Raw genomic sequence first — 72,089 nt, 5'->3', positions numbered from 1 at the left:
ATTCAATCAATTTAGAAGAATGTTGAAGCCATAGAAAAGATGTTTACAGTCTGTTGCACAAAAGCTACTCTAATAATAGAAGTGTGTCACTGACTGTCATTTAAGTCACAGGATCTATTTATGTACTTACTGTAAGCAGCAATTTTCTTTAGCAACAATTTTACAGGGTCTTGTATACTGGATACCACAAATAATCTAAGCATGGTAATAAATTAATGTTTTATTGGTTGAGCAGATTTCAGAGAGCACATTTTCTGCTGTATGAGACTTGTCAGGATTGAGAACTTTCTGGCTTCACATTACAATAAAAGGCTGCATTTTCCATTTCTTATAATAAGAAGCATGTAAGAGGATGAAAACCTTAATACTATAATAAAAGTTATAATAGGAGTTAACTTGTTTTGTAGCTATACTATATATATACATGTGGTTCATTACAAAAGATAATTGATGTCAAACTGACCTGCTGTGATTGGAAAATAATCAACTTGGTAATGAGTAGTGATGCCTGTTCAACTCAACTCAACTCATCTTTATTTGTATAGCAGTGTATGCTAATGCTATTAAATATGCTAATAACTATTTCCAATGTTTGGCTAGTACGACTCTGGTACAAAGACAGTCACAACACGAGTTTGTTAGTTTTAGTAAAACTATATTGTATATAATGCATATTATTAATGATAAATTGCCATGAAGACAAATGCAGTTATAGCATTTTGCAAAATAAAAATAAAAAGTCACACTGATACTTGAACCACTTTTGACATAATAGTTTGGCAAAACACCCTCCTAGCTCAATTTTTTTTGTCAGTTGACATGCTGAAAAACCACCAACTTGAGTTGTGATTAAAGTAAATGTCTATAAAAAAATAAAACAATCAACCAGCCTGATCCAGGCTTGCTCGAACAACAACAACAACAACAATAAGTAATTTATAAGTCTCACAAATACCACTACATTGGGTAAATGCAGCAGCCACAACCTAAGATTTTAGCTGATGAAACATTTCTTAAGCTTTGGTCGAAACGGTGACCAGGTCACAATATGCCTTTTATGACTGTTGATCTTTCCTCATAAACAAAGAACTCTTTTGGGAATGTAGATTTTTTTTTTTTTTGCAGCAGCAGCAAATGTGGATGGACTAAAATTGTACTGGGTTAAAAATTGTATTGGCTTTAGTAATTGACAGGTTTTGTAGATGTTGCCATGTTTGCATAGGTGTTTATTAGTGATGGGTGTCGGTAACCATTAAATAATCAATGATCCGTTTTCCCTCATTCTTGTTACAGGAGAAATGTATAACAGGTCCCTTTAAAATACATTGTTTGCTATTTTGCACAACTGGGTTGTACAGTAGGTTTGCGCATTTCTTTATCCATGTTTCTGCGACACAGGTGCAAATAGATTATTTTTTATTTTTCATAATCGACCGCTTGAAATGTACAGGAAATCAACAGATCATTGGCTGTAATTGCTGCTTGTCTCAACACTTTTTATACAGTAAAACAATTAGTCACAAGTTTACAGAAAACAAACTATGGTATCTATGGCTAGAAGCATTCTTCAAAGCGGTCTAATTCTGTTTAATTCTCAAATGACCTCTCTCAGATCTCTCTTTGGGTAGAGTAATTCAAACCAACATTACCCTTAGCAAATATGGAGTCAAAAGCAACACAAATTGTGTTATTAATTGTAAGCTTCTTTAAATCTCTTCTTTCAACCCCCCAGATGCAGTCTTAAGGACACTGAGGCAGAGACATTATCCAGCATAATTCTCTCTTCCCTGTGTTTTGTTACAGGGCTTAGGCACTGGACTCTTGTTTTGAAAGGCCATGTTTCACCACTCTGGCAAGACACTCGGACAGCAAGAGACTTATTGGTGCTAAGAGCATCAGGGTGGTCTGCCATCCTGTTTGTCTTCATCTTTGCTCGTCCTTGTAAAAACTTTACAGGCTTTTTACCTCAACACCCCATATGTTGGGTGCTGTAAGCTCGGTTCACAGGACTGAAAGTAAACAAAAGGCTTGAATAAAAATGACAGGATTTGTCAAACACACAGTAATTTTACCACTTCCAGTGTTGTGGCTATGACTGTAAAGTTAAGTCGTGTTGGACTAGACCTTTCGGCCCTCATGTTCTAAACATGTGTCATTGTGATACAGCCCAGAAGGTCAGTATATTTCTGCTCTGGCCGTTTAAGCTCCCAATAAAAAAGTAAAATAAGATCCACATTTTGCACATGCTAACAACAAGGTGCACATGGATGTATAGGATATCCTCATCCTACAGTCGTCCTACAAACTTCTACTCTTTTGTATTACATTGAGAAAAAAAAAAGCTTGAACATGTTTATAATTGTATAAGTTATCAATTACATAAGTTCTGCTTATAACATTTAATAGATAATTTGTTGTAAATTAAAATAGAATAAAGTTTAAACATGAACATGTTGATTAAATAAAATGTAGAATGGCTGGCATGAACGACAATAGTGGATTGTACTGAAGACAAAACTGGTGATGCAATGCAATTAAAATTCACACCTTCTGAGATGCTTTAGTTTGTGGAATTGACATTTGTCTTTTAATAAATATTGTAATGGCATGATAAGTCTAACAAAGAATTAAACGCTTTAAGAGGCATATGGTCCAGACTTTCTGTCTTGGTTGTTAGCAATAACAATCTGCTTTTAACTATGGATCCAATATGACCTTGACAGGGTATGGATTGGCATAGGGATTACACACCTCCAATTTCAACATATTCTTCTTCTTCTTTTTTTTTTTTTTTTTTTACAAAAAGCAGAAAGAGTTATCACTGATCACGCTGGGCAATCAAATTTAAGAAGTAAAGGAGGTGTCATCAAATGAGGTAGTTTAATATATAGCAGTAACAGGAAATATAAAATGCGGTGTGGAGTAAATATTGTGGTAGGAGCTGCAGCTAGTAATGAGTCTGTCTGTCAGTTGAAGAGGCATCCAGCTGAAGATTCTTTAAAAAGAAGGAAAAGTAGAGAAGGATGATCTTCTGGTAGGTTTCCAAAGTAGAAAAAGATATAAACAGGTTCTGGGCACGCATGACCCACTATTCAGGAAAACTTGTTTAGTAAAACTTGTTTAGGATCTCCATATATATTACCAGCTCCAGGTTCCTGGCTCTATCCGTATCCAAGAGAATAGTGAAGATTAAACACTCCAAAGGTAATTGGATTAGTTAATGGGGTTAGGCTCATTTTTAAAAAGATAGCCACTATTTTAAAAAATGGTTTCTAGAAGAGAATTTAGACAGATAAGTAGATTCATCACAGCAAGAAGATAGGGTCTTCCTGGCTTTGAACACAAGTGCCATACTGTAGTGATGTTAATAAAATTAAACTAGCAAATGAATTTTTTTTATTTTGTATTGCTTGGACCTTTATTATGCACAAGATGTAAACTATAAGTGAACTAAATTATTTGTGATATGCTTTAGAAACTTGATCATGATTGTCTTCATCCAAAAAACTAGATGAACATGTAAGAAAAGATACAAAAAAGAAGCAGAATGCAGATGGGGTGTTGGTCATACCATATGGCATAAAAAGATCTTCATAATAAATTATCCTACTGTAAGGTGTTCATGCCGACTTAGACAGGCAGTGATAAAATTCATCCTAATTATGATGGTTGAACTACAAATTTGTTTATATTTTGGAAAATTGATGGTGGTTGTAAAAAGTAACTGTTGAATGGGGGAAAAGTGTTTGTAGATAAAAGTGTGAGTACACAGAGAGAGAGAGCGAGAGAGAGAATGTCAAAAATATTCAAAACAGAAGCAAATCACTTAATTTTACCATGCATAATTTAGTAGACAAAAGAAAACCCAGTTTCTAAATAAAAAAAGAAGAATTATAGTAAACACTCTATTTCCCATAAAAGTGAAAAATGCAGTCTTATAATCTGTGTTTACACCAGCGCTCACCTCCCTGTCCAGAGTTATATTCCACAGAGAGCCTGAACCTGTAACTTATGAAATGTTTTAGCATTCACGCCATTAATCACTGAAGGAACTGAGAACATTGTGTTTTCATTAAGCTTTCATCAAAACCCATGTCCTGTGGAGGGGTCTGAAAGCATGGATGAGACTTCAGGAAAACGTATACCTTAAGACAGAATTTAGGACACTTGCAGACACCTGTTTAGTTTCACTCATTCTGCATAACCGGGAGATGGTGTGACCTGACAGAGGAACAGAATGGGAAAAGTTTGATGATTACAGAGAGCCAAGAACTGCTCTCTTAAAGACTCACATATATTTTAAGATACTGTTGTTTAAAGAGACTGTAATAGCTTTTAAAAAGATATTATAATAATTATCTATATTTAATTATTTGAACCAAAAAATTGAGACAGACTGAAACTGGCACACAACGTGGCACATGTTTTATGCTGGATGCCCTTCCAGGCTTGGGTTCGGCACTGCATCCAATGGCTGGGGTTTGGGCACTGGGTGGAAATTGAAACTGGGCAGTTCAAAAAGCAGTAGCTTTCAGTAAAACTTAATTTTTAAACCAAATTTAAATGTTTATATAAAGGTATAATAAAGGTAAAGGCTAAAAACATGAATCATGATTAAATAGAGTACAGCAGGTTTATTATGGATAAACTGGACTGTCTGTCTCTTGTGGTGCTCTGTTCATTTAATCATTGAACCCAAATATTAAATGACAGAAGTTCATTAGGTACACCTGTTCAACTGTATGTCAATGCAAATAACTAATCAGCCAATTTTTTAGGCATGTAGACATGGTCAAGACAATTTGCTAATTGCATCAAACATGGCACCAACAAACATGCAATGTTTGATGCAAACTGGGATTTGTACGCACAAGCATGGTCTGAAAAAGGGAAAATATCCAGTGAGCTGCAGTTCTTCTGGCAAAAAATGCTGTGTTGATGCCAGAGGTCAGAGGAGAATACCCAGACTGGTTTGAGCTGACAGAAAGGCAACAGTAACTCCAATAACATCTCGTTACAATCGAGGTATGCCAAAGAATATCTCTGAATGCTCAACACTTTGAAACTTGAAGTAGATATGCGACAGCAGCAGAAGACCACACTGAGTGCCACTTCCGGATGCTAAGAATAGGATACTGAGCTTAGGATTTGCATGTGCTCACCAAAATTGGACTATTAGACATTTGAAAACGAATAGACAACTGGAAAAATGTTGCCATCTGCTGATGACTCTCAGCTCCTGCTGCGGAATTCGGATGGTAGGATCAGAATTTGGTGTGAACAACATAAAAGCATGGATCCATCCCCTCCTTGTATCAACAGTACAGGCAGGTGGTGTTGTAATGGTGTGGAAAATATATGACCCCTTACTACTATTGACCCCTTGATTGTTGTTTAAATGCCACAGCCTACCTGAGTGGCTATTAAAATCCTGTGTACTTTGTCCCATTAAGGGTTCACCACAGCGGACTGTTCAAACTTGCCACAGGTTTTACACTGGATGCCCTTCCTGATGGAACCGTCTCATTTTATCTGGGCTTGAGACAGGCACTGCATCCAATAGGGCAACGTGCACAAAACCCACAGAGTAATGTTAGACCAAGAAATGAATATCTTAAACGGGTTTGATCGCCGCATCACGAGATGTAATACAAATGTACAGTAAGAGGCCTTATTCAATTCAATTCAATTCAATTTTATTTGTATAGCGCTTTTAGCAATTTTCATTGCCGCAAAGCAGCTTTACATAGTCAAAAGAATTATTTGGGTTTGTATGAAATGTGAATTTGTATGAATCAAAATGGTCAGTTTGTCCCTGGTGAGCAAGCCGAGGGCGACAGTGGCAAGGAAAAACTCCCTGAGATGGTAATAGGAAGAAACCTTGAGAGGAACCAGACTCAACAGGGAACCCATCCTCATTTGGGTGAAACAGAAAGCAGTAAATGATCTGCATTAATACAGTGTGTAGGGTGGGAGGCAGTTCAGCTATAATAGCTGATGTTAATTGATGTTAATATGGAGTCCAGGTAGTTATTGAAGACCCAGGTAGACTTGTAAGAAGTTCCAGTCATGAACTATCGAACTGTCAAGTCCCCAGAGAAACAGTTGCCAACACCAGTCAAGGCCAGAACCATTTTCTAGGTAGAGAGAATCATTCCCAGACACCAGACGCATCCCAGAGAGACACACGGGGCATCCATGTGACGAGATCTTCAGCCAGAAGCGGGGCACCAGGATGGGTCAGACAGGTCCGGAGGGCAGAGGGAGTCTGGATCACTGGCAGCTCAGGAACGACATGTGTAGCTCGACAGAGAGAGAGAGAGAAAGAGTGAAAGGGGGGACAGGAGGAGAGAGGAAAAAGAAAGAGGGGGGGAAAGAGAAGAAGAGGAGAGATGGCAGTTAGGTATGGTCACAGTCACACAATGTATAATGTGAATGTATATTAACTGTAGCGTGCAAGCAGAGACTCCGGCAGAACTAACTATGACAGCATAACTAAAAGGGAGAGCCAGAAGGAAACACAAACATGAGGGCTTCCTGACATGTAAAGCAAACAATCACCTCACCGTCAGCAAACCTGAGTGATCAATGAGAGTGAGGAAGACAGCATCCAAACATACCAGTTCACCATAATACTCTACGTCCATGAGTCCCCCAGATCTGCTCCTTTACCTATGGCAAATCTATTTATAAAAATGCTTGGCTAAATAAATAGGTTTTTAGCCTGGACTTAAACACTGAGACTGTGTCTGAGTCCCGAACACTATTTGGAAGACTATTCCATAACTTTGGGGCTTTGTAAGAAAAAGCTCTGCCTCCAGCTGTATTTTTCATAATACGCGGTACTGACAAGCAGCCTGCATCCTTTGATCGAAGTAGGCGTGGCGGATCGTAAGACACTAGCATTTCGCTCAGGTACTGCGGCGCGAGACCATTTAATGCTTTATATGTCAAGAGTAGTATTTTAAACTCAATGCGAAATTTCACAGGGAGCCAATGGAGTGAAAATAAGATAGGGGTGATGTGCTCATATCTTCTGGTTCTGGTGAGGACTCTCGCTGCTGCATTCTGGACTAGCTGAAGCTTATTTATGCATCTAGCTGAACAACCAGACAGTAAGGCATTACAATAGTCCAACCTAGAGGTGATAAAAGCATGAACTAGTTTTTCTGCGTCGTTTAGCAACAATAAATTTCTTATTCTGGCAATATTTCTGAGGTGAAAGAATGCTATCCTGGTAATATTATCTACATGTGCTTCAAATGAAAGGCTGGAATCAATAATCACACCAAGGTCTTTCACTGTTGCATTTGATGGAACAGAAAGGCCATCTAAAGTTACGGTGTGATCTAAAATTTTACTCCTAGCTGTATGCGGTCCTATGACTAGAACTTCTGTCTTATCCGGATTTAGCAGAAGGAAGTTAATTAGCATCCAATTTCTTATGTCCTGCACACATTGCTCAATTTTAGTAAGCTGTTTTTTCTCATCAGGTTTTGCTGAGACATATAACTGTGTATCGTCAGCATAACAATGAAAACTAATACCATGCTTACGGATTATGTTGCCCAGAGGAAGCATGTAAAGGGAAAAAAGCAGTGGACCTAAAACTGAACCCTGCGGAACGCCAAACTCCACTAGAGAACATGCAGAATAATCACCATTTAAGTCTACATACTGATAACGATGGGTCAGATAGGATCTGAGCCAGGAGAGGGCTGTACCCTTAATTCCCACTACATTTTCTAATCTGTGAAGAAGAATAGCGTGATCAACAGTGTCAAAAGCTGCACTGAGGTCAAGTAATACAAGCATAGTTACACAACCCTGATCAGAGGCCAATAGAATGTCATTTACTACTTTAACGAGCGCTGTCTCTGTACTGTGATAAGGCCTAAATCCTGACTGATACAGTTCATGTATGCCATTTCTATGTATATATGAGCATAGCTGCTCCGCTACTATCTTTTCCAGGATCTTAGAGATAAAGGGGAGGTTTGATATTGGTCTGTAACTGGACAGCTGACAGGGGTCGAGGTCAGGTTTCTTAATTATTGGTTTGATAACTGCTAATTTAAAAGATTTTGGAACATATCCAATGCTGAGTGAAGAATTAATTATTCTCAACAGGGGTTCTATAATTGCTGGTACTATCTGTTTAAGAAAATGTGTCGGTACAGGATCTAATATACAGGTTGATGAATTTGAAGAAGAGATGAGTGAAATTAGTTCATTCTCTTCAAGGGGAGTAAAGTATTCTAGGTTCCGGGCTGACATGGCTAGATTAACATCTGCATCAATTACATAGTTCGGTTTCAAAACCTCAATTTTATGCCTAATATTTACAATTTTATTATTAAAAAAGTTCATGAAGTCCTCACTATTGCATGATGTTGTTGTGGAGATTTCTGCAGTGGTCTTATTTGTGGTTAATTTGGCTACAGCATTAAATAAGAATCTAGGATTATTTTTGTTATTTTCTATAAGAGTGGAGAGATATGTTGATCTAGCTACACTAAGAGCTTTTCTATAGTTCAGGATGCTCTCCTTCCATGCTATTCGAAATACTAGTAATTTAGTTTGACGCCATTTACGTTCTAATTTCCGAGCGGTCTGTTTTAAAGTGCGCGTGTGATCGTTATACCAGGGAGCAAGTTTTTTATCTCTAATAATTTTTCTTTTGACTGGAGCTACATTATCTAGGGTATAGCGAAATGTCGACTCTAAATATTCAGTCGCCTGATCGAGTTCTGTGGGGTCAGACGGTGATCTAATCGAAGTTGGGAACTCTGGGAGATTACTGATAAAACTCTGTTTGGTAGTTGATGTGAATGTACGTTTCATACGGTAGCGCGACGCTGTGTGTACATTATTATTGTGACACACTTGAATTGAGACAAGATAGTGATCTGAGATAACTTCAGATAGTGGTATTGTGAATAAATTTCTTATACTTAATCCAAATAATATTATTAAATCTAAAGTGTGACCTGCTTTATGAGTGGGTCCTACTACACACTGATTTACTCCTACCAAGTCCAGTATAGACATAAATGCAGTTCTCAGAGGGTCTTCTGGGTTTTCAAAATGAATATTAAAATCTCCAGCAATTAACACTTTGTCTACAGAAACGACTAGGTTTGAGAGGAAATCTGCAAATTCACTAAGAAAGTCCGAGTACGGCCCTGGAGGTCTGTAAATGACAATTAGCGGGATCGACTGAGCTGACTTAATATAGTTAAATACACTTATGTTACTATAAAGAATTTCAAATGAATTAAATTTGTGTCCGTGTTTTTGTACAATAGTCAAATTATCATTGTGAATAACTGCGACGCCTCCTCCTCTACCAGTTAACCGAGGCTGGTGTATGTAGCTGTATCCAGGAGGACTAGCTTCATTTAGAGCTACATACTCGTCCTGTTTAATCCAGGTTTCTGTTAAACAGAGTATATCAAACTCCTGATCTGTGATAATTTCATTAACTATAACTGCTTTAGATGCGAGAGATCTAATATTTAACAGTCCTAGCTTCAGATCAGAGGTGCCGGCTGCGCATTCAGTCTAATCCAAGTTTGTGGTCTTTATGCTAATTAAATTACTAAAACAGACTTTCTGAGTCTTTCTAAATTTGATTTTAGCTCGGGGAACAGACACAGTCTCAATAGAGTGAACCCTGAGTGACGACTCTATGCAGCTAGCAGACGGTTGGTTTAGCCTGTCTGTCTGCTCCCTGGCCTGGGCTCTGGATTGTCACCGATTAACTAGGCCTTTTCTAAGACTATGAGCTATACTACAAGAAATGAGAGCAGCACCTTCCCGAGTGGGATGGACACCGTCCCGCCCTAACAGGCCAGCTTTGCCCTCAAAGGTCTTCCAATTATCAATAAAGCCCACGTTGTTTTCGGAGCACCACCTGGACATCCAGCGGTTCAGCGACCATAACCTGCTGTAAGTTATGTCACCACGTCTCATTGGGATGGGACCAGAGCATACTACTCCATCGGACATTGCCTTCGCTAATTTAAACACCTCTATAAAGTTATTCTTACTAACCTCTGACTGACGAAGGCGTATATCATTAGCTCCAGCATGTACTACTATCTTGGAGAACCTGTGCTGTCCTAGAGCCCTAAGATTACCTGCTATGTCCGGTGCTCTGGCTCCCGGGATACACCTAACCACTGCCGCTGGCGCCCCTAAAGGTCTAGCTAATTTCACGTGTCTCATTATAGAGTCTCCTATAACCAGAGCTCTTTCAGGTTTCTCAGTGGGTGCATCACTGAGGAGAGCAAACCTGTTGGACACGTGAAGCGCAGAAGAGGTGTGCTCCGGTGGGCTAGCCTTAGCGTTAGCTTTGGCTGAACGAGTATGCCGCCGAGTCGTCACCCACTCGCCCCGCTGTGAGGGCTCTAATGCCGGAGTCGGGGGCTGGTTATCTCCGCCTGCGGCACCCAGACTGTCCGCTACAGGAATAACGCTGCTCTCACACTCTCTAACCCTCTCTAAAGTCTGGATGCGCTCCTCTAACGCTGATATCTTCTCCGTCAGAGTGCTCACTAACACACACCTATCACAAATAAAATTACCGCTAACGACGGAGGAAGAATGTCTAAACATCCTGCACTCTACACACTGAACAAGCTGAATATTGGACATGATAACGTACCTTCTGAGTCGGAGTTGTAGTTGTTTGGAGCTGAATTCCGTTTGTTGTTTTTAGAAAAAGAAACTCGCGCGTTCTCATTGGCCGCAATAACCAAAAAGGGAGAAAAATTATGCAGGGCTTTAAAGGGGTTCAGCGAAATGGGAGTGTGAGAGAGTGATTGTGCACTGTCGGGAAGACCTTCTGACCTGTTCTGAGATAATGTGCGATTATTAATGAAACTCAAAAGGAAACTGAGAATAAGAGAGAATAATTAATTAATTATTGATTATAAAGAATTCCTCACAGTCAGTATTGATGTAAACTTTCTGAATAGTGTATCGTCAGTATTCCTGCTCTTATTTTTTTGAGTAGGGAAATAAATGAATACCTGAGTGCACATACTGTGAAACACTGCCCTCCAGTGTCTCCAGAAAAGCGAAAAAAAATCTATTACTTCAGAGCCAGTGGATGGCACCCTTTCACTTGCCAAACACATAAAAGTTTAATATTTTATTGTAAGCACTTAAGCCATTTAAAGTTATAGCCTACATTTGAATCAGTTAAGGAATTTAATTCTTAGCAATTTTTTAAACTTTTTATTGTATTTTTGTGTGTAAAAACATAAAATATCTGATCATAGGGGATCTTAGTATTAGGCGAACATAAAACGAAGAAATAATTTTTTTTATTGTGCCATTATTTTTTTTTTTAAATGATTCCAAAATGGAAAAAAAAATTGTGTGGGACATACTAAGTACCCCTAATGATTCAATAGCTTATATATTTACCTTTAGCAGCAATAACTTAAAGTAATCGTTTCCTGTTATCAATCTCTCACCCCATTTTGGTCCATTCTTCTTCTGCCTCCCACAGCATTAAGGGTTAAGGTCTGGACTTTGACTAGGCTTTCCAAAACATTGATTATTTTATTTTTTTAGCCATTCTAATGTAGATTTACTGAGGTGATTCAGATTATTCCCCTGTTGCATGACCAGATTTCGACCAAGTTACAGTAAGTGCTTTTGGAGAGATGGCCTAACATTTGTTTCTAGGATACTCAGGCACACAGACGAGTTCATGGTTGACTCAATGACTGCTAGGTCCCAGGTCCTGTGGCTGCAAAACAAGGCCAAATCATCACCCCTCAGCCTTCTGTGCTGCCATGGACCTTAACATTTAACATGTTCAATGAGGCCTGTAGGGTGTTAGAGGTAGCCCTTGTGGATTTATTATTTATTATTATTTTTCGGTATTTCTCTGAGCATTGCACGATTTGATCTTAGGATGAATTTGCTGGGACGTAACTGGAATCTTTGTGCCTATTGGTTACATGTGATGAGGTTCATACTAGTTTGGTGTAGTTTTCTTTAGCACCCTAGTCCCCTGTTGGAATGTTGTTTCATTTCACTGTATACTGTAATAGATATATACAGCTGAAATGAGTTGACTTGAAGAGATGAAAAACATTGTGTTTTTATTGAGTTTTTATCAGAAAGAATGTCCTGGGGAAGGCCCCGAGTGCATGGCTGAGACCGCTCCAAATCTTTTACCTTAAGGGAGGTTTTAGGACACTTGGTACCACTTGTTTAGTCTCATGTCATCTCCCATAGTGGGACTGAAGAATAGAACAAGATACAAGTTGGGTATCAGGCCTAAGGCTGCTTTTTAAAAGTGTGATGCATATTTAGATTGAATAGATTGAAAAAGTTTCTAAAAGTTCTAATGTTATTCCTACAGAAATAATAAAACTAAATAGAAATAGATTTGAGCCTGATGACAGATGAAAGAAATATACTTGTTTATTTTATTTTCAGTGATTATAATGAATACATTCAGAGAAAAAGAAAGTATATTAAATTTAAAAATGAGAAAAGTGAGTGAAAGGAAATGTGTTAAACAGTGGTAACCTCAGCGATGCTCTACGGCTTAGAGACATCGGCACTAAAGAAAAGACAGGAGGCAGAGTTGGAGGTACTGTAGATGAAGATGTTGAGGTTCTCTTTGGGAATGACAGATTGAGGTGGTTTGGACATGTTCAGAGGAGAGATTGTGAATATATTGGTAGAAGGATGCTGAGGTTGGAACTGCCAGGCAGGAGGTCTAAAGGAAGACCAAAGAGGAGATTTATGGATGCAGTGAGAGAGGACATGAAGTTAGTTGGTGTGAGAGAAGAGGAAGCAGAGGATAGGGTTAAGTGGAGGGAGATGATTCGCTGTGGCGACCCCTGAAAGGGAACAACCGAAAGACAAAGAAGATATAAATGTTAAAATATCTCTTTTAATTTTCACCTTCCAGTGTACTTTCTCTTAACTCTCACCCCTTTTTTAAACATATTTTGTCCAAACTCCAAGGCTGACTGTTCCTACATACTTTGGTCCTTATGCATATGGCATATCACATTTGAAAGATAATGCCTTTAAGTATTTTTCTTTCCCAAACAGTCAGAAAAGTGGGACTTACTATCAGAGAGTAACCAAGACTAGAATTAATTTTTTTTTATTTCTGCCTGATTTATACACATCAAGAGCAGAGCCCATTGATTCATGTCAGCAGGATGACCTTAGAAAGTCAGGCCACAGCCACAGGACAAAATTACACCACCAGATTTTTTTTTAATCCATGTATTTGTAAAGGTATGCCGATGTGCTTTGCTCTAAGGGTCCATTTTGGATACATTTGTTTAGCATAACAGCACACTGAAGATAAAAGGCTTAGTACCATTTATTACAGGCAAATGTGCGCAGCACCAGTTGGCGCGAACAAGCATGGTCGACACTTATTGGATTTCAAATTATTTAGCCCTCCTAGGGAATTACTCCGAGACACCTGGTGGGATAAATGATTTCCCGGGAAATAGGAATATGTTTTTTTGCTGTAATTAGGTCATGAATACAGTATACTGTATGTGGTAATTGCTTATTATGGATCAGACAAGGTTGTTACTTTGTTTGTACTCTTGGCATTCGATGAAGACTAAATTCTCAGAATGCTTTTGTCTCTCAGCCAACCACAAGCCTTTTAAAGCTATTTTTTTCAACATGTATGTCAAAAATAAAACTATTGTAACTGGTGTTAATAACTTATAATAAAACGGTGTACACAGATTAAATCCTAAGATTTTAAGATTTCTCATGGCATTTAATTGTGTTTAAATATTGCTTGATGGTTAGGTGCTTAAAAATTATGTAAAATATAGTGCAAGTATAGCCTCGACAAAATTAGTGTATATACAGAATGGGTCAGTAATCATTATGAGGTTATTAATAATAACAAACAAAACAAACACAAGTGATATAATATCAGTATCTATTTATTTATGCCGCCCTTAGTCACAACGCGAAGGCCGAAGTTCTTTTTACAGATGTTTATTATGATCATTGACACCGTAGAACTAAATAAACAGGACAAATATAACAGACATCAGATAAACATTAAATTACACAGAAAACATGCATACAACATTAAACTCTTTAAACCACTTTTGCCTGCCTGTGAGTTAAGAGAGGGGGGTTATTTTAAAGTTTCTTGGTTGGATGGCTTACATTCACCAAGAGAAAATTCTCTACACCTGCACGCAACACTATCGCTCGTCTCCTCATGCCGATGACAAAACAGTTAGTGCCATACAAAACGCAATATGGAAATAAAATAAAACATGACCAAAGTTCTCGTATCTTATTCAAACAAACGATAACTGAATAAAAAAAGCACAAGTAACATTATAAAATATTCAATATAAAATTATGCTAATTAAACTAATCAACATTTATTGAAACAAGCAAGTGTTCAAGTACACAAGCGTCATCTAGTGGAAATTACACAAAACTTTGTGCCAGCAAATACCATACTGTGTGGTAGTAGCCTTGGTTTGTGTTCAGTGGAATATTTTAAATGTGAAGGTTATAATGAAAACTGTAATAAATGTAGTGAGGTTAAAAACTCATGAATCATGATTACATTGAGTAAGGTTGGTTTATTTCCCAAGGTCGTCAGTTTCTGGTGGTGCTCTGTCGTTTTGACCACGCATGGCTCGGAAACGTTGAACAACCACTTTCCAGTCAGTCACATTCTCTATGAGCACCTGTTCTTCCTGTTGGGGCATCACAAAATGGCTACCTGCATAAACCCCATAGGGTAATGTTAGACCAGTAAATAAACATCTTAATTCAAACAGAATGCCTTTTTTCAATTATATTTAAAGTTTTGAAGATGATGTAGAGCCTTAATATTGTGTTTGGAAAGGCAAAGAGACTATTGGCTTCTTAATAAAAAGACGATCTTGGGGATCATCGTAAGCTTGTTTTTCAGCTATAAATTCCCTAACAAAAGAATAACAAACACTTTCTTTAGAAACACATTTTTATTAATTAAGAGCTTTATACTGGTCACAGCTATGGTGGATTTGGAGGCTATCCTGGGCAGACTGGGCACAAAGTGGGAATAAACTTTGGATAATATGGCAGCCCATTGTAAGGCACCATGCATACTCAAGCACACAAACATCTGGCAGGATTTTATCATGGACAATTCACCTACTGTACTGGCATGGTTCGGGGAGTTAAGAAGAAACTGTAGAGCCTAGCATGAGCTCTGAGAGATTTTATGCAAAAATCCACACAGATGGTAACCTGAGGTCAGCATCAAAACAGTAGCCCTGAAGCTGTGAGACATAAGCACTATTTGCTGAACTACTATTTCACAGTAATGTGGAAATGCAACATATAAATGTAGGTACTCACCCTGAGGAAGGATCTGTGTTGACTGGTTTCCTTTGAACCAGCGGATACAGGTGTGATCCCCTGTACCTAGAGAGTTGGTCTCTGGCAAAACGTCTGCTTCTACCTCCTCCCTTAAAAGATCCTGCCTCTTTACTGAGCACAGCCTCCCTGTTTAGTTCCCAAGGTAGTAAATGCATGCATTCTATTAAACATACTTTCAATGTCACTATAGGCCACTATTTATTAAAGAAATAAACACTAATGCAGGGCTGTCAAAAAATCAAGCCCGATCATAAAATTAACTGTTGTGTGTGCAACGGTATATAGGATGTGCCTACCTATATTTTTGCAGAGAGATATGACACAGAAGAAGAGGCTGGTGAACAGATTAAATGGGGAGGGAGTGTCAGGCTTGCAGCTCATGTCTCTTATGAGGATGGCACGACCAAACTTCCATTCAGTATCTGACTGATCCTGGATGCACTGGTATGTGTTGCTCATCATGGCAATGAGTAGGTTAAGCAGCACGATCACCGTCACCACCGAATAGATTCCAAAAACAAGTTCAGCCAAGTCATTACTCTCGGGCTTAGCATTCTTAGAACATGAGAATTTGTCTCGGTCACTTAAGCCAAAAAGAGCAAAAAAGAGCAGAACAGTGGCATTCAGGGGGGTCAAATTTGTTTCAGATGTTTCATTGTCACTTTTATTGTCAAGGGTGTCTGCAGTATTGTTCTGATTTAATGCATTCCCAGATTGGCAAATAACAGTAAGGTTCAACGAAAAAGCTGTAAGAAAGAGAAGCAGCACAATGCCAAAGCGACACAGGTCCTTCATCAGTTTCTTGATAATGATGACCCATGGCCCAAACAGGTGGTGGAATGTTAGAAACTCCAAGAGCTGGATGAAACCCAGTGTCATTGCAACTGCTAATAGAATATTGCGGGCAAACAGGCAGTTTGAGACATGAACTGGGAAGTCTTCACCCAAGTTGAGGAAAACAGCCAACAGGTGACATAAGAAAGCAGCTCCAGTGAAGATCAATATGAGGACTCTGATCCAGGCCAAATCCACACGCTTAGCTGTTTGCTTAACCTCAGATAGCAGCATCCCACATATCCAGGTCAGCAAAAGCCACTCACACCATCCTGGATTTAGCATGTATCCATAGGGTGGACTCATAGATGGGTAGACAAGGGTAAGGATTAAGAGAGCCAGGAGAAATATGTGGGATACCAGATGGTTCATCATCTTCACAACAGGACTGTTTCTGTATCTAAGAGAAAAGTAGAATTAAAAAAAATCTAAATTTAAACCTTTTCTTACAGAGGTAGCTATGCTTTCCTACATAGGTGTCAGTAAATACTAGGGAATTTCTTTAAAATGTGTCAATTACAGCAGGCAGTCAATTTTTGTTTATGACAGTTTACAACAACCAGTCAGGAGTACCTGTGTTTGAATGGAAGTGACAGGGCCAGCCACAGCGGAGGACAGAACAGCACACAGAACAACAGCAGTAAGATCTTCCATGACGCCCACTTCAGATTGCCATACCACACCTCTGTTAGGTACTCCTGCACTGCTGGAAGGGACATCACATTTTTCTGTCTCCTTTCTATCAGGCAGTTTAGCATGCTTGTCCCACCATAGTCAACTGCCCTGAGCACCTTTCCAGCATCCAGCCCATCAGCAGTGGAGGCCATGATTAAGAGATCAGAGGCCATAGTCTCACAGTGGCGTGCAGCAGCCTGCAAGTCAGCAGAGCGTACCTTCTCCCTCAGAGAGACCAAGCTTAAAGCCCGGGACAGATGCACGGCCGTATCCAGAGGAGATGCTGAATATAGCACTAGCTCTTCCAGGGCAATGTTATTGTTTAGTCTCCCACATACCATCAGATCAAACACAAACTGCAAGGCAGTGAACACAACACAACGTGAAACATCACATGCAGCAAACATAATTTTATTCTATCAGCTAGCAGGTAGGAATGTTAGATTCAGTTAGAGGAACACTGAACATACAAAATCTCAAACTTTTATTGGCAGAAAGTACATTCCAAATAAAGACTAAAGAGACCAAGGGGGTGAGGAAAATTAGGGTCCACCTTATTGTCCTCCAGAAGATTTTGTATGTTGTTGTTTGGTTGCTGTAGCAGAAAGCTAACAGTGGTCATTTGGTTCCCCTCGGCAGCATACTGAAGTGGCGTGCGTCCCATGCAACACTCAGCATGCACTGATGCACCACTATCAACCAAAAAATTTACCACCTCCAGCCAACCTGATTTAGCTGCATAATGCAGTGCAGTCAAGCCCTCCTGCAACAATGAGACAGGTGAGATATACATGCTGGAGTGTGACCAAACCTGCAACTGCAATACCAATTTCATCAGCTATCACAAAGGTTAGAAAATGTGGGGATTATTTAAAAAACTTAAATATTACAACTTACATATGTGATCAATTACCTGATGTAAAAAAATCCAGCTTACAAAACATGACCCAAGTAACACCAGAAAGTTCGATCATAATTTTAAGGGTAATTTGCATTAATGTTAAAAAAACAAAACAAAACATGAGTGTAGATTTTTTTTTTGTAGTCACGTCCACCTGTCAAATCAAGGCATTTTCATATCACTGAGTTTTCCCACTCATTCACCTGCTCAGGCACACCTGCTTTTCATCTCATTCATCACTCCGTCCTCTATAACTCTCTCACAAACAACCACTCCTTGCCGGACTATTGTGTGCCTTAATGCCTAATTCTTCTGCCTGGATCGTAACATACACTTAATCAAAAGTATTAAGAGATAAAGGTGATTCATTATTCAGATTCAGTATGAATCACAAACAACCTACACCATACAGTCTAACCCATTTGTTCTTTAGGTTTCCATGCAAAAATTGTTTTTTTAGGTTGATTAACCATCATGAATCATTTTGATATTCCAAATTATGCAGAAAATTTACACAGAGTAAAACTGAGTACCTCAGCGTAATGGAGGTCGTATTTATCCTATACAGGTATTATACTATCTCACCTTGTCTGTGTCCTTGATGTCAATGCCATGGCACAGAAGGACCCTCACTGTCGCCACATGCCCGCTGGCAGATGCCAGGTGAAGGCAAGTACGGCCACGTCGATCCTGCAGATGAAGTAGAGAACTGGATCTGCTGAGCAAGAGCCCGACCACAGCTGTGTGACCATGCTGAGCTGCCAGGTGCAGTGGGGTAAAGCGCTAGAAAGCATATAGTGGAGGTTTGATATAACATACATAGAGGTATGATACTCATAAAGTAGATTTTACAACAGCTGCTAATTATTCCATATAAAATGAAAAATACTATAACTTTGAAATACTAAAACTATCTTGCATGCAATTAATGAGCAAAAATCATTAATTAGCAAGTTATATGTTTTCCCATTTACTGATTATCATCCATATGTAGACCTGAATGTCTACATGTTCAATGACAATTACAACCGAGGAAAACCCATCTCTTAACAGATTTTTCCATGCATCTCTTTCATCCATCCCAAAGAGGATAAAAACACTTCAGACATTCACTAAGCCAAAGTGAACTACTCCATTTTGGGGATCACAAGGGAGTATAAGTCATTGGCCATTACATCTTAATGACTTCCCTTCATTTTTACCCTCTCTATTGTCCATTAGTAAGTCTCGTCAGTTCAGGTGATAAATGGCCTTGGTGGATATATAGTATTTGGGTCCCCAGCCAACCTTTCTTGGACTGAAGCAGCTACTTGGATACATAGTGAAAAGTTTCAAAAGTACAGTTGGCATGACTCAACTTCCAGATTGCTTGTGTAATGTTGTTCTGATATATATATATATATATATATATATATATATATATATATATATATATATTTTTAGTGTTTGCTCTATTTTTGGTTTTTGTCCTTTGCTGTTTTTTGTCTGTCCCAATTTTTGTTAGATTGATGCATTTACATTGTGTATCATTGTGTATCAGTAAATACATGTTAATATAGAAATAAAGTACAAAAAGTATGTATCATATTAGGAACAATATTCCCTGTTTTTATTTTGACCTTTTTTTTTTTACTCATTTACAAATAACTTTTCATTTTCATAAAAAAAACATATCTGAAACACTAAAGTATATGTTGTTTTCTTTCTCCAGAACCTTTAGCACTGTAAAAAACTTTTACCTCTAGGTTTGTCTCAGCATCAGCCGTTACTCCAGGTGAGTTCAACAACAAGCGCACCACATTCTCATCTCCCGACTTAGCAGCTATGTGCAGGGGTGTGTACCCAGACTACAAATACATACATAAAGGTGCAAAAAACAAGCTTCTGAATATGGACACATTTTTCTTTGCATGTAATGACATTCATTTACTACTCATAATAACTGTAGGACAAGCAAAAACAAACAAATCGTTATTCATAGTCAGTGGTGGGAAAAAGTATTTAAATTAATTACTCAAAGTGTTCAAATAATTTACAACTGTAACATCTGAACCACCTCAGTTTGGGGAAAAAAGATCTGGTCACCAGATTACTGAGCCGCCGCTTTTTGTTTCCCCCTAGTGTGTCTACGTGTGTACTTGTTTCCTGTCAGCTGTATTATCACTAAATCAAGATTACCTGTGTCTACCCCTGTGTGTCTTTAAATATTCCAGCCGAACCCGTAGCCCTTCATCTGTTCACTGTTGTGCACCCTCGTGTCTTGTCCCACACGCATGCTATTTGTGACTCTGTTCTCCCCCCAGGAATGAAAGGCGTGTGCAGGATCGGGCAACGTGCATGAACTCTTTCCAAGTTCACGGATGAATCACAGCAAGCACTAAAAACACTGTGAGTTTACCAAGTTGAAGAGAGCCAAGAAGCTCTATATCGTTTCCCATTCTGTGTGAGCACAGACTGCCTGCAGACCCAACCTGGGGAGCCCCCGGTTCGGAGGGGTTAGCCTGCACAGTGGTAACAAGGCAAGATGGATCCATGTTCTCATTCTGTTTACGCCAAATTCTGACTCTACCATTTGAATGTCTCAACAGAAATCGAGACTCATCAGACCAGGCAACATTTTTCCAGTCTTCAACTGTCAAATTTTGGTGAGCTTGTGCAAATTGTAGACTCTTTTTCCTATTTTTAGTGGAGATGGGTGGTACCCGGTGGCGTGTTGTGGCTTCACAAATGCTTTGCTGCGTACCTCGGTTGTAACGAGTGGTTATTTCAGTCAAAGCTGCTCTTCTATCAGCTTGAATCAGTCGGTCCATTCCCCTCTAACCTCTAGCATCAACAAGGCATTTTCAACTACAGGACTGCCGCATACTGGATGTTTTTTCTTTTTCACACCATTCTTTGTAAACCCTAGAAATGGTTGTGCGTAAAAATCCCAGTAACTGAGCAGATTGTGAAGTACTCAGTCTGGCACCAACAACCATGCCACGCTTAAAATTGCTTAAATCACCTTTCTTTCCCATTCTGACATTCAGTTTGGAGTTCAGGAGATTGTCTTGACCAGGACCACACCCCTAAATGCATTGAAGCATGCCATGTGATTGGTTAATTAGATAATTGCATTAATAAGAAATTGAACAGGTGTTCCTAATAATCCTTCAGGTGAGTGTGATTTTATATATATATATTGAATTGTTTTTTAACAATTTATTGGATACATACTTACAATGGGTTAACTATATTAATAACTGAGCATCATAAGCAGAGTGTAGCTGAACTATTTAAAAGCAAAATAACAGGTCTTTGAAGGTAAGAAATCTGGCTTATAGGCATGTGATCAAATACTTATTTACTGTAACACAGTAATTCACAAATAAATTGTTAAACAATCATACAATGTGATTTCTGAATTTTTCTTTCCGGATTCTATCTCTCACAGTGGAAATGCACCTATGCTGAAAATTGTAGACCCCTCCATGATTTTTTTTTCTTTCTAAGTAAGAGAACTTGCAAAATCACAGGGTGATCAAATACTTATTGACCTCACTGTGTGTATATAGATATAGCCATCAGGGGTCTGCAATTTTCGTCATGTTTATAGTAAAGGATTGAGACAGAATATCAACCAAAAATCCAGAAAAAGCACATGATACTAATGTTATGAATTAAGTTGCATTTCAATGAGGGAAATAAGTATTTGATCCCCAAGCAAAACATGACTTAGTAATTGGTAGAGAAACTCTTGTTGGAAAGCACAGTGGGAGGACGTTTCTTGTAGTTGTTTACCAGATTTCAACACATCTTGGGATGCATTATAATCCACTATTCTTACAGATTTTTTCTAAATGTTTAAGGTTTTTTGCCTGTTGCTTGGAAACTCGAAGTTACAGTACAGCTCTCTCCGTGAATTTTCTATTGGATTAAGGTCTGAAGACTGGCTAGACCACTCCGTGACCTTAAAGTGCTTATTCTTGAGCCACTCTTTAGTTGCCTTGGCAGTATGTTTGGGGTCATTTTCATGCTGGAAGACCCATCCACAACCTATCTTTAGGAGGTTCTCATCCAAAATTTTACAACACATTGCCTCATCCATTGGCCCGTCAGTGCAGCAAAGTCAATCTGTACCTTTAGCAGAGAAACAGTCCATAGCATAATGTTTCCACCTCCGTGCTTGACTGTAGGGACTGTGGTGTTCTTAGTGTCATTGTCAGCATTTTTCTTCCTCCGAAAACAGCAAGTCGAGTTGATGACAAAGAGCTCAGTTTTGGTCTCATCTGACCACAGCAGTTTATCCCAATCTTTCTCTGTTCATTGGCAAACCTCAGACGGGTCTGTACATGTGTCTTCTTGAGGAGAAGAAGCCTTGCTGCGCTGAAGGATTTCAATCCACACAGGCGTATTGTGTTACCAATGTTTTGTTTGTTGACTGTGCTCCCAAGTGCCTTGAGATCATTCACAAGCTCCTTCCGTGTAGTCCTGGGCTGGTCCCTCATTTTTTTTCATGATTATTCTTACTCCATGAGGTGAAATCTTGCATATAGGGCCATTAATGTTTACTTTGTATTTCTTCCATTTGTAAATAATCACTCCAGCAATGTCTCCTTCTCACCAAGCTTCTTGCTGATGGTCTTGTAGCCCATTCCAGCATTGTGCAGGTCTAAAATCTTGTTCCTGACTTGCTTTGACAGCTCTTTGGTCTTGCTGATGGTGGGGAGGTTTAAATGGAAGATAGAGATTTTGTGGACAGGTGACTTTTATACAGATACCACATTGTTGTTAGAAGCACCTTCTTAAATTAATATCTGTACCACAAGAGCACATAACCAGTCTGTGAGAGGGAGAGTTATTGTGGTTGGGAGGGGGTCAAATATTTATTTCCCTCATTGAAATGCAACTTAATTTACAACATTTGTATCGTGTGCTTTTTCTGGATTTTTGGTTGATATTTTGTCTCAGAGTCTCAAATTATATATAAGCCAGTGTCTTCTTGTGCCAGTCCCAAGTCTGGATAAATACAGAGGGTTGTGTCAGGAAGGGCATCCGACGTAAAACGTTTGCCAAACCAATGATGCGAATCAAAAATGTCATTTCCATACCGGATCGGTCGCGGCCCGGGTTAACAATGAACGCCACCGGTGCTGTTGACCTACAGGGTGCCGGTGAAAATTGGGCTACTGTTGGTCAAAAAAGTAGGGGAGGAAGGCGTGTTCGAAAGCAGAGAGAGAAAAGGAAAGGCAAGAGTTTAGGAGTCACAGTAGGGACTTTGAATGTTGGGACTATGACAGGGAAGGCAAGAGAGTTGGTTGATATGATGCAGAGAAGGAAGGTGGATATACTGTGCATCCAAGAGACCAGGTGAAAAGGTAGCAAGGCTAGAAGCTTAGGATCAGGGTTCAAATTGTTACTGGGTGATCTGAAAGAGATCAGTGAGTGCAAACTGTTGGTAAGGGAGAGTGTAGCCAGACAACGCAGAATGGTGGTGTGTAAAATAACCCTGGTGGTGAGGAAGGTAAAGAAGACAAAGGCAAAACAGAGGACAAAGTGGTGAAAGCTGAGAAAGGAAGAATGTTGTGTAGTCTTCAGGGAGGAGTTGAGACAGGCTATGGGTGGTCAGGAGGGGCTTTCAGTTGACTGGACAACTACAGCCAATTTGATCAGGGAGACAGGTAGAGGGGTACTTGGTGTATCATCAGGTAAGGAAAAAGTGGACAAGGAGACTTGGTGGTGGAATGAGGAAATCCAGGAGCAGGGAAAGAGGCTAGCTAAGAAGAAGTGGGACACTGAGAGGACTGAAGAGAGTAGACAGGAGTACAGGGAAATGCAATGTAAGGTGAAGGTAGAGGTGGCAAAGGCCAAACAAAGAGCATATGAGGACTTGTATGCTGGGCTGGATAGTAAGGAGGGTGTGGTGGATCTGTACAGGTTGGCGAGGCAGAGAGATAGAGATGGGAAGGATGTGCAGCAGGTTAGAGTGATTAAAGATAGAGATGGAAATGTACTGACAGATGCTAGAAGAATAATGGAAAGATGGAAGGGGTACTTTGAGGAGTTGATGAAGGAGGAAAACGAAAGAGAACAAAGAGTAGAAGACGTGACTGTTGTGGAACAGGAAGTAGCAAATATTAGTAAAAGTGAGATGAGAAGGGCGTTGAAGAGGATGAAGAGTGGAAAGGCTGTTGGTCCTGATGACATACCTGTTGAGGTATGGAAGTGCTTAGGAGAGGTTGGAGTAGAGTTTCTGACTAGTTTGTTTAACAAGATCTTGGAGAGTGAGAGGATTCCAGTGTATTGGTGCCAATTTTCAAGAACAAGGGAGATGTGCAGAGCTGTGGCAATTACAGAGGCATAAAAAGCTGAAAGCTAATGAGCCATACAATGAAGCTGTGGGAAAGAGTAGTGGAAGCTAGGTTAAGGTCAGAGGTTAGCATTTGTGAGCAGCAATATGGTTTCATGCCTAGAAAGAGTACATCAAATGCGGTATTTGCTTTGAGGATGCTGGTGGAGAAGTACAGAGAAGGTAATAAAGAGTTGCATTGTGTCTTTGTAGATTTAGAGAAAGCATACGACAGGGTGCCAAGAGCGGAGCTGTGGTGTTGTATGAGGAAGACTCGAGTGGCAGAGAAGTATGTTAGAGTGGTGCAGGACATGTATGAGAGCTGTAAGACCGTGGTGAGATGTGCTGTAGGTGTGACAGGAGAGTTCAAGGTGGAGGTGGGTCTGCATCAAGGATCGGCTCTGAGCCCCTTTTTGTTTTCTCTGGTAATGGACAGGATGACAGATGAGGTAAAACAGGAGTCTTCATGGACTATGATGTTTGCAGATGACATTGTGCTTTGTAGCAAAGGCAGGGAACAGGTGGAGGAAAATTTGGAGAGGTGGAGGTATGCCCTGGAAAGCAGAGGAATGAAGGTTAGCCACAGCAAGACGGAATACATGTGTGTGAATGAGAGGTACTCAAGAGGGACGGTGAGGCAACAGGAAACAGAGGTAAAGAAGGTGCAGGATTTTAAGTACTTAGGGTCAACTGTCCAGAGCAACGGAGAGTGTGAAAAGGAGGTGAAGAGGCGAGTACAGGCAGGTTGGAATGGGTGGAGAAAAGTGTTGTGCAATAAAAGAGTATCAGGGAGAATGAAAGGGAAAGGTGTACAGGACAGTGGTGAGATTAGCAATGCTCTACGACGACTTAGAGACAACGGCAGAGCTAGAGGTAGGAGAGCTGAAGATGTTGAGGTTCTCTTTGGGAGTGACAAGGATGGATAGGATTGAGAATAGGTTCATCAGAGGGACAACTCATGTTAGATGTTTTGGAGTCAGAGAAGTCAGAGAGGCCAGATTGAGTTGGTTTGGACATGTTCAGAGGAGAGATGGTGAATATATCAGTAGAAGGATGCTGAGGTTGGAACTGCCAGGCAGGAGATCTAGAGGAAGCCCAAAGAGGAGATTTATGGATGCAGTGAGAGAGGACATGAAGTTAGTTGGTGTAAGAGAAGAGGACGCAGAGGATAGGGTTAAGTGGAGGGAGATTCGCTGTGGCGACCCCTGAAAGGGAACAGCCGAAAGACAAAGAAGAATATATATATATATATATATATATATATATATATATAAATTTATATATATATATATATATATATATATATATATATATATACACGGGTGGTCACATTAGAACAAGAGGTTAACTTAGTTAACTTAGAGTTACATCAGTGTTGTGAAGTTTTACACTTTTACACTTTAAAGTAAATCATTAAATTTTAAAAAATTTACATACTTTTTCTTGCTACTGTATGTTTAGATCACTGTGTGTGTGTGTGTGTGTGTGAGTGTGAGAGAGAGAGAGAGAGAGAGAGAGATGTTGGTGAGGACGAATGATGAAACCTCATCATGTAGCTGGTAATTTCTTGTGGCATCACTGCCGGATGGCTTAGTGCAGATTGTGGCTGGCACATCTGTCAGAATTGCCCGCACAAAGTCCACTTGTCCAAAACCGGCTGCCACATGTAGAGCTGTTAGTCCTGTCTGCATCCATGCAAGCATGCACAGAGAGAGAGAGAGTAATTAAGTAGGTAATCACATTTCTTACATTTTAATACCTAATTAAATATCTTTATTACAGTTGTACACCGTTAACAAACACACAGACACTTTTTTTGGAAAGTACCTTGGAGCTGGTGATGTTCAAACAGACTTTTGCTTTCAGGACCTCCAGGATGTCTGTGTGTCCATTCTGGGCAGCCAGATGGGCAGCTGTCATTCCATCCTGCAGTCAGACACCAATATATTAAAATTTTAAGAGCCATGATCAAAGTGCAGCAATGTACAAACCACAGTGCCATTTTCTAAGATGTGTTAAATGCATGTTTGTAATGTGCTAAAGTGCTGGTTGGACATCTGGATTGTGTTAGTACTGTATATTGTGTTGATGTGTTGAGATTTAGTGATCTTACCGAGTCCTCCTCTTTGGCTGAAGCCCCTGCCTCCAAGAGAACCTTAACAACCTCAGTGTGACCCCCTGCAGCAGCCAAGTGCAAAGGACATGAGCCGTTAACCTGCAGAAACAAATGTTCATTCTAAAATTCTAAAACTAAAACATGCAAAATAAACAGCCACCATCACAGGAAAAGCTCATTTCAAATACACATTGTATTTGAAAAAAACAAATGAACCAAATACAAATTTATGAATGCGTTAATGATTAGAAGATCAGCGGTCGATCCCCAGCTCCACCAGGTTGCTACTGTTGGGTCCTTGGGCAAGGCCCTTAACCCTATCAGCTCCAGGGGCGCTCTATCATGGCTGACCCTGTGCTCTGACCCCAGTTACACTGGGACATATAAAGAAAGAATTTCACTGTACTGTAATGTATATGTGACCAATCAAGGCTTAATTTTAACTTAATTTTTTGACACACGTTGTGTGTTTCAGGAAAGGAACCAGGGGATTGGGGAGAATTGTTTAAAGAATTTGCAACCACATCTGCAGGATTGCTGAAAGCTTAAATAGGCTGAGTGGTGACAACTGGAAGTACCGCCCACTCAGGTAAGCAACTAGTGCCTCATACAGTACTACCTGTCCCAAACTACTTTTAGTAGCAAGCTGAGAAACTAAAATACTTAAAATGTTAGCTATGAAGAGTAGGTCATCTTTCGTATACTTATTGGCAGGAGCAACTGAGTGTGCATGTCATGATGACAGGGCAGCATCTAGCACTGTGCTCTTAAAAAAGGGCAACTGTACAGTTACAAACCATGATTTCTGTTTAGCACCCTGTGGAAATCAACCTGCCAGCCTTCAATGCTCTACACACAGAGATGACCTAGGCCAGGTTCAAATCATGATCTATTCAAGTAGTGCTTGCTTCACACCCTAGCTTCAAGGGTCTCGTCCTTGCTCCACACCCTAGCTTTGAGGATGCTGTGCTGGTACCACCATCTGGCTTTAAAGACGTTGACCAAGCTTTTCCCAAAGGCCTGCAAAGCAAACTATCATATTTTGGGCCAGTACTCATTTGGGCTTCTTAATGTCAAACTCTGTTCTTGTGCTTATGCAAAGTTCCAGCTCTAGTTTAACTGCCAAGATGAATTTCAGGACCCATGTTAAGTCTCCATCATTTAACAGTTGGTAACCTTAACAAACTGAACATTATCCACTGAAACATTTCCTGTTATACGATTGCACTTTTGACCTCAGAGCACACAGTTATATAAGTTAGCTATTATGGTTTTATAATCCAGTAGCACCCAAATGAGGGTGGGTTCACTTTTGAGTCTGGTTCATCTCAAGTTTTGTTTCTCATGACATTTTAGAGAGTTTTTCCATTTCACTGTCACAACCAGCTTGCTTGTTAGGGGAAAAAAAGATTTTAACCTATATCTAAAATTTTTTAACTGCTTTGTTTCCATAAAACAAAAACAAGACAAGACAAGACTGTGCAAAAAAATTCAGTCAAAGTCTCCGCCCAGTCATTGTGCTTAGCTATAATCACAGCACACAAAGAAAGCTTTTTACCCACATCATAAGCGATAAATTCTGCTTTCGCATTTTTTGCCATTTGGGACAAAGAATATCGGATTTTGGAGAATTTGTAGTAAATTATTGAATGAATAATTTCGAGTTATGTAGTTATTTGAATGAATAAACCAGAACAGTTAACCAAGTCCATTTCCAAGATGAGGAAGAAAGTAAAACAGAAGCTACACAGAATATGGGTGAATGGCATAGAATAAAGTTTGTAAAGTTCAATACAGATCTTTGGGTAAATCTTTACAAAATCCGGAATAACCCCTTTTTTATTTTAAATAACCATTGACCCTTGGCCTACTGACCTTGTTGTGCAGTGTGGAGGCATTTCCTTGACTGAACTTGAGAAGTTCTTGGATGACGGTCACACTCCCTTTTGCTGCAGCAATGTTGATGCAAGTGACTCCCTCCTTGTTGGGTAATGTGGCTAATTCAGGCCTGTGCTTCAAAAAGAGCTTAACTACATCTGAGTGGTCATTCTCTGCAGCCAGATGAAGAGGGGTTTGCCCATCCTGACAACACATACATGAAAATCAAAAAATTAAATAAATAAATAAATGAATTTTTATGGACCATTTTTTTGCTGAGCTTACTGAGGCTCCTCCTCTTTACTCACATCAGCTGTCTGTATTCAGCTTCCATTTACATTTTATTCTCCAATTACATACATGGATCAGCCATTACACACTTACTCATTGTCTATACCACTCTATCCTTTAAACAGAAGGCCATGCAAACTCCATTCACACAGACCCCAAGGCAGGAATCTGCATGGAAGACAGGTCAGTGACCTTGGGCCCTTTGCATGCCGAGCCCCACATTTTGTGGGGTGCCCATGATGCTGTTACCAGTTCACTAATATACAGTATATTATTGATAATGAATGTAATTGTAGTGTTATTGTTTTTGCTGATTGGGGGACAATCTACAGTACTTCAATCTACAGTATGTTTTTGACTTTCATTTATAGTTGAAAACAAAAAGGGGTGTATTTATATAGATAAACTAATATATGTTTAACAAAATAAATTGACAGAAAAAAAGCTGTTGCTGGCAGTTACAGCATAGAGATAGTAATTAACTTGATGCAGAACTGTGGTTAAAATTTTTCCTGTTCCCCTTGGCAAATCAAGCCCAATTACCCAAAATTTGAGGATCCTACTGTTGAGGTCTTGGGCGAATACAAGCAGTCTTTAATTTTACAAAACAAAAATCAGACACAAATCACAAAACAGTTTTAATTTCATTTAGGTACAGGTACAGTAGTCCCCGACTTATGAACACATTGCATTCCAGGAGCACGTTCGTACACACATTTACATGGGTTCACACAAATACAATATACTGGACTTTTTAAACATTTACTTACACACAAAATATTGTATATAATTGTAAATATTGGTTTCTGATGCCTTGCAGTGTCTGTGTTTAGTACAATACACGTGAGCTACTTCCATGATTGAACCCTAATTTAAACCGCGGTCTGTTTGTATCTGTGGAAATTCATAACTCGAATATCTGTTAGTCGGGGACAATCTGTATATTGTTCCAAATGTCTTCTTAAATTATCTTAACACATTTAGATGTTGTTGATTGTGCTTCTTTTTTTAGTAAGTTAAATTGGGGACAATGTTGGAACAGTGATGAGTGTGGGGCAGTTTTTAGTCCCTGCTGCTTTTAGGTTAACTCTTTATGTCACTATTAAAGGAACTGGACCAGGAGGTTTCATGAAATACATTCAATAACTCACAATACAGAAATATCACCATACCTATTGCTTATTCTCTTTAAACCAGATTTTTTTGTTTTATTCAATTAAGATAACATAAGTGTTGTGAAACATTTTGTGAATTCTGCCAATACTCTTGTGCTAATGCCAGTACCAAACTTCAGTTGATTGATGTCCCTACATTTCTGATTTCCTGAGTTAAAAACTCTCACTCTTTCTTTTGCATGTGTCCTTTTTTTTTAACATAGCCCTATGCTCAGGAAAATAGAGAGTAGAGGCAGTTAATTCTTTTGTTTTAGATACTGCATCATGCATCCGACCATGTGCAATAAACTATATGCTACAGTATGTTCAGGCAGTGTTTCCTCACTGATTCAGTAGGCTATAGAAATCACCAATGGGATTTGGGATGTTTATGTTCACTATTAGAGATTGCAAAATTTAACAACTCATCCAAGTTACAAAGAGATTTACTGATCAACCATAAAATTAAAACCAAAAAGAATTTTTTTTTGGTTGTTCTTAATTGAAAAGAAACCAGAAAAAAAAGCACTATTCTGAATTCAGTTGTAATTGTAACTGTTATAATTAAACTTAATTGTATTGTATTGTGATCGTATCATATTGAAAACATAATATTAATTATCAAATTGTATCAAGAACATTTTGTTTTATCCCCAGTATATACCCCTACATCTGTGTTGAAATATTCCAGTAAACTATAAAAGACTGACAAAATAATACTGAGAATAATACTTACAATATCTTTGGCAGTTATATCAGCTCCAAAGTTTAACAAACTGTTGCAGGCATCTAATTTTCCGCTGATGGCAGCCAAATGCAGAGAGGTCTGTTGTCTCTGGAACAGCATGTGGATCATTAAATAAATAATTTAATCTGACAAATGTAAAAATGTACAACAAACAAACACATTTATGAATAAATCCATAAATTAAATGTTGGGTGTGCGCTTACAGTATATGAATTTGGAAAATATTAGAAACCTTTATATCTTTTAGAATTGATTGAGCTCATAGAATTGTTTATAGAATTGGAATAATTGAGCTCTCACCAAAGTGAGGGTGTCAGTGCTGGCCTCGTGAGTCATTATCAGTAGTTCAACAAGATGAGATGAGCCGGTCTGGGCGCTCAGGTGCAGTGCAGTTAGGCCCAGTTTGGTTTTAGCATTTACAAAGGCTTTATATGAGAGCAAGATGTCAGCAATTTCCTCGTGGCCTTGTTGAGCAGCCAGGTGGAGAGCAGACTTTCCTTCCTGCATATTGCATATCACACAATCTGTCACTAATAACATCAAACTGTTCATATGATGAGGGATAGTATAAGGAAATTGTGTCATTGCTTGAAGCCAGTGTCTAGCAGTGTACTTTTTAAAGTAGCTAATTACATTACAAAATTACAGTCAGTAAAAAAATAATCAGTTACATTACAGCATTACTTTATGGTAAAAGTAACTAGTTAGAGTACTTTTCCATTGCAAAAAATGAAACCTTCTTTGTGATTCCTCATTCATGTTGTTTTAGTCAAGACCTTTATAATTATTCTACCATCATCACTCAGCGAAGTTTGGACCATAATCTGTTAACTACTAATACCCCTATCTCACCTACGCGGTTTCACACGGTGGCCGTAAGTGTGGTCCATCGTGATTCACAGCGAATCTTGGCCTTGTCATTATGTTTTTCATCTCTAGCAGAACGTCGGGCGGTCACTCGCGGCAGCTCACGGTGACTTCTCACCGTGATTCAGACCGTACACACACACACACACACACACACACACACACACACACAGAATGACTGCTGTCTGGCTCACGGATTACATAAATTGTCTGAATAACAGATTTTTAAAAATATAACTAAATAACTGCTTAGAAGGCGTTAGATTACTTGTTACATCAAAAAAAGGAATGTAATTTTGTAACGCATTACACAAAGGATCAGTAAATAAGCCAATCAACTTGTTGATATACACTACCAGTCAAAGGTTTGGGCACCTTCTAATTCCATGTTTTTTTTCCTAACGTTAATTTCTTTCTACATTATAAAACATGCAAAATATGCAATAATCTCCACTGAACAGTTGATATTGAAATGTTTCTGCTGCGTATGCCCTGTAAAGCTTTCATAATGGCTCTAATTCGAGGTGCTGTTAATTGGTGATTTTTGAGGCTGGTAACTCTTAATGAACTTTTCTGCAGCAGAGGTGAGTTTTGGTCTTTCTTTCCTGGGTCTTTCTTTTCCTTGGTCTTTCTTTCATGAGAGCCAGCTTCATCATGGTGTTTGAGGAGTTTTCGATACTGTTCTTGAAAGAACTATTCCAGAAGATCTGACCTGCATGTCTTAAAATACCAACTAATTGTTTTTGTTGTTCCTTAATTAACTAATGCCATGTATGTTTTTTTTTTTCCTAGAATGTAGAAAATAAATCCAAACATGTCCAAACTTTTTTTTTTGACTGGTACTGTATATAATAATAATAATAATAAAAAAAACATTAATAAGTAAATTTGTTCCTGTTACTGTGTGCTGTCAAATCAAACAGCCTGGAAAAATCATCACATGCTACAATTGTGACATTTTCCCAAGTTGCTACTTCAGGCTTGGCATTTGCCTAAATAAACCCTACAGTCATGTTTGTGTAAAAAGCTGATAGACACATTAATCCTCCAACCTCATCAAACACATCCACTCTGGCATTGCTTTTCAGTAGCAGTGTCACTACTTCCATGTGTCCCAGCTCAGCAGCCAACAGCAATGGAGACCTGCCAGTCTGTCGTTCACACAAACATACAGTACAAGCATCATACAAAGACACAGTCAGACAGTCATAAAAAATATAAAAAAATACAAATTTAAATCCTGTAATATGCCTGTGCTATCAGTAAAGGAATAATAATAAAAAAAAAATCACTGGTCATTTTATACATTCAGATCATTATTTGACCTTAACTTTTATATAACATACAAACACATAAATACATAACGTAAAAAACATAATTTTGGTAAGACTAGACCTGAACAGTTGACCTGACCGTGTTGCTGGAGTATGAATACCTTATTCTGCTTGTTGATGGCTGTCTGTAGGCAGTTGCTGGGCACATTATTGAGCATCTCCTGCAGCACTTCAACATTGCCAACCCTGGCACAATAATGAATTGGAGTTTCTCTCATCTACAGGAAAGCAAAAACACATGCACAAACAATTAAGAAAAAAAAACATTCACTCTTATTTATTCTCTATTCAACTTATCCAGCATCACAGGGTACACACACACACACACACACACACACACACACACACACACACACACACACACACACACACACACACACACACACACACACAGGTGAATTCGAAAACACCAGTAAGCCTACACTCATGGAGTACACAGGAAAAATCTGACAAGAACAGGGATAAAATGCAAACTCTGCATACACAGACCTGAGATTCAGTTTTCTGGTTCTCCAGTTCTTGTAATAATCTTTTTCATTTCGTGTTACATTTTAATGGTAATAACAAGTTACAGTACCACTCACTTTCTAACTCCATGGTCTTTCCTGGTTTTTCTTTCTTTCTACATTGTAAAGCAATGCTGAAGGTGTCCAAAATATGCAAGAATCTCCTTCGAACAGTTAATGTTGTGATGTATCCGCTATTCAGGATCTGAAAAGCCTTTATAACGGCTCTTGTCTGAGGTGCTGTTTGTTAATTGGTCATTTTTGAGGCTGGTAACTCTAAATTAACTTCTCCTCTGCAGCAGTGGTCCAAGTTTTGGTCTGGCTTTTTTGCGATGATCTTCATAAGAGCCAGTTTCATCGTGGTGCTTAATGGGTTCTGCAAATGCACTTGACAATACTGTTCTTGAAAAGAACTATTCCAGAAAGGCTAACCTCAGTGTCTTAAAATAACAGCCAACTGTTGTTGTTGTTATAATTACCTAGTTACATATGTGTTATTTTATAATTTTAAAATCCCCAGTATTGTTGTAGAATCTAGAAAATAAAATCACTAAACAAAAACAATTGAATTTGCAAGTGATCCCCAACTTTTGAGCGGTAGCGTAGGTGTAGATAATTCATTGTTATTTACAGTATGCAGCATTTTTAACATCTAAGGAAATTGAGATCATTGTGATTTTAACAAAACAAAACAAAAACAATTGCTAAGTGGAAAATTTATAACTGGCTGTAAAATATTAAATAATCCTTCACAAAAGTGTTTTTAGACTGATGATACTCATAGTCAGTGTCCTAGTGGACCAGTATTAGGATGTAGAATAACAGTCAAACCTTTGGTACTAAACTTTTAAATTTCATGTTTTTGGGTTTGTGTGTCCCAGCTTTTGACTGGTACTGTATTGTATTTATTGATTGAGACTTCAAAGACATCCTGTAATTCTCTTTGGATAAAGGGAACTAACAAATTCCAAAAATATAAATGTAAATATACAGAAAAAAGAAATAATAATAATATAGCCCAAATTTAATCCAGGATTAATATGTGTGAAAGACTGGTGTTTGACACCAACCTCCCTGGTAGCTGCTGTGATGTCAGCATTATACTCCATCAGAGTCCTAATGATCAGGACGTCTTCATCATCTCTGTGCACAATGTCCTTCTGTATCTTAGCTGCCAGGTGCAGGGTGGTCTCTCCTTTCTGTGATGCACAATTGTAACATTCAGCAATGGTGTTGCAGGATAAATCAATTAATATTATTTAGAAGGGACATTTATATATATACTCATTTTTACATTCTGGTAATGACCTGGTTCGCTTGACGAACGCAGAGCTCTGCCTGCTTTTTACTTCTTTCACTGGTCAAATAGTTCAGGATTGACTCCACCATATGAGCATGGCAGTGACGTACGGCCACATGGAGCGGAGTCTCCTCTGCCTGAATAAATATGCAAGCACAGGTATAGAATATGCTAAAAACCTTCTTTTGGTGATGTACATACTGTATAGTCAGGTCAAGTGAAGTCATTTTTATTAGTATAGAACATTTAAAACAACAGCTGTTGACCCAAAGGGTTTTTAGTAGAATACCCATACATACAACTGCACATAATGCATAGAATAAAACAAAATAAGATGAGAATCATAGGACAAGAAAATAGTACTATAAACTGACTACAATAGTCAGTAAAAGTCAGTGAAATAAATAAAAGCATGAAATAAGGATAAATAATTAAAATGGGCGCAAACAAAATTTAAATTAAACTTTTAATAATCACCTGTAAATAGCCATTCATCATGTGATTAAGCATCATTACTACTAGTATAAAATAAAGGTTCAAATTTGAGGCATGACTCAAATCGCATCCAGTCAGCCAGCTCCGCTTGCCATAAGAAGTGCTGGAAAAGCACCGAGTGTAAGCTCGACTTGACCGCTGCTTAATTAGAAGATCAGGCTGATCTGGTCCAAGCTCTTTAACATTTTTCTTTCTTCATCCGATTGCCTCATGAAGGGTATTTTAGCAAAGAAATTACAGAATATCTTTTATATTTAGCTGGCTTCCACATCAATCACTATTCAATACATTAACTAACAATCTGTTGGCCTGTTGAGAATGGTCCAATCATACGAGCACAAATATTTTAAAACAATATTGATTCGCTAAGAACAAAAGTGAGAGGGTGATTACTTTATTAAACATTACTAAAGTAAATATTTATTATGGTAATAATTACATGTTAAAGTAGCATTCTTGTCTGCCTAACTTTAAAGGTTAGGCACAAAAGGTTTAATGCAAAGAGGTGGGTCTTTTGCATGGCTTGATCATGCATTGATCTATCAGTAATTTATTTTACCTCGGAGCTCCAGTAGGGGGAGACAGCGCTACTTTCTCTTATTAAGTCTGGACAAGTGATGAAAGCAGTGTTAGTATTTTTCCATCCTTCTCTCCTCAAAATATCTCCTAATTTAAGGTAAATATGTTCCACAAGGCATCATAAGACTGTTTTATTTTTATTAATAGTTCCTTTTCTGTTGTTCTAAAGTAAACAACATAAGTAAAATATGAAGTAATTAGGAATGTTTTGTAAGGTTTTAATAGTTTTATATGTGTTTGGCTAACTGTGTGAGCTATGGAGTCCAGCTATGGAGTCCAACATGGTAAGTGATATCTGTTTGCATTAATGTTTAACTTGTCCAGTGTTACAGTACATTTATGTTTTCATGTTAAAAGATTTAAATATTTGTTTTAATGTCAGTTAGAATGGTTTGGTTGATTGTAGTAATGCATTTCATTTGGTTTTGTGACTGTTTTTAATGTTAAAATTAAATCTAGTCAAGTGATGGTGAGAGCATTGTGTTGGTCTTTTCCCATCAATCTACCGTTACTATTTCTCCATATTTAAGGGTACACACTGCGATCCACCTTCAACCTCTAAATGCTTTTAAAAAATGTCATGATTCATTGTGTCGATGTCTGCACAAATATCTAATAAGACTAAAATGGCACAGGAGCCAGATCTACAGTGAGCTGCATGTCATTATAAACCTTTAATACGAAGGATTCTGTGTTGTGTAGTGCTCTAAATTTAAATAAAAAAACAGTTATAAATATTAGAATTGTTCAGAGACCTAAGTGAAGATAACCTTTTCCAATATTGTAGAAATGAATGGGAGTTTGGATATACTTTGTTACTGTAGGCCTGTAGTTAGTGAAGTCATTAGGTAAAAGCCAGGTTTCTATAGTAAATGTTCGCCATCACGTTTAAAACTGTGAGGAACCATTCTGTTTGTTAGGGAGCTCTTAATTATAGCAAATAAATGGGCCATAATAAATAATAAACTTCCTTAAAAAGCCTTGATGTTACTGTAAATCATGTGGGTTTCAAGTGTACAACCACCGTAGCCAGCTGAGAGAGCATTAAATCAATAAAAAATGTTTATTAATTCAGCCTAATACGCAGTATTAGCTGTCTAAAGTTATCATATGGGACTTGAAGCTTGTCTTTTTAAAAAAAATCTAGGCTCTGCTCCCTATATTCATATCTAGCAGTAAAGGTGAAGTAATTGAGCCAAAGGGAACTAAAAGTTTCATTTCAGTGTTTCTTTATTTAATTTACTGAGCTACTGGTGTGTGTATCTGTGTGGGATACACACAAATTCCACTCCCTCCTGCTTGTTCTTTGCCGATTCCTTTTGGCTATCCATGTAATTACTTTTTATATGTATTTTATATGTAAGCACCACAGCCATTCTACTCAACATGGCCTTTTTCCTCCAAACATATTTGATCATTATTCATTTAACAATTTTGAACATTGTTGCTTTCTTTCTTTACTGTTCTACTAATGTTTTATAAAAAAATGGGAAACATTGATGTTTACAACTAATGTTTTTCTGTTTACTGAGCCAATAATGCTGACCTCAAATAAACATCAGAAATAAACAATTTGCTTTAAACCTTAAAAAAGAGAGAAGGTCCAAGTACCAATCCTAGATTGATATCCCAACTCTTTTAGACAATACAGCTTCTTTAGGATGTATCCCCTAAAATTAAGGTCTTGTTTCTCATTTCTTAAAATTAGGATTAAACTTTGCAGTTTGCAGTAGAGTTGCATACCTTTGATCTCCAGGTGGGATCAGCTCCCTCTTCTAATAAAGTTCTCATTGTCTGCAGACTTCCATGACGTGCTACAACATGCATTGCCGTCTCACCATTCTTAAAAAAAAAGTAAAATAAATAAATAGTGGATATACAAGACAACAACAATAGACCTGAGGTGACAGAGCTTTTTGTCAAGAAACATCCAAGCCAACCATAAGAATTTCTCAGATCCAGCTCAGAGCACCTTTTGAAATAATTTTGATTGAGAGTAATTTTTTTGTCGATGAACTACGCTGAGAATATTGAAAAAGATGATCAGCATGCATTTGATGGACCCGAGTTCCGTCACCGGTAAAGATCCTCGACGTGCAGGGTCATCCATTTCCAAACGGTTTTGACATTTTCAGGGGTTTAGCTCGTTGAAGGTCTTCGCGATCTCGTCATCTTTCACTGATGTACTCCTGCTCTTGAAATGCATGTGACACTTAAATGACCTTAAATGATTCATCGCAGCATGTCAAACATCTCTTTCACACAGGACTTGCTGTCCATGATGAAATACAAGAGGTGGTAAAGCAAATGGTCAGAGTAGTACCAGTTGCACAGTTCCTGAACATGGCAATGTCTTTTGGCACACTGACTTAAAAAGGTCGGTCCTCCCTGTGTGTGTAGCATTGTGCTGCCATTTGTTGTCGTGTTACAAAACTAGTCTCAACTTTTTAATACCGCCTCTAATATGGTAAATTGACTAAACAGCACCATAGTGTAAAAAAAGTCATGTTTTTCTTACCTCCTGCTCTGCGTTGACCTCTGCTCCGCACTTCAACAGCATCTCTGCCACCTTCTCACCATTCTTCACCCTGGCAGCTATATGCAGGGGCATCTCCAGGGCCTGCAGAAGCAGCAGAGAAACCATAATTGAGTTTATTCTTGGACTACAATTTGTGAATTTTCTCAACTCATTTACCCCATTATTTTATTTGACTTCAACATCAAAAAAATGTGTTTGGCTCAAAAAAACATTCAATAATGTCACATTAAAAAGATCAATTATAATTTTTAAACATATTAAGAAACAGGAAATGTATGGCATTTGTCAGAGCATTATACAGTTATCTCATTACACATACAGTATGAGCAGTTGAGGGCCGAGGGCTGTGCTGATGGGACTAACAGTGGCAGCATTGTGGTGATGAAGTTTGAACCTGTGACCTTGTGATCAGGCGTGCGCCTGTTATGGGTGTGCGTCTCAATCTATTATCACTCCTTGCTCACTTCGTAGGCTCCCTTTGTAGACTGCAGGCGCGCGAAGGTCAGGCCGGCTGGCAATTATCAATGCTAATGTACCTCACGCTTTCTCGTGGTATATAATAATAAATAGCCAGCTACGTAGTTAACAGATAAAGTTTATATCATAAAGGATGACATAGTAATTGTAAGTGTGTACACTGTTTCATAAAGGTGGATGTAACTGCACACAGATATTTAACCAATCACTTTTTATAAAAATAAAAAAAAATCTGCTGTTTATGTATGATTGTTTTAATAAATCATTGGTTTCATATACAATGTAACTCCTGAAGCCATGGTTTGCAGAGAACTTGCAGTACAGAGCCGATAAGAGATCTCATTGTAAAAAGTTTCAACCCTGAACAGGGTTCACAAAACATTCCCAAAATATTTGCTGTACAATGGAACTCCACACAGGGCAGTATAAACAAGTGAAGATAATGGAATACCCTAACTATATTACCCAATATAGCTTTGTCAAATGTCTGATGAATCTGATTGGCCAATTGTGACCACATTTTTTTTTATTTTATTTTTAAGAAACATTTATCTGATGCATAGGCCTGGGCGTATGTATGACCAAGTCCCAACTTTGGCCGTCATCACCAAAGTTGTCCACCTTATCCTCCTAGGGTCACGGGAGGTCAGGAGCAGAGGTCAGTAGTAATGAGTTACAATTTAACTGTTACATTTACTTGAGTAACTTTTTGAAAAAAAATATTTTACTTACTTGAGTAAGTTTACTGCACCGTACTTTTTACTTTTACTTGAGTAGATTTGCGAAGAAGTAACGCTACACTTACTCCTTTACATTCGGCTACACTTGACTTGTTATTTTTCTAACCATTTATTCTACACATTTGATATTCTTTATTTTTGCCAGAGAAATGCAGCCAGTGGATCAACCACGTGACTGTGTTTTACCAATCAGACGTAGCAACAACAATTACATGACTCCGTTGGACCAATCAGCCACAATAACAATAACCGCATGTAGTCAAATGACCACACACAAACTAGCTGTAAACTTTAGCTATTTTATTTAATGTGGCAGTGTTAACATATATAATTAGTAAATAATCTAGAAGTTTCTTACATTTGTTCTGCTGGACACAGTTTATGGTAAAGTGAGACCTCTAATGTTCTAAAATTATTTTCTGCTGTATCAAACCCGGACATGCAAGGCGGCAGTGCTTACCACTAAGCCACAGTGTTGGCCCCGACCTTGGTATATTATTTAAAGTAAAAACTTATTGCTTTAATAGTTTTAGTATCAGATGCCCCATTACCTTTCCTCCTCTGAGATGCACCTGTGCGCCGAAGCCCAGTAGGATCTGCACAACTTCAGGCTTGCAGTTTTCTGCAGCAATGTGGAGCGCCGTCAGGCCGTCTTTAGTTGTGGCATCTACATGCGCCCCATTCAGAAGTAGAGCTCGCACTACAATTGCGTGACCGAACTTTGCGGCCACATGCAAACACAATGCACCTGACTGGCAATAACAACAACAATAACAGATTAGTACTGATGCAATCCGTAAGTTACATATCTATGAAGTGGTATACCTTGTTTGGCATGTGTATTGGCACGCCTTTCTTTAGCAATGACTGCACCATCTCTAGCTGACCACACTGAGAAGCGATATGCAGTAATGTGCTCCCATCCTTTACCATGAACCATCAGAAAGATAATATCATTAATAAAATAGTTACACCATTAATTAATTGAAAATATTTACAATAAACAAATGTAAGCAATGAGAACCTATTATCATCACAATATTCATCTAAATTGTCAGTATTCATAGATGCTAGAGCTCTAAATGACTAAAGTAATGCTCTTTTTTTGCACCTCTGAGGAGCCCACTTAAAAAATAATTCTTTTAAATTAAACAATACTTGACTACCATTTTCACCTCAGACCATCAGAGGGCATCTTTAACTGATTTTTAGCACACTTCTTTGCTTATCAGCACACTTACTGTATGTACTGTTTGCATGATACAAAAGCTCTACATGGGCTTTACACTATTTATGAACACTTAAAGTTTGTTAGGAAATAAGTATATTCTTGGACCTCTGCCTTTTCTTAAACATTTCTTCTGGCAATGCTTTTGCCTTTTTCTTTTCCTTGTTTTTTGATGATCTTTCTGATCCTCGTTTTTGATCACATTTTTGGATACTGGTTTCATATAAATAGTCATTTAAAGAATCGCTACAAATAAAGAGTAAATTTAATCAGTAAGATGTTTCAATGAGTGCGTAGCGCACTGTTTTACCTTGGTTCTTTCCAGCACATTTGAGTTGAATAACTGAGTGAGAACATCAACAGCAGTAGTGTGGCCTCGTTCAGCTGCAATGTGCAGAGGAAATTTGTCCAGCTGATAGGGAAAGGAATACATTATAGGGTACAAGCTATGACTAGAAAAATAAAATCCACTGGATTTCTCCAAGGAACTTTTAAAGAACACTTTGCCCCATATGTTATTGGTGTTGCAATAATAATATTATCATTGGTGCTTGATGTTTGAGAATGCCAGATGCAGATCTTTTGCTCTCACCTTGTCTACAATGTTGGGATTTGCTATCCTATAGTAGAAAAACTTCAGCATTGCCTGATCACCTTCCCAGGCTGCTATGTGAAGAGGAGTCTGCCCTTCATCCTGTGTGAATGAACCAATTACAGGCTGCTCAATGAACCATTTGCTGTTGTACTACTACAGAAAGCATAGTCCTAAAATCCGTCTAAATAAAATTTTCCATTGGCATTCCAAAAAACATATACCTGAAAAATAACTTTCGTTAATCAGTTTGGTCCAAATTCAGAGATGAATTAAATACGAATAATAAGAACTAAGTTGGCATTATAAAATACATATTTTATCCATATTCATACATATCTGGCACTCTGGTAAGAAATAATTTATAAGTTCACAGCCCCTGTCTAACAAATTTCACACTATGTTTGTAAAAGCAGACAAGCATTTCTGGACCAATATTAAATATATATATAAAAAAACATGAACTAATAAAGTGAATTGTCAAACCTTTTGCTGCACCTTAACAGTCAAAGCCTTTTCATCCCCTATGACCCTAAGCCATATCACCTTTATAATAATAGTTAGGATATTTACTGGTATACCTTGGGCCTTTGAGTCCTGTCTGAAACATCACATCAATATTTTTTACAGATTTTACAGAATTTTTACAGATAAATTCATATAAAAATAGTATTGCCTTCTTACATTTTGGCAATCAAGGTTTCCGTTAAATTCCACCAGCACTCTGGCCATATCAACATGCCTTCTTCGGCAGCAGATGTGCAGAGCCGTGTCTCCATTTTCCTAAGGGGAGGGTAGAGATAAAAGGTTTTCATTACTTTTTTTTCCGTGGTCTGCTTTTACTCTATTTTGTAAGATGCCCTTGAATGTTTTGAAAGGCAACCCTTAAATTAAATGCATTATTATTAATAAAAATCTTTTAGTTCACAATACATGAAATTTTTCAATTTTGCAGTTTTAAATTGTTATAAAGTAGGTGCTCACTTACTTGAAAATAAAACACTAAGTATCAAAGTGAAAAGTCAATTTCAGGAAACAACTTTATCTATCAAATAATGAATGATGCTATTAAATTTATTTCAAATAAATACTTTATTTGGGTTATTAAAACCTGAAGAATTCTCAAATTTTTCTCTGCTTCTATACCAATTCTTAGAAATTTAAAAATAGAAAATTTGGAGTGCTGCACGTCCAAATGAATCATTATAATATGTTGATGTCGTCGTCTCACACTCATCCTGTATTTCGGGGTCGCGGGGGGCTTGGAGCCTATCCCAGGAGACTTGGCTGGGTACACCCTGGACAGGGTGCCAATCCATTGCAGGGCACTAATACTGTATGTTGATGTTTCCATTCAAATTTCTACAACCACCTTTATAAGTACTGACGGCTAAGACGAGATGGCACTGAGAGTGTGACAGCCCAGCTGTCCTTACTTTTGTCTTGGCTTTCAGCTGTGACTCCGAAAGGTCTGAAAGGAGCTCTTTGACAATTCCAACATTGCCAGCTTTGACAGCCAGCAACAGTGGAATGCATCCATCCTGAAAGCAGAAAAATACAATCCAATGCCACAGTGTTATTTGATACAAAGCAAATAATTATTTTTTTTCCTAGTAAAAAAAATCTTTCAAGACATTTTCAGATGAACAACTTAAGAATAATGGGAATGTATTATTACAGTTTTAATTAATTAATTAACTAAAAAATTTTTTTTTCTTCTTGGAGTTCTGTTTATCTTAGTGGTTACAACATCAGGTAATTTAATCTGGCATAGGATTTTTTGGCAGCCAGATACCCTTTCACAAGTTTTACATATTCCCCTATGGTAGCCAGATTCTTTCGCAACCCTCCCATTTTCCTAGTTGGGCTTGGGCCCGAAAGTGCGAGTAGTGGCAAGATTATACGGAACATAATGTCAAGGGGCTTGCCTAAGTACCCAAACATGGTGATCCAGCACTGTCTGTCTTAAACCCTATTGATTAGCAACCCAGATCTGCAATCGCCTGATCTACCACTGCTTCTAAATGTTGTATTTGATTATGCTATGTTAGTTAAAATATTCATGTTATGTTTTTTAGCTAATATAATTTAATAATACAAATGGTAAATTCGGTTTAATTTTATCAAAAGATAAAAAGATAAATTTTAGGATATTTTGGGGAAACCTTGCATGCTAAAAATATTAAATATATACAGTGAAACCTTGGATTGCGAGTAACGCAGTTTGCGAGTGTTCTGCAAGACGACCAAAGATTTAAAAAAACAAGCAAGTCTTGGTTAACGAATACCGTTAACGAGTGATGTATCACGCATGCGCTTCTTGTTTAGACCCTGAACATCACGTGATAACAAATGAGCCAATGGTTTCTCCCTTTTTCACGCTGCGGAATTGTGGGTAATCGTCTCCCCTGCTGGGTCTTAGTGCCCGTCTCTTACTGGTATAATAAACATCCGTGCACGCGTGTACTGTTTACTATAATACTGTGACCACGTGTGTGTGTGCGTAAAAAATATTTTAGTTTGTGTTTGTAAGCGGTGTGTACAGTCCGCGTGTAAAGCAAAAGAAGGTCTTACTAGAGAGGTTTAAAATCCATTTTCCCTGTTGTTATGTGTGCGCACACGTAATTTGACACCGTGACCCTTTACACACACACACACACACACACACACACACACACACTCTGCTCTACACAGAAACACTGCTCTGTCATGATTCTTTTCAAAGGTAAAGTGCAGGTTAATTTTTTCGTTGTTTTACTTTACAGCAGTGATTCTGTTAGTTTGTCGCTCACACGAGTGTCATTAGCGATGTTCCTTGCTAATTTTTCCCACAAAACAGTCTTTCTGTTAATGTGTGTGTGTGTGTGTGTGTTTGTGTGAAATTCAAAAAAAGAGGAGAAAGGTTTACTGAAATTTGTGGAACAGCGTGGCAATGGTTCGCTTTTTACCTATAAGATAGGTCATATGAGGTAACATGGAGGGGATCTACTGTACATCTGCCCCACGTAGACTCTCTACTGGAGTCCCGCAGGGCTCACTACTTGGTCCTCTTCTGTTCTCCTTCTATACCCGGTCTCTTGGTTAAGGTCATGTCATCACATGGATTTTCATACCATAGTCATGCAGATGACACCCAACTTATTCTCTCCATTCCTTACTCAGACACTATACGTATCTAAGTATCTATCCAGTTATGTAAACTTTAAAGCACTTTTTGTAAGTCACTCTGGATAAAAGCGTCTGCCAAATGCCTTAATGTAAATGTAAATGTGTAAGATGAGAAGGGGGAGACTCTTACTTTCAGCCCCTCCTGTGTCCCTCTTCTCATCTAGCTTTATACATATACACAAACACACACACACACGCACAGCGCCTGTGCGCATAAACGGAACATTTATCTGTCGGAATTTATTTGTACTTTCTTTTCAAGTTCAAGTGCAGGTTCATTTGTTTTATTTTTACCTCATATTTTGTATTAATTATTTTTATGTATTAATTTTTTTGGGGCTGTCGAGCAAATAATTTAAGTTTCTATTATTTCTTATGGAACAATGTGCCTTGACGTACGAGTGTTTTGGAATACAATTCTGTAACTAAATATGCTCGTAATCCAAGGTTCCACTGTACTGTAAATCAAAATATGCATTTACTGCAAATACTTCCACAATTCATCTGTTATTTGAACTTACCATATGTGTTCTACATTTGAATCCATGATTACACGTGTTTAAGGGGTCACAAGCTAAGTATTAGGGCTTAAAAAGATCCCAAAATCAAAACAGCCAGAAAAACCTGACAGTTTTATATAGCACTGTTTATCTTATTAATAACAATAGTGAGAAAATTTCTTTTTTTTAATTTTATTTAGAACCTGGCAAAAATAGACTGCTTGTGTAAAATAAGGCAGTGTAAAATAAGGAATTTACCTCATCTGGTGTAAGACGTGCATCTTTGTTGGAAAGTTCGAGCAGAGTGTGCACCACATCGAAGGAATCATCAGGTCGAGAGGCAGCGTAATGCAGAGGAAGTTGAGCATTAAGCTAGATCCAAAGAAAATAAATATATGAACAAAACCAATTTCCTTAAACTCCAAAACTCCTTAAACACCTTGGAATTTCATTTGTCATAAAATGTGATCTGATCTTATTATAAGTCAACGGTATTGACAAATATAATGTGCCTAAAATGATAACACAAAAAAATTCTGATTTTTCATCTCTTTATTACACTCATTCAACATTTTAAAATGGTAGTGGAAAAATTAAGGGAACCACTAGCAATAATAACTGGTAGTCTCCCTTTGGCAGCAATAACCTCAACCAGGTGCTTCCTGTAGCTGTGGATCAGACCTGACTTTAACCCTAGCATCTCACTTGGGTTGATGTCTGGCCACTTGGCCACTCCACGAAGTGGATTTTGTTTTTCCGAAGCCATACTGTTGTGGACTTCCAGTGTTTTGGGTCATTGTCCTGTTGCTGACATACAGACATTCTCACATTTTTCTGAAACATTTTTTAATACGACTGGGAATGAATATTTTCCTCTATGACTACAAGCTGGCCAGCTCCTAATACAGCAAGGCAGGCTCAAATAATGATATTTCCTCCATCATACTTTACAAATGGGATGATGTTTTCATGGTGATACAGTATGCAGTGCTCTTTTTACGACAGGTGTAGTGCTGCATGTTTGTTCCAAATTGTTCAATCTTAGTTTTATCAGTGCACAAAACACGTTGTGCAATACTTCAGGGGTGCATTAGTGTTCTTTAACGCAGTGAACAAAGCTCCGCCTAATTAACGTCTTCTTGCACTGTTTTAATAAGATGGTTGCAATGCTGTATAGTCCCACCAGGGGAATCCGTGACCGATCCAGTTAACTGCAGTTCTTGCACTGTCAACATATTTTCATGATTAAATCAAGCTTGTCATCTTGGAGATATATACAGTGCGAGAGTTTGAGTACCAGTCGCTAACTCTGCTTTAATAGTCACTAACTATGCTTAAAGTTCACCCAATGAATCCCACAGCTTCCTATGTGAAATATGAAATGGTTAAGGCAGCTGCACTGAAGGCAGGAAAAACTCCCTGAGATGCATCAAAAAAGACCGTAGAGCTCTGCGATGTTGCTTCCAAGCTTAAAGATGCCCCTAAACCATAAAACACACACACGCACACACACCACAACCAAAAATGTCTTCGCATATTAATGATAGATGCGCATTCACACCTCTGACCATCTTTTGTAAATGTTAGGTTGGGGGGTTACACAAACACACATACCATTTTAAAGAATGAAAAATAATGGCAAGTTTACAAGCAAATCCTGTTTTTTTTTCTAATCTGTTTTTAACGAAGATGATGAACAAGCCTTCCAGTCTGGGTTGTACAGTAGATGTTAGAGTAAACGGTTTGTGTCTAGGTGTCCCGGGATCACGTCTCAGCACCTGACTCCTTAGCTTTTTTGAGCTCATTCACTCAAGGATTCATATACCTTTTCCACTAGCACTATGAAGTTTTTGTGGTTGTTCTCAATAAAGACATGGAATCAGATTTTTTTGGTATTATTATTTTTGGCATTATATCTTTGTCGATACTCTTGACTTAAAATGTGTTCAGATCTTCATCTATGACAAATCAATGCAGAAATCCGAAAATACCAAAAGTTACACATACCTTCTTGACATTATCTAAGACATTTAAATTATTTGCTTACTCCCTGAATTAGGCCAGATTAGTTGTCTGTGATTTACAATCTGCAGTCGTGGTGATTTGGCATTTTGCCTGACAAGTTGTTTTGCACGTTTGTTGTTTAACATAAAGCCTACAGTTTGATCCTACGATTGAAATGCTGTGGCATGACCTTAAGAGACCGATTCACACCATATCCCAAGAATATTGCTACACTGAAACAGTTTTGTGAAGATGAGTGGTCCAAAATTACTCCAGATCGTTGTGCAGTTCTGATCTGCAACTACAGGAAACGTTTGGTTAAGGTTATTAGTGCCAAAGGAGGTAACCTGTTAAGTCCAAAGGTTTACATACTTTTTCCACCCTGCACTGTAAATGTTTACATGTTATGTTTAACAAAAACATAAAAACATACAGTATAATGTTTATGTAGTATTATTTTAAGCAGACTGTGTTTTTTTATTGTTGTGACTTAGATGAAGTTCAGAGCACATTTTATGACCAATTCATGCAAAACTCCACGTACAGTAATCCCAAAGGGTTTACATACTTTTTCTTCCAACTGTATATTAGGGACACTGTTCAATTTAAATAAACTCCCTATATTCGGCCTTTTCTGATTCTAACTTTTTAGAAAAGTTTAAACAGTTGTTCAGAAATGTTCACTATTATATAAATGGTCACTAGAGTTGGATATTAGGAATGATGATAATGAGAAAAAAACAACTTGTTAGTTTCTGTCAATCAAACCCTCACTCTATGCAAAGCATGACAACATGCCCTACAGTATAGCTATCTAATAGTAGTGAAGATTATATTATATTGTAACTTTTATTGTCAAGTAATTGCCAAAGCTGCTGAAGGTGGTGCTGGCACAGAAAAGTAATCAATAAACAGAAATGAAGAGAAATACAAATGAGATAGAATACAGAAAATGAGAAGAATATTGAATAGTGTATGCAAAGAAAAAAAGAGTGGTCTGATCTCACCCCTCCGGGAGTATTTGGGTCTGTTTGGCTTGCTAACAGCTTCACGATGTCATCATTTGAGCGGGCAGCAGCGATGTGCAGTGCAGTCCGGCCATCCTGTTCAATACATAATCAACAGCAAGCAGTGCAGTGGCGATTTCTTTAAGACTGCAAGGGAAGCTCAGCTTTCCCTATAATGTCACAAAATTAATGGTCAAATAATGTACTATTGTATTAACATTTTATTAACTAAAAATGCGTTAGAAAACGTTCATCTCAAAGACGAGTTCGTTCAGAATCAGTTAGATATAGCAGGTCATCTGACTTGATTTTCTTCTCATACATTCCTGTAGCGTCACAGTGCATTTCCCCGTTGAAGCCCAGCGTCCATTGACTTCAATGCGGCTGCTTTAAACATTTTTTTTCCAGTGCTTTGCAACTAGATGGTCATTGGCTAAACGCTGCGATTATGTCCCGCCCACGGACGCTCAGTGTCTCTGGGGGTGAATGAGGAGCAAATGAGGAGTGGGCTGGCCTGGACTCCGAGCTTCTGCATGATGATTGGAGGAGCTGTTTAAAGGGCGGAACCCCTTTTTTGATTGACAGCATGTCTTAAGTATACGTCAGCGCTACAGAGATTCAAGTTCAGTCCCATTGTCAGGTTATAGTACAAACTTTCGGGTGGCTCCCGCACTTAAATCCAACTAAAAAGTACTGAAAAGAAAACAAAACTCAGGCTTTATATCCCAGCTTACATCTCGCATTCGCGTTCAACTTCACACTTACCGGACTGCATTACCCACAATGCATCTCCCGCACTGGACTACACTCCCGTAAACAGCTGTCGTAAATCAACCTCTCTCTCCCGCAACAACACGCTCTTTGTCGGCGGCGCCCGTGCGATCGACGCACTCATTCATATGAGTAGGAAAAAGATGCAATATTATGGTTTCCGTCATTTTTTTATATATTTGCGTACTGACTGGGCCGGTCCACACTGGCCAGCGGGCCACCGGGAAATCTCCCGGTACTCCAGGTGGCCAGTCCGCCACTGCCCATGCGGATTTGCAGGTGAAGTGCTACGATGAACTGCTGCACTCTGTATTGTTTGCTGGTGATATAAACCATTTTTGTTTGTACAAATCATTCTTTAAATAATTTTTAAAAACATATTATAGCCTTCTTGACTTTGCTCAGTGTTTCAGCATTGTAAAGTTAGTTCGTTCATATAATTAAAGTAGCTCGTGGAAAGGGAAACTAGCCAGAATTTACGTACAAATAACATAATGAATTTTATAATGAAGTCTTAATATGAGCTTCCCCTGTTTCAAAAGCTAGCAGCCGCCACTGAAGCAGTGAGCATTACAATTGTCACAAATATTGAGCAGAATTAAAAAAAATCTATAAAAGAACATTTAAATGAACCTCTATCAGCTACTCTTACAAAAAGGCTTAAAATGAAATGACCAAGAGTCTTTTTCTGTTCGGGTTGTTTGAGACCTGAGGAGTGTAAAGGCCATAGAATGGAACTTGCGTCATTTTTTGCCCATATGAATCTATTTGCTGAGCTCTTGTGCTCTGTAAAAGGAAATGGGGTCATCCTGACCAGTTCCAAAGAGGATATAAATGTGTTATCATATTAAGCTGTTTTTCATGTGCCTCAAGTTTTGTTTTTACGAATCTGACAAACCTGATGATTCCTGAACCCAGATTATAATAGTTGGAAGTCTTGCCTGGTGATCTTGGCTACACTTTCACAAAGAGCTGACATTCTGACTCATTAGCACTTCCTGATTTTTTTTAGACCTGGATTGTCAAGGTTAAGAGTTTCCTCTGCAATAGGAAGCAGAACCTCAAAGATTTATCAGGTTTGTTTTTTTTAGAGGGGAAATTTTGAATTCCTGGTAATTCTCCTCCTAATAAAAACTAATCTTTATTATTCCTTTTTATGTCATCATATGCATTCAGAGTCAGAACCCCAGTTGTTATTGTCTTTTACCCTTTAAAAAGGTCATGGCAGCACAGTGGTGTAGTGGTTAGCACAGTTGCCTTGCACCTCCAGGTTTCAGGTTTGATTTCCACCTTGGGACTGTGCATTGAGTTTGCATGTTCTCCCTGTGCTTGGTGGGTTTCCCAAAAAAAACGTGCAGGTTAGGCTAATTGGTGTCCCCAAATTGCCTATAGTGTGTCTTTAAGCATGTGAGTGTGTGTATGCATTGGCACCCTGTCCAGGGTTTGCCCCACCTTGTGCCCTAAGTCTCCAGACTCCTCACTACCCTGTTTACAGGATGAAGCAGTATAGACAATAAGTGAGTGAGAGAGCAAAAATGTCCTATGCCTGTACTTTAACAGTGTAAGAACCAGCTCTACACTCATGTTCCTTGGCATGTCAGGAAAGCTGAGAACTTTCTTTTGCTTCTTAGGCTCTATAGATTACATACTGTACATGTCTGTGTCCCAGACTAGGCACAAACACTATATTTCATCACAGTTGCTGGATTTAAATGGCCAACATGGCTCAGTAAGTGTCATGATACTCAGTAAGCGGCATGGGATTATTATCATCAAAATATAGTCAGGAACATTAACTACTAATATATATATATATATATGATGAACTCAAAGATCTAAAACATTTTCTACATACACAAAATAACCATATCTTTCAAATATTGTTCACAAATCTGTCTTAATCTGTGATAGTGGGCACTTCTCCTTTGCCGAGATAATCCATCCCACCTCACAGGTGTGCCATATTAAGATGCTGATTAGACAGCATGATAATTGCACAGGTGTGCCTTAGACTGGCCACCTGTAAAAGGCCACTTTGAAAGGTTCAGTTGAATCTCACAGCACAATGCCACAGATGTCGCAAGTTTGGAGGGAGCGTGCAATTGGCATGCTGACAGCAGGAATGTCCACCAGATCTGTTGCTCGTGAATTGAATGTTAATTTCTCTACCATAGACCGTCTCCAAAGGTGTTTCAGAGAATTTGGCAGTACATCCAACCAGCCTCACAACCGCAGACGACGTGTAACCACACCAGCCCAGGACCTCCACATTTAGCAGGTTCACCTCCATGATCGTCTGAGACCAGCCACTCAGACAGCTGCTGAAACAATTGGTTTGCATAACCAAAGAATTTCTGCACAAACTGTCAGAAACAGTCTCAGGGAAGCTCGTCTGCATGCTCGTCGTCCTCATTGGGGTCTCGACTTGACTCCAGTTTTTCATCATAACTGATTTTGACAGATTTGTGAACAATATTTGACAGATATGGTTATTTTGTTTATGTAGAAAATGTTTCAGATCTTTGAGTTCCTCTCATTAAAAATGGGAGCAAAAACAAAAGTGTTGCGTTTATATTTTTGTTCAGTATATATATGATATACATATACATATATATATATATATATATATATATATATATATATATATATATATATATACTGAACAAAAATATAAATTTATATATATATAAATAAAAGTTAAGCATTTACATCGGTATGGGAACAAAAAATCCCTAGTTGTCAAAGTTTATTATTTATTATGTTACTGATTGTTCTGGGCTCATTGTTTTCTTTGCAAACAGATGCTCAGTCGTCTTACCTTGGTCTTTTCTTTAAGATTCACTTCCAGCTCCAGCAATCTCTCTACTATAGGAAGCTGGTTTTCTTGTACAGCAATCATCAAAAGACTCAGGTCTGAGTTCTTTAAGCAATAAAGAAAAAGGAGATTTGCATCAATGACAATCCAAACAAAACAGACACACACACACACACACACACATACACACACTTTTGTAATTTTTATCAATTTCTTTAAATTTCTTTCATTTCTTCTCTTTAACACATTAACACAATACAAGTCCCATTGACAAACATCTCTTTTGAATTCATAATAAGACCTTTTTATAACACGACAGAAAAGACAAAACAGCACATTTTTTCATTTTTTTCCTTTCATTATGTCTGTCTGGCTGTCATAAAGGTTACTTCAAAGTATCATGCACCATAATGGCATAAAAGTTTAAAGTTAACAAATTAATTTAGCAATTTTCTATTTTAACTGTACTATATATCATTACAACTGACCCAGAGTTTACATAGCTCTACATGCACTTTGCAGTGCAGAAGCAAATCATTAACACACTCACCTCATCTACCTGGGAGATTTCAGGATCTCCCTTTTCTAAGGTATTTAGGATTTGCTTCAGTGTTGTCCACTCTCTTCTGACAGCCAGCTGTAGAAGCTGTGTCCTCTCCACATCCACAGGAGCATTTATTTCTGTCATCTCAGCAGTGTACAATAAGAAAAAAGTCTTGCACAGGGAAATTGAAAAAGCTTTCACCAGGTCTTGGTTTCCCAGTCATCAGTTCTTTTAGCAGATGCTGTTATATGTGTATAAGTAGGAGGATCTTTTTCAGTAGGAGGATCTTTCTTTACCTTGTCTAAGTTTCAAAAACTCATTCAGCAGAAAAGATCACCACACACACACACACACACACACACACACACACACACACACATACACACACATTGTTCAGACATAACATTAAATCACAAAAGATGAAGCTCAATATTTTCCTTAAACGGTGGGGCATTACTTCACAATACCTCTGTGATATGCTTGGGCATCGGAATGTTTGCAGCAAATCTTTCAAGTGCCGAGGGTTGTGGGGTGGAGCCTCAATGTCCAGAGGATGCTTGATCAAATTGAGGCAACTGGTATATAATTAATAATCAACATTACTTAACAGTAATACTCAGTCATGATTTATGCCCTGTCTGCCTCGTGCTTTCTCTTTTTTCCCACGCTGTCACTTTCTCCATGTGCTCATGTTTACCCTAGCCTGTCTGTATCCTTTCCCACGCTCTTGTTTCCACCCCGTCTGCACACCTGCCTCTAATTCTTGTCTGATTAGTCCAGCATTTAAGCACGGGCTGTGCGCTGCTTAAATCGCTGGATTATCTTGTGTATTTTTTGCCTTGATTCTCTCGTGTTTTATTTCTCTGCTTTCACATTGCCAAGTTCATTTGTTTCCTCGTCTCTCGCTTCTCGATGACAGAGTAATCCAGCCAGCAATATGAATCCAGCAGATATTGACCGCATGAAATTGGCGCTGAAGAGTCAAGGTCCACTTCTCACCAGCAGGAGCTGCTCAACACCAAGCAAACCCTTGCTGATGTTATGACTCAGCTCCAACGGCTCCAACTCTCTCCAGCACAAAGTGGGGGCTCCTGTACGCAACGGGAACCACGACTCCCCGTCCCTCCCACCTATGAAGGAGATCCAGGCACCTGTCGCTCATTCCACTCTTAGTGCATGCTGATATTTGGCTCCAGTCCTCCACGTTCTCCACCGAACGCTCCAAGGTCGCATACGTGATAACTCTCCTCTCAGGACGGGCTCGGGAATGGAGCACTGCACCCTGAGAAGCTCATGACCCCTGCTCCAACTATGAGCACTTCGCTAAAGAGATGAGGGTGTTTGATCGCTCATGTCATGGCAGGGAGGCAGATCACAAGCTGTTAAAACTCCACCAAGGTTTACGCTCAGCCTATGTCTATGCCATAGAGTTCCAGACCCTAGCTCTCTCCAGCGGGTGGAATGGTTAGGCCCTAAGTGACACCTTCTTCGAAGGACTGACTGAGGCACTCCAGGATCCGCTAATCTCCCAAGAACTTATCTCGTCACTCCAAGATCTCCTGGACCTAGCCGGCCGAGTGTATTCACGCCACTGCCTTCGAAGTTCAGCCAGACTCTTACTACCCAGAGACTTCCCAAGGCCCCTCCACCCACGAACTAACCTTCAGGAGGGACCCACGCGACTGGACAGAACCCGCATCTCCCCTGAAGAACGACGCCGCCGAGAGGATGGTGGCTGCTTCTACTGTGGAAGATCTGGTCATCAGCTTAAGAACTGTCCTATAAGGAGGGCATCCTTGACTCCAGCTGAAAGGACTGAAAGGTGTGACTCCAGGAAGGTTTCCAGATCAACGCGGTCTGCTTCCAATCTTCCTCATCCAAGAGCATGGACCTTATTGATTAAGTTTCAGATTGCAATCTGTTTGATGCAGCGTCATCCCCGCTCTACCCTTGGAGACCCACCTCAAGGTTCAGGCACTCGATGGCAGCCTGCTCCCATCTATCACCCACATAACTCCTCTTATCAGCCTAAGGGTCTCAGGTAACCATTTAGAGCAGACATCATTATTTATCATGGAGGGATTACACACTACTGTCGTCCTAGGCCTAGATCATGTGCCACTACCTGCTTGCAAGCTGCAGCCACGTCCTGCCTCATCCCTGCATCTGTGGAGGAACCACCGAATCTCATCGACATTCCTTCAAAGTACCATGATCTCTAGGAGGTCTTCAGTAAATCTCGCGCTGTCTTTCTGCCTCCCCACCGACTGCACTATCGACCTGCTCCCAGGCACCACGCCTCCCAAGGGCCACCTATACTCTTCGTCACTCAAGGAATGTGAAGCTATGATTCATTACATCTCGGAGTCCTTTGCGGCAGAGATCATTGGCTTCTCTTCCTCACCGGCGGTGGCCGGCCCTCTTTTGCAACTCAGCAACTGCTGAGCTTGATATCGAGACCAAGGTCCAGCAAGCCCTGTCTCATGAACCCGGGCCAAGTAACGTTCCTTCGAACCGGCTGTTTGTCCCACTGTATCTACCTTTCCAGGTGCTGGAATGGGCACACAGCTCCAAGCTCTCCCGCCATCCTGGCTCAGCTCAAACTCTGTCTCAGATCCAACAACGTTTCTGGTGGCCCACGGTCAAGGAGGACACCTCCAGCTTCATGGCGGCATGTAACGTCTGCGCTAGGTGCAAACACACCAACACCGTGCCGGCAGGCCTTCTCAGACCATTACCAATCCCATCCCGTCTGTGGTCTAACATTGCCTTTGACTTTGTCACAGGCTTACCCTCCTCCAACAGCCATGCATCATTACTGTGGTGGATTGGTTCTCTAAGGCCGCCCATTTTATTTTTCTACCCAAGCTCCCATCTGCCAAGGAAACCGCTGAATTCACGTTTTTAGGCTGCACGGCCTCCTCAAAGACATCGTCTCTGATGTGGGCCCCAGTTCACATCATAATTTTGGAAGGCATTTTGCAAACTCATTGGAGCCACCCCCAGTCTGTCCTCAGGCTTTCACCCCCAGTCCAATGGCCAGACCGAAGGAAAGAATCAGTCCCTCGAGGTAGCCTTATGGTGCATGGCTTCCTGAGATGTCGCCTCTTGGAGCAAGTTCCTTCCTTGGGTAAAATACGCCCACAACTTACAAGTATCGTCATCTACTGGTTTGTCTCCCTTCCAGTGCTGCCTGGGCTACCAACCGCCCGTATTCCCGTCTCAGGAGGTCTGTGTTCCATCTGCCCAAGCTTTTGTCAGTCGCTGCAGAAAGACCTGGCTGCAAACAAGGAGAACACTGTTACGCGCCGGCGGAAGATACAAGAGACAGGCCGACCACAGAGAATCTCAGGCTCCCAAGTACAGGGTGGGGCAAAGAGTCATGCTCATCGCTGGAGACATCCCCCTAAAAACCACCTGCCCCAAACTTTAAATCTAGGCATGCAGGCCGCTTCTACAAACATTTGTGAAAGAATGGGTTGATCTCAGGAACTCAGTGAATTCCAGTGTGGTACCCTGATAGGATACCACCTGTGCAATAAGTCCAGTCCTGAAATATAACGCTACTAAATATTCAACAGTCAACTCTTAGTAGTATTACAACAAAGTTAAAGTGATTGGGAATGACAGCAACTAAGCCACATAAAATCACAATGCTGGGTCAGTGGATGCTGAAACGCATAGTGCACAGAGTGCATGAGATTGGTGGTTGCCAGGAGAACTGTACTTGTCTGACTGCATTGTGCCAAGTATGGTGGATGGGGATTATAATGTGGGGGTTATTCCGCCAGTTCCAACATGATTGTGCACCATAATTGTAAAGCATATTTTATTTGTTTATTGAATAATTATTAATTGAAATCATTTGAAATTAGAGTGTAAGGTCAGGTTTATTCAGAAATAATAGTACACTACTAATGCATTATAAATTAATTATCAATAAACTGTAAGTAAAAATACTTATAATATATTATTGACTTTCTGTGAAACTACCTGCACTTTCAGTTTTTTTCAATTTAGCACTTCTTTAAACGGCTTTGGCTTAGCAGAGTAGTGTTGCAAACAGTTGCCATGCCCTGCTAGAAAATAAACAAACAAATATATTGTAGCATCATCAGTGCAATGAAAGCTGGTCTCATTTTCCACTCAGCTTCCACAAGTTTAAAAGTACAGTTCTGCTATTAATTTGAGTTTTTCTGAAATCCGAGGTAAGGAAAAGAACATGGGTGTCCATTAAATCAGTGCAATTTAATACATTTTGCAATTTAAATAATCTTTTATTAGTCAGTTCAATCAATTAAACATCACTTTTCAATTCAGAATCAATTCATATTTTATATATTAATTTATTAAAACCTTTTTAAATTAAAAAATTTTGAATAGTCAAACTGAACCAATTCCTTAAAATATATTTTAGCAAAAAATACAAACCACTTCTATTTTCTGCAAATAGGTGTATTTCGTTAAAGTATTGTGTACTGGAGTCCAATGTACTGAAATATAATGCGGATCAGAAGGCTGCATAAAAAAGATTGACTGTTTGTACAAGACATTACTGTACATTTAAACTAACAATAACTTAAGAAACACATCTTTTTAAATCATATACTGTATACCTGCTTGGGACCTGATGTGGCACAAGTACACAAACTTAATACTCTGGTAAAAGCATAAAATCTTGCCTTAAAATGTTTTCCACTGCAAGTAGAAATACTTTCTTTTTTTATTCAAGTAGAAATATTTAATACATGCTATAAAATGTACTTAAAGTACAAAACTACAAGTACTTCACAAAGAAACAGGGCCCATGTAAGGGCCATATTTCATTCTTGTAATTTGTTGTTGTGTGTATTTCATTTCAATTTATTAGTTAAGCATAAAGCATTAAGTCCATTAAGTGTACTGTATTAGTTTAAGCATTTAGTATTATACTCGTAAGTTGTATTGTGACATCATTTCATAAGTCCATAAAATCTTGCCTTAAAATGTCTTCCACTGCAAGTAGAAATACAACTTTCTTTTTTTTTATTCAAGTAGAAATATTTAATACATGCTATGAAATGTACTTAAAGTACAAAACTACAAGTACTTCACAAAGAAACAGGGCCCAGTTTCTCAATATCGCACACTCTTTGCGCGCTAAGAAGACTCTTAAGATATATCTTACGTAAAGTGATAACTTTTCTAAGTGTATTTCTCGAGCTGTCTCTTAGGAGTCTTCTTATGTCGCTACCTCTTACATCCGACGTTACAAGGCGCTGTCTACAGTGAAGGTCCTGAATTAGCTGACATCGGTTGCTCAGGAATCGATTTTTGACTCCTTTTGCATGACAGCATTAAGAAAGATGGCACTTTATATGCGAATTAAACATTGCACTAAATTCTTTTAATAGCGTTTATTTCGAAATGGGTTAACTTATCAATAGCATGCCATAATAGACAAATATATACATGTAAATTAAATCACCAAACTGTCGCTAATATTTTCATGTAACCTGTAGTGACAGTGGAACGAACCATACAATCATATACAATCATAGTTGATTGACAAACAGCTGATAACACTCTTCACCAGCTTCAGAAAAATTGTGAAGCATGTCAGTTGTTGGGGTTGTAGTGCACTTATGGAATGAATACGATGAGATGACAGAGTAGAGGTAAGTAGGGTTCATCATGATTCACCCCAATTTTTTGCGCTGTGATTACGTTTCCATCTTTCCGTGTGAAAAATGAAACATTAAATTTTTTTGGCGGTCCTCGCAAAAGCTTGCAAACCTTGCAGAACTTTGCGGAACATGAGCGGAACGTCGACGGGCAATCGCGGCAGCTCACGGCCGCCTCGAGTGACCGCCCGACGTTCCGCGAAGATCTGCCAGGTCCGCGAGCTTCTGCATGTTAAACATGTTTAATTTTTTTGCGTGGTAAAATGAAAACTTTATTTTCTCATTTAATTAAATCAAATATCATAAAAATAAAACGTGTCAAAAGAAAAGCCCATCCAGTTATGGATAATGGATAATGATCAATGAAATAAAACAAAAAAATTGTTTAAAATATTTTAAACAAAAAGCAGCAAGCAGCTGTACATCGGGACGTAGAGGGAAGCGTTGACCTGGCAAGTGCAGGTCTGAGCAGATCAAGAAGCTCCATAATCTGTTGCCTTGGAAGGCAAAACTTTAAAAAAAAAAAAAAATAGCAACCTCAGGGAAAATATGAAAAGGGCTGAAGTTGACATGAACCACACGGCTCTGCGAACGGCGCCGTCTTCAGGTTAGCACAACAACACACTGTACCGCTGCCAAATTGTTTGCCACCTGTTTAATATTAAAAGTGATTGCCAATTTTAATGCATTAGTCACATTATGAAATAGGCTAAATAAAAGTCACTCTATTAGTTCTGATATCAAATAAAATAAAAATCTTAAACAGGCCTATAGTATATTCCATCATTAATACGACTTTGTTAATATGCCATAATGTGCTTCCATACACCGCTGATTTATATAGACTGCTGCTCAGTGGCGGCGACTAGCGTCTTGAGCTGAAACTACGCTAAGAATGAGTTAAGGTTGGTCCAGACCAGTGGTTCTCAAACATTTTCTGTCATTCCCCACTTAAGGGGGTGGGCGAATTTTCAAGCCCCACTTGTCAACAAAATGATAACGAAAACGGCCAAGTGTACTATTTATTGAAAAATCTTTTTCTAAACCAGTAAGATCAAATAACACCAAGTTCAAAACAGATAAAATACACGTGCAATTGTTATAACAGGCTTACTTTGTAACTTATCTAGAGCTTTCTTTCAAAAAAGTTAAGTGGCTTATTAACGTGACTGGGGTGTGTTGTCTCTAAGTGTCTTCCTACTTTGTCTCATGCTGCCTCTGCCAGCCGTTTAAGACACAAAACACACAGAGGTCTCTCCTCTGCCCCACCATCCCCACCATGAATCCAAGCGTAACATAGGCTCAATATCCATTGATGTTATTAAGCTCACTACATACAGTACGCTACTGTGTTAGGGTCTAAAATGCCCCCAACCTAGGCCACGGATTGCCCACCTAAATTCATGGGTTTATGGTTTACAAATTACAACAATTGAATTTAATTATAAAGTAAGCAATATATAAAAAAGGGTTGTATAGGGGACAAAATTTTATAATAAAAATCATTTCCTGTAATTTTTCACCACAAACAATATTTATTTAGTGTTATTTGTGATAAATAATTTGTTATTTGTACATTGACAAACCCGTGCAAAATAAATGTGCCATAAAATAATCATTTTGGGGGATTTGTATTAATCGTCTTGACGGCTGTCACGTGCCTAGGGTTAATTATAATAGTAATAATATATTTGATAATAATAAATCTTTGAATGTATGTCCTAATATAATATTTGATAGAGATTATGTGTGTGTGTGTGGGGGGGGGGGGGGGGTGTCAATCCATGGCAGGGGGGCATTTTAGCGAATAACACCTGTTTGTGACGGCGGTAAAGTTAGTTTGATATTCGCATCTCCGAATTCAATAGCTGCGTAAATAAACCCGCAAATAAGACCCACATATATTGCCTCTCTACATTGTCTTTAAGCTCCATCCACCTTAAATTATACATGTTTAAAAGCATAAACACCATTATTCTCTACGGCGCAACGAGTGATTTAGGGATCATCGCAAAAAGCCGCACACCAACAAAAAGCATAAAACGATATTGATCTTCCCTTTTGTTTAGCGCCTGAAGGATCAAAAAGCAACTTTGTTGCCACACTGGAAACTAGAAATGCCAGACTAGTACTGCCTGATAAAATATTAATGTTTAACAAAAATACAGAAACATCAGAATACACATAGGAATAAATGAAATTACATATATAATACCGAATGTTTCCTTATATATTGTTCCTCTGCAATTAACATGCCGACGTTAAACCGTTATTGTTGCACTATGGTTCCACATTTTGTCTGATGTTATTTTAATTTACTTGTATTAATGATCCATTTCTTGTGTGTCATTATTTAGTTTCGAGTGTCCGATAAAGAAAATAAAGATTAAATAAATCAATAAAGAAAAGCATGAATTAGAATAGGTACTTTCCTATTATTTTCCACTAATTCCCTCCCGTTCATTGCGCCCCACCTGTCATATCTGTATTCCCCACTAGTGGGGCGCGCCCCACACTTTGAGAACCACTGGTCCAGACCAACCTTACGAACGTGTGACTTACGTAAGAGATACTAAGCGTACGAACATTTCGGGAAATGCGCCATAACATTAAGAGAGAGATTAAGGTACAACTTAAGAACTACTTAGCGATAAGAAGCTTTCAGGAAACCAGGCCCAGATTTTTCTGGATACCGATCTCCCTGATTTTATGATCAGTTGTATTTAAAATACTTTTAAAGTCAGTGCTGTTGGTAACATAAATGCAAAAGTGATTGTTTTCTGCAGAAATATATATATTTTTTAAAAAACAGAATTAAAGTAATTCTGGTAAAATCAAAAATAATAAATTAATAATGAATGAATGTATGAATGAATAAAGGAAGAAAGAAAGAATTAATTGACTGTGTGAAACCTTGTACACATTACAAGAGATAAAATGTTTTAGTTTAAAATGCATTTAAAAGTTTAAATGCTTAACACAATTACTTGCCTGTGCGGTTTAGTCATGGCTACACTGTAACAAATTAATGTAAATTTACAGGATTTTTTTTACAGTTTCCGACTGTTTTTTCGAAATACTGCACATTACTGTAAAAGAAACAGCATTACTGTGATTTACAATATTTAACTGTAAATATTGTAATACACTACAGTATACAGTATTTAACTGTAAATCGCAAAGGCTTTTGGTATTTTTTACTTAGGATATGGAATGCTATGCTGTTTTGTTTATCATCTATTTTTTTGTGAAATCCACAATCATCAGGTATTGTAAACATTCTATTTATGCAGCATTCACCTTTTTCAGATGTAAAGTTGATAATCAACACACTTTTGAAAACAATTACTCACGCATTTGAGTTCAGTCGCACTTTATTGTGGTTGGTTTAAAAAAAAAAAAAAAAAAAACAGTAATTAACTGCAAATTGCAAAGGATTTTGGGATCTTCAGTGACGTGGGGACTCCATGCTGCCAGGATCTGTTCATCCATCATAATCGTGGAATTTTTGTGGAATCCATAATCATCAGGTATCGTAACCATTTTTTTTGTCCAACATTCTCATACTTAGAATGTGAATTAGATAGGGTGCACACTTTTGAAAATTATTATGCATTTTAGAAACTTTCACCACACGTGTCAGTGCAGCACAAATGCTTATTGTTTCTGCACATGCTGTTTAATTTTATTAGTACAGCTAACAACTAAACCGAACACCAACAGCGCATTATACGTGATATTATAATTAATTCAGCTGCCGTTACTGGACTAATTATGACTTTGAATTGATTTGACCCGAGCATTACGTGCTAAAAGCTGTAAGTAAGCATGTTCCGATGCCAGTATTGTGAGCACGTTTCCTTAACCAAACTAGCGTTCGTCAGACATGTAAAAATACATTCGAGCCTCCCAAATGTTTTGTTTAGATGTGCTTTTTCTGACTGCAGTCGTTCTTTCAGAAAAATAACGGCCTTAAAATGGCACATGTACAGGGATCACCCTCGAGACAGACGTAGAAAGCAGGGATTTACTTCTGAGTCTGTGCCATGTAATGTAGAGCTCTGCAGTGTTAGATGCAATGATTTATCTGACTTAGTAGCTCATTTGAAATTGCATATCAGAGAGGGTAAGGTGGTTTCTTGTTCTTTTCAGCAGTGTTGTAAAAGTTTTACAGTTATATCCTCATTTACTTCTCATTTGTCAAGAACACACAAAGGATGTGCAGTGTCTTCCCTTAAAACACATGTGATGGCAGTGGCAGGAACAGAATTAAATAAAATAGCTAAGAATGTTCCCATGCAAGAGGAAGAGCTGACAGAGGCCCACCTGGCTCATATGGAGGGAGATCTGGCAGAAGTTTTACCAGAGAGAGTTGAGGAGTCACTTTTCTTAAAACATTTAGCCCTGTTTTATTTAAAATTGCAGGCTAAAATATTGCTCCCATCATCAGTCATTCAGTCTATTATTGAAGACTTTCAGGCAGTGCATGACATTAGTCAGTCTCATTTACTTCATAGTCTGGATGAAAAGCTGACACTGTTGGGTATCTCGGATGATGAGAGAAAGAATGTTTTGGATGTTCTAAAATCAAATGACTTGTTTCATGCTTGCAACACTGGCACTTTAAAAACCAACCAGAGATGGAAAACTGTCTTTAAAAGTCAGTTTAGATATGTTGAGCCAGTTCCTATTTTTCTTGGACAGAATGAATCAGGAAAAGCATGTTTTCTTCAGTACATTCCAGTGAAAGAGACACTTAAGTCACTCTTTCAAAGTCAGTTGGTCATGCAACAGTCATGTTGCTATAAACAACTAATGAAATCCTCATCTAGGCCAAAAGACATCTTGGAAGACATATGGGATGGGAGCAACATTGCATCAAATGCAATTTTTCAGTCAGATGACACATTGGCTCTTGTTTTGTACCAGGATGCATTTGAAGTGGTAAATCCACTAGGATCTGGAAGGAAAAAACATAAAGTGCTGGCTGTTTACTTAACTCTAGCAGACATACCACCTCATAACAGATCAAGTGTGGATCAAATGCAGCTGGTAATGCTTTGTCGAGAACAAGATTATAAATATTTTGGATCAGAGACAGTCTTTGGGTCACTTATCACTGACTTGAAGGACCTAGAAGTAGCTGGCATACCTTTACCAGATGGACACACACACCGAGCCACATTGTGTGCTATTGCCGGGGATAATCTTGGCTCACACAATATAGGGGGCTTTAATGAAAACTTCAGTAAGTGCAAGTACTTTTGCCGATTTTGTACTATAGATCGTGCAACATTTCTGTCATCTCCCTTTACAAGAGGTGAAAAGAGAACTATAGAATCTTATAGCAATAGTGTAGAACACATTGCTGTAAGTGGTTCTGATTCATCAGTGGGAATTAAATACAACTCAAAGTTTAATGAACTCTCCCACTTTCATGTGTGCAAACCAGGTCTGCCTCCCTGTTTGGGCCATGACCTTTTTGAGGGTGTTGTTGCATGTGACCTAGCTTTATACATTGAAGATTTTGTCACAAACCAAAAACTGTTCACATATAAAGAGCTGAATGGACGACTTAATAAGTTCAAGTACATTGGCAATGATGCAGGTAATAAACCCAGTGAGGTTAATCCTGTCAGTGAAAAGCTAAGTGGGCATGCTGTCCAGAACTGGTGTTTCCTTAGGCTCTTTCCTCTTTTAATTGGAGACAAAATAAAAAATCCAGTGCAGAACAAGATTTGGCAACTTGTGTTGCAGCTGAGGCAAATTGTAGAATTAATCTGTGCTTCTGCCATTGCATCTAGCCAGGTAACCTACTTGAATGTCCTTATTGAGGAGTACATACAAGGTCGACATGAAGCTTTTCCTAATAATCAACTAAAGCCTAAACATCATTACTTGTGTCATTATCCAGAACTAATTCTCTGCTTTGGTCCTCTTATTCGCTTATGGACACTTAGGTTTGAAAGCAAGCACACTTATTTTAAGCAGTGTGTTCGCAAGTTGCACAACTTTAAGAACATAACTGCCACACTAGCAGAGAGACATCAGCTTTTACAAGCATACCTCTGTGCTGGTGATATCTTTCCACCAAATATTGTTGTTGAAAAAGGTACAGATTTCTATCCAGATGACTATAGCGAAAGCATTAAACATGCTGTTGCTCACCTGGGCTTCCAGACACACAACACTGTTGCTGTACATGAAGTCACAGTTAAAGGTACGAGCTACAAGAAAGAGATGTGTGTTGTTTTAGGGAAAGCTGATGATAGATTGGTCTTTGGTAAGATTAAACTGATTCTTGTTTCTGACACTTCAGTTTATTTTGTCATAGAGAAATGCCTATCTGACTTCCTTGTTGATATGGGAATTTATTTCCTGAATGTGGACCATCAACACACATTTTTAAATTATGTCTGTGTAAAATGGTCTGATCTACCAGACTATTATCCTTTGCCAGTTTACAGTGTGTTTGGCCTATCTGTAATTGCCCTTCACCACTCATTTCCTTCCCTAGAATGATGTCTGATGTAACCAGATGCATCAAGGAGGCGATAACTTCTGTCCTGCCAAGTTTACCAGAGGATACACTTAATTTGCTTGTAGAAAAGGTGTTAAACCAGGGAGTAGAAACCAAAGAAGACTTGCAGTATGTGAAAGAAGAGGACGTTGCAGAATTAATTCGGCCGATACAGTGTAGAAAACTTCTGAAAGCATGGAGTGCGCATGGTATTAGTCTGAATTTTATTACCAAGTGCTTGTAAATGTATGATTTTTGTTTTGCCAGGGACAGAAATTTGCTCTGCACCTCAGTCCTCAGTATGCAGTTTACCTCTCCCAAGTTCAAGTTCCATTAGTTCCTCGTCCTCTCCCTTATGTTCACCAAGTCCAACAGTAAAGAAGAACTGGCCTGCAACTTTTGTAATCCCCTGGGACAAAATGCCTCCCGGAATTACTGCTGCTACAGCCAGTGGAAAGAGGCCTTCACCAGCAGATAGGAGGCAAATGGTTCGTGTCCTTGTTGATGAGATGAGGAAGTTTGAAGCCAAACCAATGAAGTCACAGTGTTTTATAATTGCTGAAAGGGTAGTCAGGCAATTTCCACAATCCTTTGCTGATATGATAGAAGATCGAATAATCGGGGGGAGGATATTGCTCACTTCTGACTCAAATCAAAGTTCGGGTAGAACATCTTAACAGAAACAACACACTAGCACGACTGAGATCTAATAAATGTAGTGCTGGGGCAAAGCAAAAGACAGGTCCTGCAGACAGCTATGGCTGTACACGGTGGCAGCCAGACATCCCACCTGAAGAGACAGAAACTACGTTGGAGATGAAAAAGCAGAGAATCATGGAGTTCTACTCACGTGAAGGCTTGTCTGGAATTGAAAGAGCAGAAGTACAACATCTCATGGAAGAAACATACTACCTACAACGCAAGATGATAAATACAATGCCAGCACACTCCCTTGAGCATATAAAGTCTCATTGGCCTTACTTGTTTATTCCAAGGAGTATGTGCATTCACTTTGAGACTTTAACTGATATTAATGTTCTCAGGCGACTAGAAGCATCTTTTGAAGAATATAGTAAAATTATCATGGAATTCTTCAAGCAAAAACCCACCAATGAATCAGTTAAATCGGTTCTGATAAGAAGCAAAACATGTGTTACAGCTCCCTATGTTCTACAAATCCTGATGGCTCATTTCAAAGAGCAGAATGAAGCTCTTCTGCTCCAAGCAGATGTAAGTGTGCAGCATCTTTTTCTCTGTTCCGAATAGATTTTATTGTAACTCTAATAACAATTATCAAATACATGTATTTACATTTTAAATGTAATAGGAGATTTATTTTTGTATAGGTAGCCGCTTCTGCAGCTGATGTTGAAAGGTCCCTAACATTGCCTGACAGCCCTCGGTTGGTTGTTCTAGGTATGCATGGATAGATACAGTTTATACACTGATCAGCCATAACATTATGACCACCTATTTAATATAGGGTAGGAACCCCTGTTGACACCAAAACAACCCTGACCTAATCTGAACTTTCTTACTGCAGGACCAGTGGAAGAGACAAATCGCTGGATGGTGTCTATAGAGGGCCATGTAGTAACTGAGGGAGAGTCATTTCTATTGGGTCTTGCCACACTGTTCGCCAGCTTTTATAACTTCAACCTACAGTATCAGAACGAGGCATGCTGCACACTGGAGTTTATTCAGAGGTATGTTGATATCACTTCCCATGTTGCTTAATGCATTGTATAGTATTGTAGGTGAGGAACCATCATGTCAGTCACTGAATGTTTGTTACCAACATGTTTTTATTCCTGTTCAGTATCAAAGAGGTGTCAGAGCTTATTTTTTGGTGACTATTGGGACTGAAGTTAATGGCCCCTATTCTGCATTTTCTCATTACCATGAGAACCAAATAACATGTTTTTGTTTATTTTGTCATTGCTAGATGCTTTATTGGCATTAACCCAGAGCGTGGATCCAAAGCTTACCAAGGGAAGATTCACAGCAAGCGAACTGGGAAGGAGGTTAAAAAAAAACAAGCAGCCCTTAACCCACATGTGTGCACCTTCATAAGGAAATTGATGGACTTTCAGTGGAATCTTGTTTAATGGGAGTGTTAAAAAGCTACACATTCAGTGTATTATAGTTAGAAACTAACACTAGATGCAAACTCTGGCTTTCAGAGAGCATTTATAACATGACTACACACTCATTTACATCCTTTCAAAAAAACAGGTAATTTATTTTTTATGGTGATTTTAATTTTATTGTAAAGAAGTTGCTTTTATGGTAAATAGGTTTATGTTGTCTTTTTTGTTTTCAATAATTAGGCAATTCTTGAACTGTATAATGTTCATTTTCTTATAACTGCATTGCCAAATGGGAGGTTACCAAGAAGCAAGGAAAAGGATTTTTCACCTTTACTCCAGAGAAGGTTTAAACACAGTTGATTAGTAATTAACAAACAGAGCTTATGATCTCCCTGTTTTTTTTTTTCTTTTATTGTGGGAGAAAGAACATGAAAACAACTAATTGAACCTTTTTTTATATGTATTTTTTTGTGCATTTACAGTAAATCACTGTGTAAGTTTAGCAATTGTCATTGTTTACAGTTGTAACCTGTTAACAATAAAAATGCTGTTAAAAATACAAGTTGTCCGAATATTTATTTACCACTAAAATACAGTAAACAGTCCAAATTACAGTAATAAACTGTATATCAAAATACAGCAATGTACTGTAGTCTATTTCTACAGTACAAATACTGTAATAAAACAGCATTTTACTGGCAAAACTGCTGCCAGTAATTTACTGTAATTTTACATGAAAATTTTTTACAGTGTAGGCAAAGGGGACTAAATACTAAGTTTTCTTAAACTGATACGTTTTCTAGATAAAGGACATTATAACTAGAATGTTTAATAACTTTCAGCATTGGTAAGTTTTATGGGTTAAAAAGAGACGCCTTACAGCAGTGCAAAAACCACTCTGTACTGCTTTTAATTTTATTTCAAGGGAGCTGTGGCTTTTCAGGTGATTAACAAATAAATTGTTGATTAAAGTGGGCTGTAGTGGTTGACAATATGTCTTGAAATAATAATAATAATAATAATAAAAATAATAATCTTTGTCTTCTTCTTATTATTAAAAACAAAAAAATATCATTTTTCTCCGTAAAGGCAAGTGAAAAAAAAATGTTACTGTGTAATTACGTTACTAAAGCAAATGGAAATAAGTCTCTGGACGTGATGCCATGACTTGTTGATAGCGCCAGGATTTAACATTAATTAACGGAATGGCCTGCAGCATTGTTAAGCATCTGAAATTAATTCGCTAGCAATTAATAAGTTGCTACTCTGCATAATGCAAGTAGTCTACGTATTTAAACATGGGCATATTGCAAGCATGCAGAATACAATAAAGTTAAAGCAAGCACCAAAACCTTATAAGCTCGTTATAAAACACAATGTTTTTACTAGATTGAAACAGAAACCAAACTTGTAAGACTTCACAACTCTATTGTAAAGTATGTTCATTATTTGACTATATTACTTCTAATCTTACCTCAGTAAATGCGCCTGTTCGAGATGCTTGAAAACGGAGCTCGAAGAATCCGCAGCCCTGAGAACAAGGGGTGAGGAAATTTCCTGATATGTGATGGCTTATCTCTAAAACATTTAGCTTCTAACTGTAACTACTGACCAAACTGATAAGAGGTTGTTTACAAACTACTTCCTTTTAAAACCTGAGCAGAATAGCAGATGATAAAGCGAGTCAATAAAACTAGTTATGCTGTATCTGATTTCACTTAGAGCTTGCCTTATAAGGAATATAGCATGGCATAACGTAACATAATATGAGCACATCGTTTTTATATCAGTGGTGACTTTTTTGGGGTCAGGTTGCTTGCCTAATCTAAAAATATAGTAAGGCTTCTTTTGGGTAATGACACTCCTGTGTTACACACCTTGTCTCTGTTTGTCTTAGCTGTCAAGTGGTAAAGAGATTCCTCATCCTCCTTTAATCCTTAACAGTCTAGACTCGGACCCGGGCAAGAAGCCAGTGTGCATTTATGAACAATTGGATGTCCACCCTGTGCTTATTGAGGATGAGTTGGACTCAGAGCCTTCACTTTAGTTGAGAGTGTGACACTGACATTTTTGCAAGATTGGACATTTTAAAGCATGCATTAAAATTCAAGTTAAAAAAATATTTAATGAATGGAGTAGAACCAAAACATTACCGAACATGTGTTATAACTGATTTACACCTGAAAATCAAACTTTAAAAAGTTTCCATCATTTAGAAGCATGTGGTGATAAAATTTTTTTGACTGTTGTCTTGCAGTTTCAGCAAGCCGATTTCGATCAGATACTCAAGGTACTGTGCCTTAGACAGCCGGAGGTTATGCTTACGGGGATTTACTATTAGCCCTGCCTCCTGCAACTCGCCAAGAACCTTTATGAGGTGTTGTAGATGATCCTCCCAGCTAGAATGAATAAATACATAGTTCAGGTAAGAAGTGTCATAGGGCGAGAAGTAGCTGGGGCATGGAAGGAACGCCTCTATGTTGTCATGCCGCATCAGCTTTGTTAACAAGTGCTTTGCATCTCTGCGTTGTATGCAGACCTTGCAAAAGCTGTTTCAAGAGTGCTTGTTGTTGAATGCTAATTTCAAGATGTCCTAGATGTTACTCTTCAGATCGTTGTTGGCCCAGTTTAAGGGCACATGCTTGCATTCTCCACCAGTGTGAATGGGTTTGACAAGTGGAGAGAAAACACGGGAACCAGATTCCACAAGCACGAACAGGCTTTATTGACTTTCAGCAGCAAGGTTAAACCTATACAGTCCTATAGTAATTACGCTCTGTAGGTGAAAGGGGTTTTTTGTGGTGCCTAGGTGAGTGGCGCAGGTCCACAGGTGGTAGCTCAGTGTGGGCAGTGTCTAGGGCTGCAACAACTAATCGATAAAAATCGATTAATAAAATTGTTGGCAACGAATTTCATAATCGATTCGTTGTGTAGAGCAACGCGAAGACGCGGCACCTCATAGACAGGACGAAGCAAAGAAAAAAAATACAAGCGGAGGTAGAGGAAAAATACATAGTGGAGGCTGCTGGGTCTTAGTGTGCGTCTCTTACTGGTATAATCAACATCTGTGCAAGCGTGTACTGTTTACTATAACACTGTGACCACGTGTGTGCGCGCGTAAAACATGTTTTATTTTGTGTCTGTATGCGTGGGTGTACAGCGCGTGTGTAAAGCAAAAGCAAGTCTCATTTGAGACGGTAAAAATTCATGTTTTCTCTCTGCTCAAGGCGTAGCCTGCTCTTTGGCTGCTGTGTGTGCGTGCATTGGACACCATGCCTCACACACACAGACCCCGCCTACTTTTGCCTTCACAGACACACACACTAGTGATGCGGGTCGGGTATTTTTCAGGTCCCGCTTTTATGAAATTATTTGGCCCGCCCCAGCCTGCCCCGCACCACTGTATCTATTTTTACAACCCGCCCCACACCGCACCCGCAGCCATTAAATAGACATATTGTAATTCAAATGAACACAGCCTTTATTTTAGCCTGAAAGTGCTCGGAAACATTCCCCTGTAAACTGGCAACAACATATGATTATGAATATGGACGATAAATCAGATCATATTAATAACAAGACAATGATACACATTTTAAACATTTAAAAAGCAGCGTATGTAATCTAAACTAAACAATTTTTTATTTTAGATTTGCATAGGGCAGGCCTACAGTTTACAGCCTATGCTAAATAACCACTGACTTTTTTTTTTTCATTTATCACATGGAAATGTTCATTTAGCGTTTTTCCGTTCGCTGTGCAAAAAAAGAATGCTAAAACATTAGATTTAGCAGCCTGACCTTTTTTCTTTTAATGATGTAAATTCCCGACCTCAATGTCTGCCATTTTTACTTGATTTCTTTGTTTTTGTTGTGGCTGGCAGCGGTAGCTGCTTGGCGCTTTCGTGACTTGTCACGTGACGTAACCTTATCAAAGAACTTAATAAAATATGAAAATAGATATACCCAAATATTTAATATGGGCTATAGGGAATTGCAAGCAACATACATGGATTTTTTTATTCAATTTTGTTTTTAATGACCCGCCCCAACCCGCCCCGCAAATAAAGTGACAATTTCTTTAACCGCCCCAACCCGACCCGCGGGGTCCGCTGGTTACCAGACGACCCGCGCGTCACTAACACACAAACACTCTTTTTCTCTGCTCTACACAGAAACACTGCTCTGTCTTGATTCTTTTCAAATGTAAAGTGTAGGTTAATTTGATTTATTTTTACTTTACAGCAGTGATTCCGTTAGTGTGTTTTTAAAAATTAAGTTTGGTTTTCAAGTGTTTTGGAATACGAGCCGTTTCCGGAACGAATTATCCAAGGTGCCACTATATCTATTTGGCAGATGTGAAACATACATCTCTATATTTTTTGTGTTAGTCCTTTTTTATTTTATTTGAGTATTATTATAACAGCTCAAGTAGCAACATGTTTGTGCACTTTCTAAAGATTTTAGTTCTGTTTTTGAATAAAGGGTTGGAAATGAATGCTTTTCTGGGGTTTTTGGCTTTTTTCCGATTAATCGAAAAATAATCGACAGATTAATTGTTATTAAAATAATCATTATTTTAATAGTCTCTTTTAATAGTCTCTGGGTCGCGACGAGGCGAGTCGAGCCGAACCAAGCAGGTGAGGTTCACCAAATGGAGCAGGTGGCTGAGTCAGACAGAGACCGTGGAGTGCAAGGCATGAGTGTAAGGCATGACAATTATCTACCCTCCCACTGTTGGTGGCGCACTATAAAAGGCAGAAGCACGCGGTGAAAAGGATGCAACTGACATCTCTGTATCCTCTTCCCCTTCAGACTCAGATTTGAAGGAGCAACGCACCGAAGGCTACCGCGGAAGGACAGAACCAATGCTTCAGCAACCTCCCTGGCTCACCTGCGACGCTGCACGTCACGTCACCCTTCCGACAGGAGGCTAAATTAATAATAATCTGATTGCTAAATGTTAATCTGATTGCAAAAAAAAAGACTAAAATACCTGAAAGTTACTTTAAATAAAACTAGAAGAAAATGTCCAGACTTTTAGTCGACTAAAACTTGACTAAACAAAAATAGGATAAGATTGTCTAAATATAATAAAAACTAACAGGCACATTTATCCCAGGACTAGGACTAAAATACATTCACCTAAAGATTATTAGGAACACCATACTAATACAGTGTTTGACCCCCTTTTGCCTTTAGAACTGCCTTAATTCTACGTGGCATTGATTCAACAAGGTGCTGAAAGCATTCTTTAGAAATCTTGACCCATATTGATGGGATGCACATCCTGGGCACAGATATACAAAGATGGTCTATTGGGTTAAGATCTGGTGACTGTGGGGGCCATTTTAGTACAGTGAACTCATTGTTATGTTCAAGAAACCAGTTTGAAATGATTTGAGCTTTGTGACATGGTGCTTTATCCTGCTGGAAGTAGCCATCGGAGGATGGGTACATGGTGATCATAAAGGGATGGACATGGTCAGAAACAATGCTCAAGTAGCCCGTGGCATTTAAACGATGCCCAATTGGCACTAAGAGGCCTAAAGTGTGCCAAGAAAACATCCCCCACACCATTACACCACCACCACCAGCCTGCACAGTGGTAACAAGGCATGATGGATCCATGTTCTCATTCTGTTTACGCCAAATTCTGACTCTACCATTTGAATATCTCAACAGAAATTGATACTCATCAGACCAGGCAACATTTTTCCAGTCTTCAACTGTCCAATTTGGTGAGCTCGTGCAAATTGTAGCCTCTTTTTCCTATTTGTAGTGGAGATGAGTGGTACCCGGTGGAGTCTTCTGCTGTTGTAGCCCATCCGCCTTAAGGTTGTGCGTGTTGTGGCTTCACAAATGCTTTGCTGCATACCTTGGTTGTAATGAGTGGTTATTTCAGTCAAAGTTGCTCTTCTTCACTATGAAAGCATTTATTTTTCCTGCCATTCATTTTTTTAGATCAAAATGCCAATGTATATTGACTAGGAATTTATGGTTTCTTATTTAATAAGA

General features: G+C 38.6%; 1 protein-coding gene across 1 annotated transcript; it reads right to left on the bottom strand.

Annotated features, from left to right (window-relative positions):
• Nucleotides 1–14,013: 14,013 nt before the first annotated feature.
• trpn1 (transient receptor potential cation channel, subfamily N, member 1) lies at nucleotides 14,014–52,130 on the bottom strand. The gene is made up of 29 exons (XM_053492702.1): nucleotides 51,806–52,130; nucleotides 51,259–51,360; nucleotides 47,670–47,765; nucleotides 44,917–45,030; nucleotides 42,427–42,531; nucleotides 41,675–41,773; nucleotides 40,991–41,092; nucleotides 40,709–40,810; nucleotides 39,996–40,094; nucleotides 39,722–39,922; nucleotides 37,933–38,034; nucleotides 37,158–37,256; nucleotides 34,349–34,477; nucleotides 34,111–34,239; nucleotides 32,636–32,752; nucleotides 32,253–32,351; nucleotides 30,634–30,834; nucleotides 30,322–30,420; nucleotides 28,138–28,344; nucleotides 26,260–26,361; nucleotides 25,974–26,072; nucleotides 25,691–25,831; nucleotides 19,558–19,665; nucleotides 18,404–18,601; nucleotides 17,471–17,680; nucleotides 16,816–17,273; nucleotides 15,705–16,642; nucleotides 15,388–15,534; nucleotides 14,014–14,764 (listed from the first exon to the last, which is right to left on the bottom strand). Exons 1-29 carry the CDS (start codon nucleotides 51,941–51,943, stop codon nucleotides 14,622–14,624), a joined length of 4,884 nt encoding a protein of 1,627 aa, XP_053348677.1. The 5' UTR covers nucleotides 51,944–52,130; the 3' UTR covers nucleotides 14,014–14,621.
• Nucleotides 52,131–72,089: the final 19,959 nt, after the last annotated feature.

This window comes from Clarias gariepinus, chromosome 3 (genome assembly GCF_024256425.1).
Source record: "Clarias gariepinus isolate MV-2021 ecotype Netherlands chromosome 3, CGAR_prim_01v2, whole genome shotgun sequence".
Taxonomy (NCBI): Eukaryota; Metazoa; Chordata; class Actinopteri; order Siluriformes; family Clariidae; genus Clarias; species Clarias gariepinus.
The sequence above is the reverse complement of the archived record's forward strand: the minus strand, read 5'-3'. Positions and strand labels throughout refer to the sequence as shown.

What these genes read in the sequence shown, in the direction of transcription:
- trpn1 (XM_053492702.1), bottom strand. Translation starts at nt 51,943, where the DNA reads ATGACAGAAATAAATGCTCCTGTGGATGTGGAGAGGACACAGCTTCTA. An exon ending in TGCATCTCAGAGGAGGAAAG is followed by an intron (nt 38,035 to 39,721) that starts GTAATGGGGCAT and finishes CTGCTTCTGCAG; the next exon opens with GCCCTGGAGATGCCCCTGCA. An exon ending in ATGCTGAGACAAACCTAGAG is followed by an intron (nt 18,602 to 19,557) that starts GTAAAAGTTTTT and finishes TATGCTTTCTAG; the next exon opens with CGCTTTACCCCACTGCACCT.